A 67,797-nucleotide genomic window follows, 5' to 3' on the forward strand; every position below is an offset into this window, starting at 1 on the left:
CCCCAGTGTGGGGTGATGGGGGGTAGAGGATGATCCCCAGTGTGGGGTGATGGGGGGTAGAGGATGATCCCCAGTGTGGGGTGATGGGGGGGGGTAGAGAATGATGGAGGGGGTATAGGATGATTCCCAGTGTGGGGTGATGGGGGGTAGAGGATGATCCCTAGTGTGGGGTGATGGGGGGGGGGTAGAGGATGATTCCCAGTGTGGGGTGATGGGGGGTAGAGGATGATTCCCAGTGTGGGGTGATGGGGGGGGTAGAGGATGATTCCCAGTGTGGGGTGATGGGGGGTAGAGGATGATCCCCAGTGTGGGGTGATGGGGGGTAGAGAATGATCCCCAGTGTGGGGTGATGGGGGGGGTAGAGGATGATTCCCAGTGTGGGGTGATGGGGGGTAGAGAATGATCCCCAGTGTGGGGTGATGGGGGGTAGAGGATGATCCCCAGTGTGGGGTGATGGGGGGTAGAGAATGATCCCCAGTGTGGGGTGATGGGGGTAGAGGATGATTCCCAGTGTGGGGTGATAGAGGATGATCCCCAGTGTGGGGCGATGGGGGGTAGAGGATGATCCCAGTGTGGGGTGATGGGGGGTAGAGGAAGATTCCCAGTGTGGGGTGATGGGGGGTAGAGGATGATCCCAGTGTGGGGTGATGGGGGGTAGAGGATGATTCCCAGTGTGGGGTGATGGGGGGTAGAGGATGATCCCCAGTGTGGGGTGATGGGGGGGGGGTAGAGAATGATGGAGGGGGTATAGGATGATTCCCAGTGTGGGGTGATGGGGGGTAGAGGATGATGGAGGGGGTATAGGATGATCCCCAGTGTGGGGTGATGGGGGGTAGAGAATGATGGAGGGGGTATAGGATGATCCCCAGTGTGGGGTGATGGGGGGTAGAGGATGATGGAGGGGCTATAGGATGATCCCCAGTGTGGGGTGATGGGGGTAGAGAATGATGGAGGGGGTATAGGATGATCCCCAGTGTGGGGTGATGGGGGGTAGAGGATGATGAAGGGGGTATAGGATGATCCCCAGTGTGGGGTGATGGGGGGGTAGAGAATGATGGAGGGGGGTATAGGATGATCCCCAGTGTGGGGTGATGGGGGGTAGAGAATGATGGAGGGGGTATAGGATGATCCCCAGTGTGGGGTGATGGGGGGTAGAGAATGATGGAGGGGGTATAGGATGATCCCCAGTGTGGGGTGATGGGGGGTAGAGGATGATGGAGGGGGTATAGGATGATCGCCAGTGTGGGGTGATGGGGGGTAGAGAATGATGGAGGGGGTATAGGATGATCCCCAGTGTGGGGTGATGGGGGGTAGAGGATGATTCCCAGTGTCTGTATGTGTCCTCTTCAGGCATCAAACTATGAGAGAGTCTCTGCTAAGAAGAGTGCTCTGTTAAAAGAAAACAGCAAGAGAGCTTCACGTTAGTCACGTGTGTGCAGAGTGATGGAAGCTGTGCTTTGTGCTCATGTAGCCCAGTGTAACAGTGAAAAGACCCCACTCATCTCAGCCAAGCTCTGTCAGTTAGTTGGGAGAGGGGCAGCAAGCTCTGTCAGTTAGTTGGCTGAGGGGCAGCAATCCAAGCTCTGTCAGTTAGTTGGCTGAGGGGCAGCAAGCCAAGATCTGTCAGTTAGTTGGGAGAGGGGCAGCAAGCTCTGTCAGTTAGTTGGGAGAGGGGCAGCAAGCTCTGTCAGTTAGTTGGCTGAGGGGCAGCAAGCCAAGCTCTGTCAGTTAGTTGGGAGAGGGGCAGCAAGCTCTGTCAGTTAGTTGGGAGAGGGGCAGCAAGCCAAGCTCTGTCAGTTAGTTGGGAGAGGGGCAGCAAGCCAAGCTCTGTCAGTTAGTTGGGAGAGGGGCAGCAAGCCAAGCTCTGTCAGTTAATTGGGAGAGGGGCAGCAAGCTCTGTCAGTTAGTTGGGAGAGGGGCAGCAAGCCAAGCTCTGTCAGTTAGTTGGCTGAGGGGCAGCAAGCTCTGTCAGTTAGTTGGGAGAGGGGCAGCAAGCCAAGCTCTGTCAGTTAGTTGGGAGAGGGGCAGCAAGCCAAGCTCTGTCAGTTAGTTGGGAGAGGGGCAGCAAGCTCTGTCAGTTAGTTGGGAGAGGGGCAGCAAGCCAAGCTCTGTCAGTTAGTTGGCTGAGGGGCAGCAAGCTCTGTCAGTTAGTTGGGAGAGGGGCAGCAAGCCAAGCTCTGTCAGTTAGTTGGGAGAGGGGCAGCAAGCCAAGCTCTGTCAGTTAGTTGGGAGAGGGGCAGCAAGCCAAGCTCTGTCAGTTAGTTGGGAGAGGGGCAGCAAGCTCTGTCAGTTAGTTGGGAGAGGGGCAGCAAGCCAAGCTCTGTCAGTTAGTTGGGAGAGGGGCAGCAAGCCAAGCTCTGTCAGTTAGTTGGGAGAGGGGCAGCAAGCCAAGCTCTGTCAGTTAGTTGGCTGAGGGGCAGCAAGCCAAGCTCTGTCAGTTAGTTGGGAGAGGGGCAGCAAGCCAAGCTCTGTCAGTTAGTTGGGAGAGGGGCAGCAAGCCAAGCTCTGTCAGTTAGTTGGGAGAGGGGCAGCAAGCAGTCTGAATAAGAAGGATAATTGAGGTCAGGTTCTGGGGTCACATTGGGGTCACAAAGGTTACAAAGAGATTTCACCTGGCTCTGCCATTTCAACTGAGGTAAAAATAAATCTGTTTGAAGGCCGAACACAACGCCAAGTAGAAGTAGTGGTAGTCAAGATGTTAAGTTGAACAAATGTAATATCTAATCACCTGTGCCTTGAATTGTAACTGATTACAGACAAATGGAGTTAGATCCATAAAAGTCCATATAAACACAGTTGTAAACCATTAGATTAGAAAAACAAACACAGGGAATAAGAAAAAAGACATTGGCAGAATGGAACGATAAAAAAGGTAAGCAAAGTGGTTCAGGTTCAGATCTTGACGATAGTTTTCCAGCTTTTCTTATTACGATATGATTCTGCTTATCTCTCTGGCTAAGAGGCACAGGTGCAATAACTTCTAAAACAGATTCCTTTCTCACCTGAGTCACAGTATATCTGTAAAGGTGAGCCTCCATACCTAAGAAAGATGGGCATAAGCTTATCTCTGGTCTTACCTTAAAGGGATACTTTGGGATTTTGGCAATGAAGCCCTTTATCTACTTCCCCAGTCAGATTAACTCATGGATACCAATTTTATATCTCTGCATTCAGTAGTTTTGCAAACCAATGCTAACTAGCGTTGCTAGCAGTTACCATAGACGTCCAGTCACTGCGCTAACACTAGTTAGCAATTGCGCTAACACCAGTTAGCAACTTCCTTCAAACTGCACGCAGAGACATAAAAATGGTATCCACAAGTTCATCTTACTCTGGGGAAGTAGATATAGGGCTTCATTGACAAAATCCTGAAGTATCCCTTTAAGCAGTCTTAGCTACAGTACTGTATGAGCATAGGGGTATCTTTGCCCTAAATAAGTAGTCTCAACTATAGTACAGTATCTCTTCAGTATATTTCTACTGTGGATGAAGTGAACCCATACTGGGTGTACCCTAAATGTAGCTCACCACTTTCCGGGGCTTATCCCGCTCCTCTCCGCTCTCCTGCTGTAGGGTATGGGTGTGGCTATGGGTGGAGCCTCCATTGGAGGGGCGAGGGGAGGGGGAGGGGCGCTCAGCGGCTCTGAACCGCTCTAACGCAGTCTGGCAGTACGGGGGTAGAGAGTCTTCTCCCCGTGAGTCTAATACCAACTCCACCCCCCTGTTGCTAGGCCAACGGCTATGGTGACGCTCGCCGCCACTGCCGCTGCTCTTCTTAGAGCCCTTAGAACCCTTAGAGGGTGTGTCTGAGGGCGTGTCCTCTTCGCTGCGCCCCCCTCCCCTGCCCCTATCACCCCCACTGTCACTGGCCCCACCCCGTCTGGTCTTGCGCTCCAAAAGAGTGCTCAGGAGTTTGTCATCATAGTCCCGGCCCCGGGGGCTCTGGCGAGGAGGGGGAGGAGGGGCGGGGGGTTTAGGGGGGCGCTGCTCCAGCTCGTTGTCCCACGTGCCCCGTCTCTTCCTGGGCGAGGGTGGCGAACTGCGTTGTCGGTCTCCCTGACGATCTCCATGACAATCCTCTTGGCGATCTCGTTCTCGCCAAGTCTCTGCGCGGTCATCGCGATCCCTGTTGTCACTGTAACCACGTTTCGTCGTCTTGTCCCGGTAAGAAGGCGGATAGTATTCCCGATCCCTATCCCGGTCACCTTCTCGCTCACGCAGCTCCAGTCTCTCGTACTCCTGGTCGGTGTCTCTGATGTCCCTGACGGTGAGCTCCTCCCTGGGGCCTCTCTGTCTGTAGCACTGGGCAAACTCCTCCAGCTCATCCAGAGAGCCTGACTTCCCACCCAGGAGGAAGGCCTTACGCTGCAGGTGCTCCGAACGAGGGTTCCACCTGGACATAACATCACATTAGGAACTTAGAAACACACACACACACACACACACACACACACACACACACACACACACACACACACACACACACACACACACACACACGCACAACCCCTATGAAGACACACACACACACACAACCCCTATGAAGACACACACACACAACCCCTATGAAGACACACATACACACAACCCCCATTCCCCTCCACACACACAGTCTAAAGGCGTTTCTGGCAACCTGCTGTTATTATTATGATGATGGTCCTCCTCAATGCTGCGGTTGCGGCGGTGCTGGTAGCGTGTGGAGCGACGGGTCTGAGAGGAGGACGAGGGATGATGGAGGTCAGGGATGTCTTCAAGGTCACGGTCGTGGTCAGGAATGGCTGGCAGGGCCTTCTTCTGTACCTGTCGGTAAGACTGACGGAACCCCCCTGTATCCACCTCATGGAGAGAACTGAGCTCTGACATACTGCAGGCTGAGGAAGAGGAGAGGGAAGGGGGAGGAGGAGGAGAGAGGAGGGGTGGAGACATGAGTACGTTTTTGTATTTATGATACTATGAATCACAGTGTTAGTATCACAGTAACTAGGCCTAAGATAAGATGCCAGTTGAATGAAGCATCCAGTGGACATGCACAGAACATAGAGAGAGGGAGAGGAAGTCCTAGATGAAAAACCTCTAAAACAAACAGACACATTACAATAGGTCTTCTTCTACAGACTGTCTTTGACACACAAGGCCAACACATCCAATCTGAGAAAGAAAACAATCCGCCAGCAGTTGATGAGGATGGGAGGAATTCAAGGAATGAATCATTAGATGAGGATCAACAAGGTGGTGATGTACGGATAGTGTGAGACTGGCTCCCAAAATGAGGATGAATCAGCTGGGTTGTCTTTATGAAGTAGGAATAATCAGGTGTGTTGTCTTTATGAAGTAGGATGAATCAGGTGTGTTGTCTTTATGAAGTAGGATGAATCAGGTGTGTTGTCTTTATGAAGTAGGATGAATCAGGTGTGTTGTTTATAAGAGGAAACAGCTGGGTGTCTTTATGAAGTAGGATGAATCAGGTGTGTTGTCTTATAGGTCTTATGAAGAAACAGTGTGTTGTCTTTATGAAGTAGGATGAATCAGGTGTGTTGTCTTTATGAAGTAGGATGAATCAGGTGTGTTGTCTTTATGAAGTAGGATGAATCAGGTGTGTTGTCTTTATGAAGTAGGATGAATCAGGTGTATTGTCTTTATGAAGTAGGAATAATCAGGTGTATTGTCTTTATGAAGTAGGATGAATCAGGTGTTGTCTTTATGAAGTACGATAAATCAGGTGTGTTGTCTTTATGAAGTAGTATGAATCAGGTGTGTTGTCTTTATGAAGTAGGATGAATCAGGTGTGTTGTCTTTATGAAGTAGGAAGAATCAGGTGTGTTGTCTTTATGAAGTAGGAAGAATCAGGTGTGTTGTCTTTATGAAGTAGGAAGAATCATGTGTGTTGTCTTTATGAAGTAGGAAGAATCAGGTGTGTTGTCTTTATGAAGTAGGAAGAATCAGGTGTGTTGTCTTTATGAAGTAGGAAGAATCAGGTGTGTTGTCTTTATGAAGTAGGAAGAATCATGTGTGTTGTCTTTATGATTTCAAATCAAATACATTTTTATTGGTCACATATTTAGCAGATGTTATTGCTGGTGTAGTGAAATGCTTGTGCAGTTGCAGGAGAAGAGAGAAGAGGAGCACTGTTGAAGCTAGGATTTCAGAGAGTAGTGTGTAGGCAGAGGTTATTTCAGAATGGATTTCATGCAGATTATAGCTAGAGTATATAAAGCATGTTGACTCTGTCCTACACAGGGGTTGTCTGTCTGTAGGGCTTACAGCCATGAGTCTGGTTGATTTCACAGAGGATGTCAGAGTGTAGTAGATTATAAATCCTGCTGAGTCTACACAGGGTAGGGTAACTATCTGTCTGCCTGTAGGGCTTACAGTCATGACACATGCAGAAGTGGATTTCAGACAGAGTATAGGGTGTATAGAGTCTGTCTGTCTGTCTGTCTGTCTGTCTGTCTGTCTGTCTGTCTGTCTGTCTGTCTGTCTGTCTGTCTGTCTGTCTGTCTGTCTGTCTGTCTGTCTGTCTGTCTGTCTGTCTGTCTGTCTGTCTGTCTGTCTGTCTGTCTGTCGGGCTTACAGTCGTGGCTCTGGGGCTTGGCCGGATGGAAATGAGCCAGCTGTTTCTCTACGTGCTGCAACACCTTCAGAGAGTCCTGATCCAGAGAGGACTGATCCAGAGTGGACTGCAGCCGGTACACAGGCCGCACTGAGACGTATATGAGAAAACAAACACTTGTCAGGCAGGAGAGGAGAGACAGGCCTCACTACTACAAACTGTTGAGCTCTGTATGAGCTTTCCACACACATTCAACAAGGTGAAGAAATGGCTGTTCAACTATATCAGTATGTTTCTTATATTACTGCCTTAAATTAAGAAATGATGTTAAAATCCAAATGCAGTTTGTTAGATAACGTTTAAAACATCAGAACATCAATAGACAACACCAGACCAGACCCAGTACCCACCTCCAGCTGCGCTGTTCTCTGACACAGAGGGGGGAGCGGACATCATCCTGGTGTCCACCAGGGAGGGGGGGGCGATGGGGACCATGGCCGGGACCCCAGGTACGTAGTAGGGTGGATAGACAGCGATCTGGGGGGACGAAGCCGTGCTCCTCAACCCCTTTCCTGCCTCGTACACTACACGGAGAGAGAACAGAGAGATAGAAGAGACAGAAAGTACTGGAGGAGGAACATTCATCACTTCAGGTATTCCAGACTCCACAGGTAATACTGGAGGAGGAACATTCATCACTTCAGGTATTCCAGACTCCACAGGTAATACTGGAGGAGGAACATTCATCACTTCAGGTATTCCAGACTCCACAGGTAATACTGGAGGAGGAACATTCATCACTTCAGGTATTCCAGACTCCACAGGTAATACTGGAGGAGGAACATTCATCACTTCAGGTATTCCAGACTCCACAGGTAATACTGGAGGAGGAACATTCATCACTTCAGGTATTCCAGACTCCACAGGTAATACTGGAGGAGGAACATTCATCACTTCAGGTATTCCAGACTCCACAGGTAATACCGGAGGAGGAACATTCATCACTTCAGGTATCTAATTCTGGAGGTGTCACGAGTGCTGTCTTCGTATTCCCCGTCATAAATTAGCCAAGGCGCAGTGTGCCGGTAGTTCCACATATTTTATTTGTGAACTTGAACAAAAGCAATAAGCAGGTGAAACTGAAACAAACGTGATGTTCTGGGGCTGCTCAAACACAGCTGCACAAAAAACCAGATCCCACGAAAACCACAGGGAAAAACAGGCTGCCTAAGTATGGCTTCCAATCAGAGACAATGATAGACAGCTGCCTCTGATTGGAAACCATACCCGGCCAAAACATAGAAAACAAAACATAGAATGCCCACCCACGTATCACACCCTGACCTAACTAAACAGAGAAAACACAGCTCTCCTAGGTCAGAGCGTGACAGGAGGTGGACCATTCATCAGACACTTCAGGTATTCCTGACTCCACAGGTGCTCTGGGAATAGAGGGGTACAGTAGTAGAAATGATATCCACTAAAACGGTGGTAGTGGATTGGTAGAATGAGTGACATACAGTAGTATGCTACAATATTAGTTTACTACAACAGTTGATCTTACGTGGTATGATCTCTAGTGGAAGCAGCAGGACTTACAGTGTCGTGGGCAGCAGCAGGTCTCAGGACAGCACCAACAGGACACATAACAGCAGCAGGAGTGAGGACAGCACTGGCACCAACACACACCAAACAGCAAGATGAACAGGATAATACCCAGGGCTACCGAGCCCACAAAGGCCCATTCTAGAAGAGAGAGATAAGAGAGAGAAATGAGAGAGAGATGAAAGTTACATTTCTATGTGCAACATTCTAGAGTAGGAAGTGGTATTTGTTTTTGCTTGGAAGAGTATTCCCTCGCACTCTCCACACACACACACACACACACATCCTCTCAACTTTTCAGGAAGTCTGGTCAAGGGACTAGGCTACAGGCAGGAAAGGGAAAGAGTGTTTCCTGTTACAGTATGTCATGCAGAGAGTACATGGCTGATACTGACCTAATCGACTACCATCATTATGACAGAATGATGACTACACACAAAGACATATTTATATTATATATACTACACACAGAGACATATTTATATTATATATACTACACACAGAGACATATATTTATATTATATATACTACACACAGAGACATATATTTATATTCTATATACTACACACAAAGACATATTTATATTATATATACTACACACAGAGACATATTTGTATTATCTCTAATACACACAGAGACAAACAATGCATTCGGAATGTATTCAAACCCCTTCCATTTTCCCACATTTTGTTTTTACATTACAGCCTTATTCTAAAATCGATTAAATAATGTTGTTCCTCATCAATCTACACACAATACCCCATTATGACAAAGCGAAAACAGGTTTTACGAAATTTTAGCAAATGTATTCAAATTAAAAAACAGAAATACCTTATTTACATAAGTATTCAGACCCTTTGCTATGAGACTCAAAATTGAGCTCAGGTGCATCCTGTTTCCATTGATCATCCTTTTAGATGTCTCTACATGTCACACCCTGATCTGTTTTACCTGTCTTGTGCTTGTCTCCACCCCCTCCAGGTGTCGCCCATTTTCCTCATTATCCCCTGTGTATTTATACCTGTGTTCTCTGTTTGTCTGTTGCCAGTTCATCTTGTCACATCAAGCCTGCCAGCGGTTTTCCCATACTCCTGTTTTTCTCTATAGTCCCTGTTTTATAGTTTTCCTGGTTTTTACCGTTCTGCCTGCCCTGACCCTGAGCCTGCCTGCTGTTCTGTACCTTGTGACACGGTCCTGGATTACTGACCTCTGCCTGACCCAGACCCTGATCCTGCCTGCCGTTCTGTACCTTTCAGACTCTGCTCTGGATTACTGACCTCTGCCTGCCCTTGACCTGTCGTTTGCCTGGCCCCGTTGTTGTAATACACTTTTGTTACTTCGAACTGTCTGCATCTGGGTCTTATCCTGAGGTCTGATACTACAACTTGATTGGATTCCACCTGTGGTAAATTCAATTGATTGGACATGATTTGGAAAGGCACACAACTGTCTATATAAGGTCCCACAGTTGACAGTGCATGTCAGAGAAAAAACCAAACCAAGAGGTCAGAGGAATTGTCCGTAGAGCTCCGAGACAAGATTGTGTCGAGGCACAGATCTGGGGAAGGGTACCAAAAATGTCTGCCGTATTGAAGGTCCCCAAGAACACAGTGGCCACCATCATACTTAAATGGAAGAAGTTTGGAACCACCAAGACTCTTCCTAGAGCTGGCCGCCAGGCCAAACTGAGCAAATGGGGGAGAAGCGCCTTGGTCAGGGAGGTGACCAAGAACCTGATGGTCACTCTGACAGAGCCCCAGAGTTCCTCTGTGGAGATGGGAGAACCTTCCAGAAGGACAATCATCTCTGCAGCACTCCACCAATCAGGCCTTTATGGTCGAGTGGCCAGACGGAAGCCACTCCTCACAAAAAGGCACATGACAGCCCGCTTGGAGTTTGCCAAAAGGCACCTAAAGGACTCTCAGACTTCTCTGGTCTGATGAAACCAAGATCGAAATCTTTGGCGTGAATGCCAAGCGTCACGTCCGGAGGAAACCTGGCACCCATCCCTATGGTGAAGCATGGTGGTGGCGGCATCATTCTGTGGGGATGTTTTTCAGCGGCAGGGACTGGGAGACTAGTCAGTATCGAGGGAAATATGAACAGAGCAAAGTACAGAGAGATCCTTGATGAAAACCTACTCCAGAGTGCTCAGGAGTTGAACCCGATTGAACATCTCTGGAGAGACCTGAAAATAGCTTTGCAGCGACGCTCCCCATCAAACCTGACAGAGCTTGAGAGGATCTGCAGAGAAAAATGGGAGAAACTCCCCAAATACAGGTGTGCCAAGCTTTCAGCGTCATACCCAAGAAGACTTGAGGCTGTAATCGCTGCCAAAGGTGCTTAAACAAAGTACTGAGTAAAGGGTCTGAATACTTGTGTCAATGTGATATTTCAGATTTTTTTTATAAATTTCTAAAAAATTCTACAAACCTGTTTTTGCTTTGTGTGTAAATTGATGAGGGATAAAAACTATTTAATCAATTTTAAAATAAGGCTGTAACATAACAAAATGTGGAAAAAGTCAAGGGTTCTGAATACTATTCAAACGCACTGTATATTTATATTTTACATACTACAAACGCAAACACTGACTATGAAACATTACAGTACGAAGTGGGAGCTGCTAAACACAAACACTGACTATGAAACATTACAGTACGAAGTGGGAGCTGCTAAACACAAACGCTGACTATGAAACATTACAGTACGATGTGGGAGCTGCTAAACACAAACACTGACTATGAAACATTACAGTACGATGTGGGAGCTGCGAAACACAAACACTGACTATGAAACATTACAGTACGATGTGGGAGCTGCTAAACACAAACACTGACTATGAAACATTACAGTACGATGTGGGAGCTGCGAAACACAAACGCTGACTATGAAACATTACAGTACGATGTGGGAGCTGCTAAACACAAACACTGACTATGAAACATTACAGTACGATGTGGGAGCTGCTGATGAGAAGAACATGTACTAATGCAACATCAACATTTGAAATGAGAGTGAATGAGACATCACTGAATAAGCCATTTCCATCTCACCATACCCAAATCTGTCAAAAACCTCCAAGACGAGGAAACATCTGAATTTGGGGAATGTGACAGAAGACAATATCAACTCCCTTCTCTCTGACTCCCATAATGTCCAGGTCAACCATCCTGTAAACATCATTACTCCATAATGTCCAGTTCAACCATCCTGTAAACTCTCTCAATATCATTACTCCATAATGTCCAGTTTAACCATCCTGTAAACTCTCTCAATATCATTACTCCATAATGTCCAGGTCAACCATCCTGTAACCATCATTACTCCATAATGTCCAGTTCAACCATCCTGTAACCATCATTACTCCATAATGTCCAGGTCAACCATCCTGTAAACATCATTACTCCATAATGTCCAGTTCAACCATCCTGTAAACTCTCTCAATATCATTACTCCATAATGTCCAGGTCAACCATCCTGTAACCATCATTACTCCATAATGTCCAGTTCAACCATCCTGTAACCATCATTACTCCATAATGTCCAGGTCAACCATCCTGTAAACATCATTACTCCATAATGTCCAGTTCAACCATCCTGTAAACTCTCTCAATATCATTACTCCATAATGTCCAGGTCAACCATCCTGTAAACATCATTACTCCATAATGTCCAGTTCAACCATCCTGTAACCATCATTACTCCATAATGTCCAGGTCAACCATCCTGTAAACATCATTACTCCATAATGTCCAGTTCAACCATCCTGTAAACTCTCTCAATATCATTACTCCATAATGTCCAGTTCAACCATCCTGTAACCATCATTACTCCATAATGTCCAGGTCAACCATCCTGTAAACATCATTACTCCATAATGTCCAGTTCAACCATCCTCTAAACTCTCTCAATATCATTACTCCATAATGTCCAGTTCAACCATCCTGTAACCATCATTACTCCATAATGTCCAGTTCAAACATCCTCTAAACTCTCTCAATATCATTACTCCATAATGTCCAGTTCAACCATCCTGTAACCATCATTACTCCATAATGTCCAGTTCAAACATCCTCTAAACTCTCTCAATATCATTACTCCATAATGTCCAGTTCAACCATCCTGTAACCATCATTACTCCATAATGTCCAGTTTAACCATCCTGTAAACTCTCTCAATATCATTACTCCATAATGTCCAGTTCAACCATCCTGTAAACATCATTACTCCATAATGTCCAGTTCAACCATCCTGTAAACTCTCTCAATATCATTACTCCATAATGTCCAGTTCAACCATCCTGTAAACATCATTACTCCATAATGTCCAGTTCAACCATCCTGTAAACATCATTACTCCATAATGTCCAGGTCAACCATCCTGTAAACTCTCTCACTATCATTACTCCATAATGTCCAGTTCAACCATCCTGTAACCATCATTACTCCATAATGTCCAGTTCAACCATCCTGTAAACTCTCTCAATATCATTACTCCATAATGTCCAGTTCAACCATCCTGTAACCATCATTACTCCATAATGTCCAGGTCAACCATCCTGTAAACTCTCTCAATATCATTACTCCATAATGTCCAGTTCAACCATCCTGTAACCATCATTACTCCATAATGTCCAGGTCAACCATCCTGTAAACATCATTACTCCATAATGTCCAGTTCAACCATCCTGTAAACATCATTACTCCATAATGTCCAGTTCAACCATCCTGTAAACATCATTACTCCATAATGTCCAGGTCACCCATCCTGTAAACATCATTACTCCATAATGTCCAGGTCACCCATCCTGTAAACATCATTACTCCATAATGTCCAGTTTAACCATCCTGTAACCATCATTACTCCATAATGTCCAGGTCACCCATCCTGTAAACATCATTACTCCATAATGTCCAGTTCAACCATCCTGTAAACATCATTACTCCATAATGTCCAGGTCAACCATCCTGTAAACATCATTACTCCATAATGTCCAGGTCACCCATCCTGTAAACATCATTACTCCATAATGTCCAGTTTAACCATCCTGTAACCATCATTACTCCATAATGTCCAGTTCAACCATCCTGTAAACATCATTACTCCATAATGTCCAGTTCAACCATCCTGTAAACATCATTACTCCATAATGTCCAGGTCACCCATCCTGTAAACATCATTACTCCATAATGTCCAGTTTAACCATCCTGTAACCATCATTACTCCATAATGTCCAGTTCAACCATCCTGTAAACTCTCTCAATATCATTACTCCATAATGTCCAGGTCAACCATCCTGTAAACATCATTACTCCATAATGTCCAGTTCAACCATCCTGTAACCATCATTACTCCATAATGTCCAGGTCAACCATCCTGTAAACATCATTACTCCATAATGTCCAGTTCAACCATCCTGTAAACTCTCTCAATATCATTACTCCATAATGTCCAGTTCAACCATCCTGTAACCATCATTACTCCATAATGTCCAGGTCAACCATCCTGTAAACATCATTACTCCATAATGTCCAGTTCAACCATCCTCTAAACTCTCTCAATATCATTACTCCATAATGTCCAGTTCAACCATCCTGTAACCATCATTACTCCATAATGTCCAGTTCAAACATCCTCTAAACTCTCTCAATATCATTACTCCATAATGTCCAGTTCAACCATCCTGTAACCATCATTACTCCATAATGTCCAGTTCAAACATCCTCTAAACTCTCTCAATATCATTACTCCATAATGTCCAGTTCAACCATCCTGTAACCATCATTACTCCATAATGTCCAGTTTAACCATCCTGTAAACTCTCTCAATATCATTACTCCATAATGTCCAGTTCAACCATCCTGTAAACATCATTACTCCATAATGTCCAGTTCAACCATCCTGTAAACTCTCTCAATATCATTACTCCATAATGTCCAGTTCAACCATCCTGTAAACATCATTACTCCATAATGTCCAGTTCAACCATCCTGTAAACATCATTACTCCATAATGTCCAGGTCAACCATCCTGTAAACTCTCTCACTATCATTACTCCATAATGTCCAGTTCAACCATCCTGTAACCATCATTACTCCATAATGTCCAGTTCAACCATCCTGTAAACTCTCTCAATATCATTACTCCATAATGTCCAGTTCAACCATCCTGTAACCATCATTACTCCATAATGTCCAGGTCAACCATCCTGTAAACTCTCTCAATATCATTACTCCATAATGTCCAGTTCAACCATCCTGTAACCATCATTACTCCATAATGTCCAGGTCAACCATCCTGTAAACATCATTACTCCATAATGTCCAGTTCAACCATCCTGTAAACATCATTACTCCATAATGTCCAGTTCAACCATCCTGTAAACATCATTACTCCATAATGTCCAGGTCACCCATCCTGTAAACATCATTACTCCATAATGTCCAGGTCAACCATCCTGTAAACTCTCTCACTATCATTACTCCATAATGTCCAGGTCAACCATCCTGTAAACATCATTACTCCATAATGTCCAGGTCACCCATCCTGTAAACATCATTACTCCATAATGTCCAGTTTAACCATCCTGTAACCATCATTACTCCATAATGTCCAGTTCAACCATCCTGTAAACATCATTACTCCATAATGTCCAGTTCAACCATCCTGTAAACATCATTACTCCATAATGTCCAGGTCACCCATCCTGTAAACATCATTACTCCATAATGTCCAGGTCACCCATCCTGTAAACATCATTACTCCATAATGTCCAGTTTAACCATCCTGTAACCATCATTACTCCATAATGTCCAGTTCAACCATCCTGTAAACATCATTACTCCATAATGTCCAGTTCAACCATCCTGTAACCATCATTACTCCATAATGTCCAGGTCACCCATCCTGTAAACATCATTACTCCATAATGTCCAGGTCAACCATCCTGTAAACTCTCTCACTATCATTATGTTACTCACAATAACAATCCCTAATGATGGACTTCCTTTGCGCTGGGCCAGAAACCACACGTCTCTCTCTCTTTCTTCCTATCTCTCTGGTCTCTCTCGCTCTCTCTCTCTCTGATCTGTCTCTCTCTTTCTGTCTCTGGTCTGTCTCTCTCTCTCCCTCTCTCTCTGGTCTGTCTCTCTCTCTCTCTCTGGTCTCTCTCTCTCTGGTCTCTCTCTCTCTCTCTGGTCTCTCTGGTCTCTCTCTCTCTCTGGTCTCTCTCTCTGATCTGTCTCTCTCTTTCTGTCTCTGGTCTGTCTCTCTCTCTCTCTCTCTGGTCTGTCTCTCTCTCTGTTCTCCCTCTCTCTCTGGTCTGACTCTCTCTCTCCCTCTCTCTCTGGTCTGTCTGTCTCTCTCTTTCTGTCTCTGGTCTGTCTCTCTCTCTCTGGTCTGTCTCTCTGTCTCTGGTCTGTCTCTCTCTCTCTGTCTCTGGTCTGTCTCTCTCTCTCTGTCTCTGGTCTGTCTCTCTCTCTCTGTCTCTGGTCTGTCTCTCTATCTGTCGCTCGCTCTCTCTCTCTGGTCTGTCTCTCTCTCTGTTCAACAGTAAACTGACCATAATCATTTGTTTGATTTGTAATAAGATAACTGATTGGATTACTAAAGAACAACATGAAGCTGATTGGGCAGTGAAGAAGCAATAGTTTTGTGTTAATGAGTGAAAAGAAGAGACAGACAGACAGGTGAGGAGGACACGCCCCTACCTACCTGGCATAATCTTCACATCAAAGTCAGGCAGGAGATCATCTGACAGACCTGTACCTGTCTTACCTGGAGAGAGGAGAAGAGCAGAGGTGAAGGACAGGATAGGACAGGGCAGGGAAAGACAGCACAGAGGGCAGTAAAGGTCAGAAGACAGGGGAGTAGCAGGGTTGGGGTCAATTCCATTTCAATTCAGGATCTAAACCAAAATTCTAATTCCATTTTTTTTTTTAAGTGTTGAGGGAAATTGGAATTGGAATTTCAGTTTACTTCTTGAATCGACTGAATTAAGAAAGGAATTGTCAGGGGTCATGGGAAAGTTCTGGGAGAATGAAGTACAGGTAGCAGCAGCATGCAGAGATTTGGACAATAGAAGAGCCAGGAAGGTGGACATGCCAGCATACAGAAGATGCCACTTTTAGTCTAAATGTGGTTGTCATTGATATGGTTTTGTTGAAAAGCAATGATGCAGAGAAATATGCCTGTGTTTCCTTCACCCCACATGTCCTTGAAATACATCCTGACTCACTCTGATAGGGCTTTTCCATCACAGCCCCACTGAATATGTACCTGTTTAGGGAACTGTGTTTCATTTTCTCACATTTACATTTTAGTCCTTTAGCAGACGCTTTTCTCCAGAGTTCATACATTTTCATACTTAAAAAAACCAACACAACCCTAGCATTACAAGCACCATGCTCTACCAACTGATCCACACAGGATCACATGGTTCCCATAGCTATGGCTGGCCGTGAGGACCTGTGAAGAGCACAGTCAGCAACCTCTGCTTTATGAAGACAGTTGAAGATACTTCTAAGTCATCTGGCTTTAACTTTAATGTGCTTGTCATTGATAAGGTTTTAGTTGAAAAGCAATGCTTTGAGTCACCACACCTGTCCTTGAAATACAACCTGACTCAAACAGACTGACTGAACCTGGTGCTGCTTCCCTTTATCTGTAGTGGATTGAATTGGGGAGCTTTCAGTCAGTCTGTAGACAAATGAGTTGATGATATTACCAGTACCATCACAGTGATGTCACAAATACATAGGCAGTGAATTCACTGCCAGCAGCTCTGTGTTACAATAACACGCTCTCGCTATCTCTTACTGTTTCCCTCTCTGGGGATATGAGTCACTAATGTTAGTTCATATTTCAACTTCATATACAACTCCGCAGAAAAAGGTTAGCCACGCTCACACAAATGTGTTATAATGTGGCACAGGCTGGTACGAGAGAGAGGGGGGTGGGGTGGGGGGAGAGAAGAGAAGAGAGAGAGGGGAGAGGTATAGTGAGAAAGAGAGAGAGAGAAGGATAGAGAGAGAGAGGGAGAGAGGAATAGAGAGAAAGGGGGATGAGAGTGAGGGAGAGAGTGGGAGAGAGTGGGAGAGAGGAATAGAGAGAAATGGGGGATGGAGAGTGAGGGTGAGAGAGGGAAAGAGGAATAGAGAGAAAGGGGGGGATGGAGAGAGAGAGGGAGATAGCAATAGAGAGAAAGGGGGGATGGAGAGAGAGAGGGAGAGAGGAATAGAGAGAAAGGGGGATGAGAGTGAGGGAGAGAGTGGGAGAGAGGAATAGAGAGATGGGGGATGGAGAGTGAGGGTGAGAGAGGGAAAAAGGAATAGAGAGAAATGGGGGATGAGAGTAAGGGAGAGAGTGGGAGAGAGGAATAGAGAGAAATGGGGGATGGAGAGTGAGGGTGAGAGAGGGAAAGAGGAATAGAGAGAAAGGGGGATGGAGAGAGAGAGATAGAGGAGATTAGGGAAGACCATTTACTTCCTCCCATAATGTGGTTGTTTGATCTTGGCTGTGTGCTGGAATGTTGTACAGTAGCCATAGAGATACACATCTAAAATACATGTAGGGAGTATACTGTATCCTGGCTGCTACCATGCTGACCATACAAACATCACAGTCCGTGTCACACTACAAGACTAGAAATGTAGCAGGTGAAGCAATACTTTTTCAAAGAAGGATACGAACCTGGAGTGTTGTAGAAAGGACTTAAATCCACTCATATTGATATGAACCTGGAGTGTTGTAGAAAGGACTTAAATCCACTCATATTGATATGAACCTGGAGTGTTGTAGAAAGGACTTAAATCCACTCATATTGATATGAACCTGGAGTGTCGTAGAAAGGACTTAAATCCACTCATATTGATATGAACCTGGAGTGTCGTAGAAAGGACTTAAATCCACTCATATTGATATGAACCTGGAGTGTTGTAGAAAGGACTTAAATCCACTCATATTGATATGAACCTGGAGTGTTGTAGAAAGGACTTAAATCCACTCATATTGATATGAACCTGGAGTGTCGTAGAAAGGACTTAAATCCACTCATATTGATATGAACCTGGAGTGTCGTAGAAAGGACTTAAATCCACTCATATTGATATGAACCTGGAGTGTTGTAGAAAGGACTTAAATCCACTCATATTGATATGAACCTGGAGTGTTGTAGAAAGGACTTAAATCCACTCATATTGATATGAACCTGGAGTGTTGTAGAAAGGACTTAAATCCACTCATATTGATATGAACCTGGAGTGTTGTAGAAAGGACTTAAATCCACTCATATTGATACGAACCTGGAGTGTCGTAGAAAGGACTTAAATCCACTCATATTGATGTCAAACACAGAAGGTATTCAGAAGGTTATTAGTACTGTAATGTTGTAGTGTGCTCAGCCTCCTATGAGAGCCTGTATTAACCTGATCTATACATCTTGACATGCTCCTACTATAGCTGCCTAGGTTGGACCCTGCCTGAGGGAATACAAAGACCTGTTTTTCTATTACCCCAAAGGAGCACAATGTTTCTCCTGTGGCCTCCAGTGGTTTGAAGCAGGGATCCTGATACCAACCTTGGCAATATGCTGCCCATATCTGTCTATTGTTCAGGCTGGTACAGGACAGACTGTCCAGTGTTGAGAAGTAGAATCTCTGTCCTGGCCTCCAGTGGTTTGAAGCAGAGATCCTGATACAGACCATGACCCATGTCAGTACATTGTTCCTGTTCGGGCAAAACAACTTTATCAGAGCGAGTTGTAAGTATCAGACAGACAGGAAGAGGGTTTAATGGTGTAGGAGCTCCCAGGCCCTCCTGGACGGCCCTACTCTCCTTGCCCACATCAAGAGCAGCTTAGATGGAACTTACTCCTGGAATTCCTCCCCTCACTGCTGGGTACTGGGCTAATGCACCGTTGCCTGACTGGCTGGCAGTCATTATGAAACAGAGAGGAGTTTAGAGGTTTTCTGTTTCACTCACTCTGGACATTTGTTCTTTCTATGACCTCTGACCCATGTGTTGACTAATAAAGTGGAGAAAACTGTTCCTGCCCCTTCACAACCAGAGAACCTGACCTTACAAGCATATAATACAACACACACTAACAAGCCTACAATACAACACACACTAACAAGCCTACAATACAACACACACTAACAAGCCTACATTACAACACATACTAACAAGCCTACAATACAACACACACTGACAAGCCTACAATACAACAGACACTAACAAGCCTACAATACAACACACACTAACAAGCCTACAATACAACACACACTAACAAGCCTACATTACAACACATACTAACAAGCCTACAATACAACACACACTGACAAGCCTACAATACAACACACTAACAAGCCTACAATACAACACACACTAACAAGCCTACAATACAACACACACTAACAAGCCTACAATACAACACATACTAACAAGCCTACAATACAACACACTAACAAGCCTACAATACAACACACACTGACAAGCCTACAATACAACACACACTAACAAGTCTACAATACAACACACTAACAAGCCTACAATACAACACACACTAACAAGCCTACAATACAACACACACTAACAAGCCTACAATACAACACACACTAACAAGCCTACAATACAACACACACTAACAAGCCTACAATACAACACATACTAACAAGCCTACAATACAACACACTAACAAGCCTACAATACAACACACACTGACAAGCCTACAATACAACACACACTAACAAGTCTACAATACAACACACTAACAAGCCTACAATACAACACACACTAACAAGCCTACAATACAACACACACTAACATGCCTACAATACAACACACACTAACAAGCCTACAATACAACACACTAACAAGCCTACAATACAACACACACTAACAAGCCTACAATACAACAGACACTAACAAGCCTACAATACAACACACACTAACAAGCCTACAATACAACACACACTAACAAGCCTACAATACAACACACTAACAAGCCTACAATACAACAGACACTAACAAGCCTACAATACAACACACACTAACAAGCCTACAATACAACACACTAACAAGCCTACAATACAACAGACACTAACAAGCCTACAATACAACACATACTAACAAGCCTACAATACAACACACACTAACAAGCCTACAATACAACACACTAACAAGCCTACAATACAACACACACTAACAAGCCTACAATACAACACATACTAACAAGCCTACAATACAACACACACTAACAAGCCTACAATACAACACACACTAACAAGCCTACAATACAACACACACTAACAAGCCTACAATACAACACACTAACAAGCCTACAATACAACACACACTAACAAGCCTACAATACAACACACACTAACAAGCCTACAATACAACACACACTAACAAGCCTACAATACAACACACACTAACAAGCCTACAATACAACACACACTAACAAGCCTACAATACAACACATACTAACAAGCCTACAATACAACACACACTAACAAGCCTACAATACAACACACACTAACAAGCCTACAATACAACACACACTAACAAGCCTACAATACAACACACACTAACAAGCCTACAATACAACACACACTAACAAGCCTACAATACAACACACACTAACAAGCCTACAATACAACACACACTAACAAGCCTACAATACAACACATACTAACAAGCCTACAATACAACACACACTAACAAGCCTACAATACAACACACTAACGACTCTCACCCCTGATCTATATATTTGACCACATAGTCTTTCTCTCTCCCCGTGTCACACCATTCATTCCCCTGGCAACAGTAAAACCTAGTTGTTGCCGTGGGAATCCCGACAAGTGGCTTCTACTATACTAGGTCAATATCTGGGGTAACCCAATTTCTACTCAATGTAGTTCTGTGAGAGTTACTACACATCACAGAGGACATGGTCCACTGACAGACCACTGTGGTTTAAAGGGATGGTGTAGTTCTGTGAGAGCTACTACACATCACAGAGGACATGGTCCACTGACAGACCACTGTGGTTTAAAGGGATGGTGTAGTTCTGTGAGAGCTACTACACATCACAGAGGACATGGTCCACTGACAGACCACTGTGGTTTAAAGGGATGGTGTAGTTCTGTGAGAGCTACTACACATCACAGAGGACATGGTCCACTGACAGACCACTGTGGTTTAAAGGGATGGTGTAGTTCTGTGAGAGCTACTACACATCACAGAGGACATGGTCCACTGACAGACCACTGTGGTTTAAAGGGATGGTGTAGTTCTGTGAGAGCTACTACACATCACAGAGGACATGGTCCACTGACAGACCACTGTGGTTTAAAGGGATGGTGTAGTTCTGTGAGAGCTACTACACATCACAGAGGACATGGTCCACTGACAGACCACTGTGGTTTAAAGGGATGGTGTAGTTCTGTGAGAGCTACTACACATCACAGAGGACATGGTCCACTGACAGACCACTGTGGTTTAAAGGGATGGTGTAGTTCTGTGAGAGCTACTACACATCACAGAGGACATGGTCCACTGACAGACCACTGTGGTTTAAAGGGATGGTGTAGTTCTGTGAGAGCTACTACACATCACAGAGGACATGGTCCACTGACAGACCACTGTGGTTTAAAGGGATGGTGTGACAGCATGCTAAGTGTTCCTGTAGCCCTCCAGTCATTGTGTTAACACTAGTTAGCAACGGCTCCAGAAACGACCTTCAATGACCTTCAACTTCCTGCAGGCAGAGACATCAAAATGGTAGGTAGAAGAAAAGGCTCAGTGGCCAGAATGTGTCTCTGTCTCTTCAACACTGGGATGTGATGAAGATCATCTATCTATGTGGTATAACTGGGCTGTAGTGTGTTATAGAGACTCTGGACTTAGTGCTGAGTGGGTGGTTCTACTGGACTGGTTTATAGAGACAGCCAAATAAAAGGTCTCTCTCTCTGTCTCTGTCTCTGTCTCTGTCTCTCTCTCTGTCTCTCTCTCTCTCTCTGTCTCTGTCTCTCTCTCTCTCTCTCTCTCTCTCTCTCTCTCTCTCTCTGTCTCTCTCTCTCTCTCTCTCTCTCTCTCTCTCTCTCTCTCTCTCTCTCTCTCTCTCTCTCTCTCTCTCTCTCTCTCTCTCTCTCTCTCTTTCTCTCGCTTTCTCTTTCTCTCCCTCTCTCTCTCTCTCTCTCTCTCTCTCTCTCTCTCTCTCTCTCTCTCTCTCAAAAGCAGCATGGTCACGCAGAGCGTCACCATGGCGACGCTAGTTACCACACTCAGGGATGTGGGGCCGCCATTGTTGAGCAATAACACATAAATATACGTAAACACGCATGAATGCACAAATGTACACACGTTAACACACACACGTTAACACACACACAGGATTCACTCAAACAGACACTTTCTTTTCATGCTAAGGAAACAAGTTGTACCTTCCCAGCTAACAGACAGTATATCACGCAGGAAAATCATTAGCATTACAACACACTACAGTGGGCACAGACAGACCTATCCCACTAGCCAACAGGCAGGATGTCAAGAAGACACCTCCCTAAGTGTACTCAGTCCTGTACATCTCTACACTAGATGATGGGCTACTTTTGTCCTAACAGTACTCAGTCATGTACATCTCTACACTAGATGATGGGCTACTATTGTCCTAACAGTACTCAGTCCTGTACATCTCTACACTAGATGATGGGCTACTATTGCCCTAACAGTACTCAGTCCTGTAGATCTCTACACTAGATGATGGGCTACTATTGTCCTAACAGTACTCAGTCCTGTACATCTCTACACTAGATGATGGGCTACTATTGTCCTAACAGTACTCAGTCCTGTATATATCTCTACACTAGATGAAGGGCTACTATTATCCTAACAGTACTCAGTCCTGTATATATCTCTACACTAGATGATGGGCTACTATTGTCCTAACAGTACTCAGTCCTGTACATCTCTACACTAGATGATGTGCTACTTTTGTCCTAACAGTACTCAGTCCTGTACATCTCTACACTAGATGATGGGCTACTATTGTCCTAACAGTACTCAGTCCTGTACATCTCTACACTAGATGATGGGCCACTATTGTCCACAGGATAGCTGCATTGTTTCCATTGATTGATGTTCCTTAGCTAACGACTAACGGAGCCTGGTTACATAACAGGAGTGACTACTGCCTAGCAACCTGACAGTAGGTCAGAGGCAGGGTGGTAGATGTCAGACTGGGAGAGATCAACCTGACAGTAGGTCAGAGGCAGGGTGGTAGATGTCAGACTGGGAGAGATCAACCTGACAGTAGGTCAGAGGCAGGGTGGTAGATGACTGGGAGAGATCAACCTGACAGTAGGTCAGAGGCAGGGTGGTAGATGACAGACTGGGAGAGATCAACCTGACAGTAGGACAGAGGCAGGGTGGTAGATGACTGGGAGAGATCAACCTGACAGTAGGACAGAGGCAGGGTGGTAGATGACTGGGAGAGATCAACCTGACAGTAGGACAGAGGCAGGGTGGTAGATGACTGGGAGAGATCAACCTGACAGTAGGTCAGAGGCAGGGTGGTAGATGACAGACTGGGAGAGAACAACCTGACAGTAGGACAGAGGCAGGGTGGTAGATGTCAGACTGGGAGAGATCAACCTGACAGTAGGAGAGAGGCAGGGTGGTAGATGTCAGACTGGGAGAGATCAACCTGACAGTAGGTCAGAGGCAGGGTGGTAGATGTCAGACTGGGAGAGATCAACCTGACAGTAGGTCAGAGGCAGGGTGGTAGATGTCAGACTGGGAGAGATCAACCTGACAGTAGGACAGAGGCAGGGTGGTAGATGACTGGGAGAGAACAACCTGACAGTAGGACAGAGGCAGGGTGGTAGATGACAGACTGGGAGAGATCAACCTGACAGTAGGACAGAGGCAGGGTGGTAGATGACTGGGAGAGATCAACCTGACAGTAGGAGAGAGGCAGGGTGGTAGATGTCAGACTGGGAGAGATCAACCTGACAGTAGGTCAGAGGCAGGGTGGTAGATGACAGACTGGGAGAGATCAACCTGACAGTAGGACAGAGGCAGGGTGGTAGATGACTGGGAGAGATCAACCTGACAGTAGGACAGAGGCAGGGTGGTAGATGACAGACTGGGAGAGATCAACCTGACAGTAGGACAGAGGCAGGGTGGTAGATGTCAGACTGGGAGAGATCAACCTGACAGTAGGACAGAAGCAGGGTGGTAGATGTCAGACTGGGAGAGATCAACCTGACAGTAGGACAGAGGCAGGGTGGTAGATGACTGGGAGAGATCAACCTGACAGTAGGACAGAGGCAGGGTGGTAGATGTCAGACTGGGAGAGATCAACCTGACAGTAGGACAGAGGCAGGGTGGTAGATGACTGGGAGAGATCAACCTGACAGTAGGACAGAGGCAGGGTGGTAGATGACTGGGAGAGATCAACCTGACAGTAGGTCAGAGGCAGGGTGGTAGATGACTGGGAGAGATCAACCTGACAGTAGGTCAGAGGCAGGGTGGTAGATGTCAGACTGGGAGAGAACAACCTGACAGTAGGTCAGAGGCAGGGTGGTAGATGACTGGGAGAGATCAACCTGACAGTAGGTCAGAGGCAGGGTGGTAGATGACTGGGAGAGATCAACCTGACAGTAGGTCAGAGGCAGGGTGGTAGATGACTGGGAGAGATCAACCTGACAGTAGGACAGAGGCAGGGTGGTAGATGACTGGGAGAGATCAACCTGACAGTAGGACAGAGGCAGGGTGGTAGATGACTGGGAGAGATCAACCTGACAGTAGGACAGAGGCAGGGTGGTAGATGACTGGGAGAGATCAACCTGACAGTAGGACAGAGGCAGGGTGGTAGATGACTGGGAGAGATCAACCTGACAGTAGGACAGAGGCAGGGTGGTAGATGACTGGGAGAGATCAACCTGACAGTAGGACAGAGGCAGGGTGGTAGATGACTGGGAGAGATCAACCTGACAGTAGGACAGAGGCAGGGTGGTAGATGACTGGGAGAGAACATAAGAAATACTCCAGAGGAATGGACGCTTTGTGGGGTTAGGTGCCAGTGACAAGACAGAGATATACTGTAGATGGTTGGTTGCGTCTATATGAGAGGGTTTATATAACGTCTATATGAGGGGGTTTATATAACGTCTATATGAGGGGGTTTATATAACGTCTATATGAGGGGGTTTATATAACGTCTATTTGAGGGGGTTTATATAACGTCTATATGAGGGGGTTTATATAACGTCTATATGAGGGGGTTTATATAACGTCTATATGAGGGGGTTTATATAACGTCTATATAAGGGGGTTTATATAACGTCTATATGAAGGGGTTTATATAACGTCTATATGAGGGGGTTTATATAACGTCTATATGAGGGGGTTTATATAACGTCTATATGAGGGGGTTTATATAACGTCTATATGAGGGGGTACTCCATGGAAATGGATCAACTTGCATGTCAACTTCAATCATGTCGCCTGAGGGTAAATTAGAGAAATCATATTTAAATGGACTTGTATTTACATATCCTTAATGTCATAAATGGGAAGTATTGCATGAAATGTTTTCCCTTCCTGTCTGGGTTGGCTTCACTTCCTGTGTAATGGTGGTTGTCTTCCTGAGGAGTGGGGCAGGGGGGAGAGGTAGGGAGGAGGGGGTGAGGAGGGATGAGGGTAGGGGTGAGGAGGGGGGATGGAGGAATGGAGGGTAGGGGTGAGGAGGGGGGATGGAGGAATGGAGGGTAGGGGTGAGGAGGGGGGATGGAGGAATGGAGGGTAGGGTGAGGAGGGAGGATGGAGGAATGGAGGGTAGGGGTGAGGAGGGGGGATGGAGGAATGGAGGGTAGGGGGGAGGAGGGGGGATGGAGGAATGGAGGGTAGGGGTGAGGAGGGGGGATGGAGGAATGGAGGGTTGGAGGGAGGAGAGGGGAGGGCTGAGAAGGGGAGTTGAGGACTCACCCAACACCAGAAGCTCCACAGGGGCCTCATTCCTGCCCTCGAGGTCGTCAGAGATGACCACCTTACAGAGGTACACCCCACTGTCTCCCCACTGGAGCTCCCCGATACGCAGGTCAGCCTCTGGAGAGAGGGAGGGGGAGGTAAACAGAAGATATTAAAAGAAAATAAGTATCACATCTAACATATCACTCTTTCAAACATCACTCTGTCAAACATCACTCTGTTAAACATCACTCTGTTAAACATCACTCTGTCAAACATCACTCTGTTAAACATCACTCTGTCAAACATCACTCTGTCAAACATCACTCTGTTAAACATCACTCTGTTAAACATCACTCTGTCAAACATCACTCTGTCAAACATCACTCTGTCAAACATCACTCTGTCAAACATCACTCTGTTAAACATCACTCTGTCAAACATCACTCTGTCAAACATCACTCTGTTAATCACTCTGTTAAACATCACTCTGTTAAACATCACTCTGTTAAACATCACTCTGTCAAACATCACTCTGTTAAACATCACTCTGTCAAACATCACTCTGTCAAACATCACTCTGTTAATCACTCTGTCAAACATCACTCTGTTAAACATCACTCTGTCAAACATCACTCTGTCAAACATCACTCTGTCAAACATCACTCTGTCAAACATCACTCTGTCAAACATCACTCTGTTAATCACTCTGTCAAACATCACTCTGTCAAACATCACTCTGTTAATCACTCTGTCAAACATCACTCTGTCAAACATCACTCTGTTAATCACTCTGTCAAACATCACTCTGTTAAACATCACTCTGTCAAACATCACTCTGTCAAACATCACTCTGTTAAACATCACTCTGTCAAACATCACTCTGTTAATCACTCTGTTAAACATCCCTCTGTCAAACATCACTCTGTTAAACATCACTCTGTCAAACATCACTCTGTCAAACATCACTCTGTTAAACATCACTCTGTTAATCACTCTGTCAAACATCACTCTGTCAAACATCACTCTGTTAATCACTCTGTTAAACATCCCTCTGTCAAACATCACTCTGTTAATCACTCTGTCAAACATCACTCTGTTAAACATCACTCTGTCAAACATCACTCTGTCAAACATCACTCTGTTAAACATCACTCTGTCAAACATCACTCTGTTAAACATCACTCTGTCAAACATCACTCTGTTAAACATCACTCTGTCAAACATCACTCTGTCAAACATCACTCTGTTAAACATCACTCTGTTAATCACTCTGTCAAACATCACTCTGTCAAACATCACTCTGTTAATCACTCTGTTAAACATCCCTCTGTCAAACATCACTCTGTTAAACATCACTCTGTCAAACATCACTCTGTTAATCACTCTGTTAAACATCCCTCTGTCAAACATCACTCTGTTAAACATCACTCTGTTAAACATCACTCTGTTAATCACTCTGTCAAACATCACTCTGTTAAACATCACTCTGTCAAACATCACTCTGTTAAACATCACTCTGTCAAACATCACTCTGTCAAACATCACTCTGTCAAACATCACTCTGTTAATCACTCTGTCAAACATCACTCTGTCAAACATCACTCTGTTAAACATCACTCTGTCAAACATCACTCTGTCAAACATCACTCTGTTAATCACTCTGTCAAACATCACTCTGTTAAACATCACTCTGTCAAACATCACTCTGTTAATCACTCTGTCAAACATCACTCTGTTAAACATCACTCTGTCAAACATCACTCTGTTAAACATCACTCTGTCAAACATTACTCTGTTAAACATCACTCTGTCAAACATCACTCTGTCAAACATCACTCTGTTAAACATCACTCTGTTAATCACTCTGTTAAACATCCCTCTGTCAAACATCACTCTGTTAAACATCACTCTGTTAAACATCACTCTGTCAAACATCACTCTGTCAAACATCACTCTGTCAAACATCACTCTGTTAATCACTCTGTCAAACATCACTCTGTCAAACATCACTCTGTCAAACATCACTCTGTTAATCACTCTGTAAAACATCACTCTGTTAAACATCACTCTGTCAAACATCACTCTGTTAATCACTCTGTCAAACATCACTCTGTTAAACATCACTCTGTCAAACATCACTCTGTTAAACATCACTCTGTCAAACATCACTCTGTTAATCACTCTGTCAAACATCACTCTGTTAAACATCACTCTGTTAATCACTCTGTCAAACATCACTCTGTTAAACATCACTCTGTTAAACATCACTCTGTCAAACATCACTCTGTTAAACATCACTCTGTCAAACATCACTCTGTCAAACATCACTCTGTCAAACATCACTCTGTCAAACATCACTCTGTTAAACATCACTCTGTCAAACATCACTCTGTTAAACATCACTCTGTTAATCACTCTGTCAAACATCACTCTGTCAAACATCACTCTGTTAATCACTCTGTCAAACATCACTCTGTCAAACATCACTCTGTTAATCACTCTGTCAAACATCACTCTGTGTCACGTCCTGACCAGTAAAAGGGTTATTTGTTATTGTAGTTTGGTCAGGACGTGGCAGAGGGTATTTTGTTTATGTGGTCGGGGGTGGTGTTTTATGTAGTAGGGTGTTTGATTTATTATTTCCGGGTTTTTGGGGTTATGTTCTAGGTTTGTATTTTCTATGTGGTCTCTAGTCTTTTGTATTTCTATGTCTAGTTTATTGGGGTTGGACTCTCAATTGGAGGCAGGTGTTTTCTAGTTGCCTCTGATTGAGAGTCCTATATATGGGTATGTGTTTGGTTAAGTGTTTGTGGGAGATTGTTTCTTGTTTTGCCTGTGTGAGCATGACAAGACTGTTTTGTTGTTTGTGAGTTCTTCGGTTTTGTTATTTTGGTGTTCTCTTTATTTAAAAATAAATACAAGATGAGCATCCACATTCCTGCTGCGTTTTGGTCCTCTATCCCCGACGACAGCCGTTACAGAATCTCCCACCGAAATAGGACCAAGCAGCGGAGAAGGGAGCGATGCGAATATGATATGGACTGTCGGGAAAAGGAGACATGGGCAGAGTTGAGGAGAGGCATTTCCAGGGCTGTGGAGGATTTAAGGGAGCCCGAGAGGCAGCCCCAAGATTTTTTTTTGGGGGGGCACACGGGTAGTTTGGCTGGGCGAGGAGTGAGCCCCAGGCCAAATCCCCGTACCTTTTTTGGGCAACCAGTGACTGGACAGGTCGCGTGCTTCGGGTACTGTGGCGAGGCCAAGTATTTTTAGGCCGGTACGCACAATACCAGCGCCCCGCATTTGCCAGGGGGAAGTGGGCATCCAGCCAGTAAGAGCGATGCCAGTTCTGCGCTCGAGACCGCCAGTAAGCCTCTACGGTCCAGTGCGTCAGCCCAGTCCGACTCGTCCTGTTCCTGCTCCCCGCACTAGCCCTGAGGTGCGTGTTCCCAGGCTGATACCTCCAGTACCAGCACCACGCATCAGGCTTCCAGTGCGTCAACCCAGTCCGACTCGGCCTGTTCCTGCTCCCCGCACTAGCCCTGAGGTGCGTGTTCCCAGGCTGATACCTCCAGTACCAGCACCACGCATCAGGCTTCCAGTGCGTCAACCCAGTCCGACTCGGCCTGTTCCCGCTCCCCGCACTAGCCCTGAGGTGCGTGTCCCCAGACTGGCACATCCAGTACCAGTACCACGCATCAGGCTTCCAGTGCGTCAGCCCAGCCTCGAGAGTTCGGCACCAGTGTGCAGTCCAGAGTATCCGGCACCAGTGTGCAGTCCAGAGTATCCGGCACCAGTGTGCAGTCCAGAGTATCCGGCAACAGTGTCTAGTCCGGAACCGAGGGAGTCTGCCTGCGACCCGGAACCGAGGGAGTCTGCCTGCGAACCGGAACCGAGGGAGTCTGCTTACGGCCCGAAACTGAGCAAGTCTGTCTGCATTCTGGAGGACAGTAGGCCGGAGCCAGAACCACCTCCTGTATAGGTGGGTTGGGGAGGGGGGGTGTAGCACAGTGCCGTCGTTGACGGCAGCCACCCTCCCTTCCCTCCCTTTAGTAGAGGGGAATTTGTTGTTGTTGTTGTTTTTTTTGTTTTTTTTTATGAGGTGCTTCAGGGAGGGGGGGGTACTGTCACATCCTGACCAGTATAAGGGTTAATTGTTATTGTAGTTTGGTCAGGATGTGGCAGAGGGTATTTTGTTTGTGGTTTGGGGTGGTGTTTTATGTAGTAGGGTGTTCGATTTATTATTTCCGGGTTTTTGGGGTTATGTTCTAGGTTTGTATTTTCTATGTGGTCTCTAGTCTTTTGTATTTCTATGTCTAGTTTATTGGGGTTGGACTCTCAATTGGAGGCAGGTGTTTTCTAGTTGCCTCTGATTGAGAGTCCTATATATGGGTATGTGTTTGGTTAAGTGTTTGTGGGAGATTGTTTCTTGTTTTGCCTGTGTGAGCATGACAAGACTGTTTTGGTTTTTCTTATTTTGGTGTTCTCTTTATTTAAAAATAAATACAAGATGAGCATCCACATTCCTGCTGCGTTTTGGTCCTCCATTCCCGACGACAACCGTTACACTCTGTTAAACATCACTCTGTAAAACTACCTTACAACATTCCTTAACTTCCCATGTGATGTCTCAAATACATCACCTCAGGTTTCAACTGAGAATATAAATATCAAGATCATCAAGGACAAGGAGGAACAGAAACAGGTTTGTTTTGGCCAGTTAGGGGGAGGAGGAGAGAACATTGTGTCTGTCACAGTCCACGGAGGAGTTGTGTTGAGTCGTAAAGAGTAAAGGAGGCGAGAGGTTGGGTGGACTCTGTGGAGGGAGACTCAGCAGACCAGTCAGTCCATTGTGAGGCGGACATGTAAACAGGCCTATTTAAGGGACAGGAAGAGACAAGCATAATGAACAGCCTTTCCTGTTGGGGATAGGGCTGGAGGTGGGGCTGTGGGTTAGGAGACTGCAAGTTTCAAATCCTATGGACAACCAGAAAATAGTTTTTGGGATATCTATTAACATGCCACTGTATTGAACCCATTTGGTGCAGTTTATAATATTGCACTGTGCTTTATTATGGACAATAGGTTCAGTACATGTCACTGCATTCTGTATCAGAAAGAAGTTTGGGCCTCTTTGAAGTCTTGTAGATCGACGCACTGCACTCTTTTTGTTTATAAGTCCCTTCTGCATAAACCTCTGTACCTTACCTCCTTAACTTAAAGACGTATGTAATACCAAACAGGGTCTCAGGGAGGATCCCTCTGGAGGTCACTTAGCAAATCTGCTTTTAGTTGTTTTGCACCTTACTTCCGGAATAATCTCCAAGGCTCTCTAAAAGTGGATGAATTGGTTCCTCAAGGACACTTCAAAAGGCTGATTAAATACCTTTTTACTGAAGATGTTTGTTTTCTATGATGAATGTGTTTAACTTTTTGTGTATTGATGTGAACATGATGTGTATAGTGTATATTGATGTGTATAGTGTATATTGATGTGTATAGTGTATATTTATGTGTATAGTGTATATTTATGTATGTAGTGTATATTGATGTGTATATTGACGTGTATAGTGTATATTGATGTGTATAGTGTATATTGATGTGTATAGTGTATATTGATGTGTATAGTGTATATTGATGTGTATAGTGTATATTGATGTGTATATTGATGTGTATAGTGTATATTTATGTGTATAGTGTGTATTGATGTGTATAGTGTATATTGATGTGTATAGTGATGTGTGTAGTGTATATTGATGTGTATAATGTATATTGATTTGTATAGTGTATATTGATGTATGTAGTGTATATTGATGTGTATATTGACGTGTATAGTGTATATTTATGTGTATAGTGTGTATTGATGTGTATAGTGCATATTGATATGTGTAGTGTATATTGATGTGTATTTTGATGTGTATAGTGCATATTGATATGTGTAGTGTATATTGATGTGTATAGTGTGTATTGATGTGCATAGTACATATTGATATGTGTAGTGTATATTGATGTGCATAGTACATATTGATATGTGTAGTGTATATTGATGTGTATATTGATGTGTATAGTGTATATTGATGTGCATAGTGTATATTGATGTGTGTAGTGTATATTGATGTGTATATTGATGTGTATAGTGTATATTGATGTGCATAGTGTATATTGATGTGTATATTGATGTGTGTAGTGTATATTGATGTGTATATTGATGTGTGTAGTGTATATTGATGTGTATATTGATGTGTGTCGTGTATATTGATGTGTATATTGATGTGTGTCGTGTATATTGATGTGTATATTGATGTGTATAGTGTATATTGATGTGTATAGTGTATATTGATGTGTATATTGATGTGTGTAGTGTATATTGATGTGTATATTGATGTGTATAGTGTATATTGATGTGTATAGTGTATATTGATGTGTATAGTGTATATTGATGTGTATAGTGTAAATTGATGTGTATAGTGTATACTGATGTGTATATTGATGTGTACAGTGTATATTGATGTGTATATTGATGTGTGTAGTGTATATTGATGTGTGTAGTGTATATTGATGTGCATAGTGTATATTGACGTGCATAGTGTATATTGATGTGCATATTGATGTGTGCCGTGTATATTGATGTGTGTAGTGTATATTGATGTGTATATTGATGTGCATAGTGTATATTGATGTGTGTAGTGTATATTGATGTGCATAGTGTATATTGATGTGTATAGTGTATATTGATGTGTGTAGTGTATATTGATGTGTATATTGACGTGCATAGTGTATATTGATGTGTGTAGTGTATATTGATGTGCATAGTGTATATTGATGTGTGTAGTGTATATTGATGTGTGTGTACTTGCCATGTCTGATACTTTATTTATCAACCCTCCACCTTACTCTCTCTCTCTCTCTCTCCCTCCATCCCCCCATCCCCTCCTCCATCCTTACTCCACAGATTCTTGGAACATGTTTGTGCCCACCAGGGTTCACCAGAGGAGCCAAACCATTAAGGCTGACTTCACAGTGAACAGACAGAGAGAGAGAGCTCCTTTTGAAGAGCCCCATATCAGAGACAGAGGGAGAGAAAGAAGAACAGAGAGAGAGCTCCTTTAAAGAGCCTCACATCAGAGAGAGAGAGAGAGAAAGAGAGGGAAAGATGGAGATATATATATATAGAGAGAGAGAGAGAGAGAGAGAGAGAGAGAGAGAGAGAGAGAGAGAGAGAGAGAACAAGGGGCGAGGGATAGGACAACATTAAAGCACAGTAATGTGGGAAAAAATCCTCTTTTGTCCATCTGGTCACAGGAGAAGAGAGGGTTGATTCTTATCCCTGATTTACAGCTCAATAAATCTGGGGTCCATTTGCAGGTCCATTCCTTTGCCTCTTTCCCCCCTCTCTCTCTCTCTCTGTCTCCCTCTCTCTCTGTCTCCCTGTCTCCCTCTCCGCTCCTCTCTCTCTCTGTCTCCCTGTCTCCCTCTCCGCTCCTCTCTCTCTCTCTGTCTCCCTCTCCGCTCCTCTCTCTCTCTCTGTCTCTCTCTCTCTCTCTCTCTCTCTCTCTCTCTCTCTCTCTCTCTCTCTCTCTCTCTCTCTGTCTCCCTCTCTCTGTCTCCCTCTCTCTCTGTCTCCCTGTCTCCCTCTCCGCCCCCTCTCTCTCTCTGCAGCTCTCTTTCTCTCTCCCTCTCCACCCCTCTCTCTCTCTCTCTCTCTCTCTCTCTCTCTCTGTCTTCCTCTCTGCCCCTCTCTCTCCCTCTTTCCCTCTCTCTCTCTGCAGCTATCTCTCTCTCTGTCTCCCTCTCAGCCCTCTCTCTCTCTCCATCTTTTCCTCTCTCTCTCTCCTCTCCCTCTTACTCTTTCTCTCTCGCTCTCTTTCCCTGTCTGCTCACCGATGCCTCTGAGTCTAAAGAGTCCAAAATGTGTATGCGTACACACAGCAGTGTTCTACAATGTTGGACCACTGACTTTCATACTTTGAATTCTTAGCGTGGCTCAAGCAATTTCTCCAACTATCAACACATTAAAACGCATAGAGGACGAGAACGTTGAGCCTCGTTGGCTGGGGATTGTGGGGAGGAGCGTGTTCGGACTGTGCGTCCCCCACGTAGCTATGTCACAATGGGACGCCAGACTATCACGTCTCTTCCTCTTCATCACCCTGCCTGTCCTCCACAACACCCTCTCAGTGTCTCTTCAGAGGACCTCACAGCACACATGTGGGTGGGTGCATTTCAAACATGTGTGTTATAGAACTGAGAAGAGAGGCAGCCTTGTGACCTGCCTGTGACCTCAACCACCTGTGATCTTTATCTATATGGCCTTTATTTTGATCTGCTGGACCTGACCAGCCTCCCTGGACATCTAGTCCCCCTGATGTAATACCATCATCAACAACACTAGTGACATGTCTTTTATCTAGAGGACCTGACCAGCCTCCCTGGACATCTAGTCCCCCTGATGTAATACCATCATCAACAACACTAGTGACATGTCTTTTATCTAGAGGACCTGACCAGCCTCCCTGGACATCTAGTCCCCCTGATGTAATACCATCATCACCAACACTAGTGACATGTCTTTTATCTAGAGGACCTGACCAGCCTCCCTGGACATCTAGTCCCCCTGATGTAATACCATCATCACCAACACTAGTGACATGTCTTTTATCGAGAGGACCTGACCAGCCTCCCTGGACATCTAGTCCCCCTGATGTAATACCATCATCACCAACACTAGTGACATGTCTTTTATCTAGAGGACCTGACCAGCCTCCCTGGACATCTAGTCCCCCTGATGTAATACCATCATCACCAACACTAGTGACATGTCTTTTATCTAGAGGACCTGACCAGCCTCCCTGGACATCTAGTCCCCCTGATGTAATACCATCATCACCAACACTAGTGACATGTCTTTTATCTAGAGGACCTGACCAGCCTCCCTGGACATCTAGTCCCCCTGATGTAATACCATCATCACCAACACTAGTGACATGTCTTTTATCTAGAGGACCTGACCAGCCTCCCTGGACATCTAGTCCCCCTGATGTAATACCATCATCACCAACACTAGTGACATGTCTTTTATCTAGAGGACCTGACCAGCCTCCCTGGACATCTAGCCCCCCTGATGTAATACCATCATCACCAACACTAGTGACATGTCTTTTATCTAGAGGACCTGACCAGCCTCCCTGGACATCTAGTCCCCCTGATGTAATACCATCATCACCAACACTAGTGACATGTCTTTTATCTAGAGGACCTGACCAGCCTCCCTGGACATCTAGTCCCCCTGATGTAATACCATCATCACCAACACTAGTGACATGTCTTTTATCTAGAGGACCTGACCAGCCTCCCTGGACATCTAGTCCCCCTGATGTAATACCATCATCACCAACACTAGTGACATGTCTTTTATCTAGAGGACCTGACCAGCCTCCCTGGACATCTAGTCCCCCTGATGTAATACCATCATCACCAACACTAGTGACATGTCTTTTATCTAGAGGACCTGACCAGCCTCCCTGGACATCTAGTCCCCCTGATGTAATACCATCATCACCAACACTAGTGACATGTCTTTTATCTAGAGGACCTGACCAGCCTCCCTGGACATCTAGTCCCCCTGATGTAATACCATCATCACCAACACTAGTGACATGTCTTTTATCTAGAGGACCTGACCAGCCTCCCTGGACATCTAGTCCCCCTGATGTAATACCATCATCACCAACACTAGTGACATGTCTTTTATCTAGAGGACCTGACCAGCCTCCCTGGACATCTAGTCCCCCTGATGTAATACCATCATCACCAACACTAGTCACATGTCTTTTATCTAGAGGACCTGACCAGCCTCCCTGGACATCTGGTCCCCCTGATGTAATACCATCATCACCAACACTAGTGACATGTCTTTTATCTAGAGGACCTGACCAGCCTCCCTGGACATCTAGTCCCCCTGATGTAATACCATCATCACCAACACTAGTGACATGTCTTTTATCTAGAGGACCTGACCAGCCTCCCTGGACATCTAGTCCCCCTGATGTAATACCATCATCACCAACACTAGTGACATGTCTTTTATCTAGAGGACCTGACCAGCCTCCCTGGACATCTAGTCCCCCTGATGTAATACCATCATCACCAACACTAGTGACATGTCTTTTATCTAGAGGACCTGACCAGCCTCCCTGGACATCTAGTCCCCCTGATGTAATACCATCATCACCAACACTAGTGACATGTCTTTTATCTAGAGGACCTGACCAGCCTCCCTGGACATCTAGTCCCCCTGATGTAATACCATCATCACCAACACTAGTGACATGTCTTTTATCTAGAGGACCTGACCAGCCTCCCTGGACATCTAGCCCCCCTGATGTAATACCATCATCACCAACACTAGTGACATGTCTTTTATCTAGAGGACCTGACCAGCCTCCCTGGACATCTAGTCCCCCTGATGTAATACCATCATCACCAACACTAGTGACATGTCTTTTATCTAGAGGACCTGACCAGCCTCCCTGGACATCTAGTCCCCCTGATGTAATACCATCATCACCAACACTAGTGACATGTCTTTTATCTAGAGGACCTGACCAGCCTCCCTGGACATCTAGTCCCCCTGATGTAATACCATCATCACCAACACTAGTGACATGTCTTTTATCTAGAGGACCTGACCAGCCTCCCTGGACATCTAGTCCCCCTGATGTAATACCATCATCACCAACACTAGTGACATGTCTTTTATCTAGAGGACCTGACCAGCCTCCCTGGACATCTAGTCCCCCTGATGTAATACCATCATCACCAACACTAGTGACATGTCTTTTATCTAGAGGACCTGACCAGCCTCCCTGGACATCTAGCCCCCCTGATGTAATACCATCATCACCAACACTAGTGACATGTCTTTTATCTAGAGGACCTGACCAGCCTCCCTGGACATCTAGTCCCCCTGATGTAATACCATCATCACCAACACTAGTGACATGTCTTTTATCTAGAGGACCTGACCAGCCTCCCTGGACATCTAGTCCCCCTGATGTAATACCATCATCACCAACACTAGTGACATGTCTTTTATCTAGAGGACCTGACCAGCCTCCCTGGACATCTAGTCCCCCTGATGTAATACCATCATCACCAACACTAGTGACATGTCTTTTATCTAGAGGACCTGACCAGCCTCCCTGGACATCTAGTCCCCCTGATGTAATACCATCATCACCAACACTAGTGACATGTCTTTTATCTAGAGGACCTGACCAGCCTCCCTGGACATCTAGTCCCCCTGATGTAATACCATCATCACCAACACTAGTGACATGTCTTTTATCTAGAGGACCTGACCAGCCTCCCTGGACATCTAGTCCCCCTGATGTAATACCATCATCACCAACACTAGTGACATGTCTTTTATCTAGAGGACCTGACCAGCCTCCCTGGACATCTAGTCCCCCTGATGTAATACCATCATCACCAACACTAGTGACATGTCTTTTATCTAGAGGACCTGACCAGCCTCCCTGGACATCTAGTCCCCCTGATGTAATACCATCATCACCAACACTAGTGACATGTCTTTTATCTAGAGGACCTGACCAGCCTCCCTGGACATCTAGTCCCCCTGATGTAATACCATCATCACCAACACTAGTGACATGTCTTTTATCGAGAGGACCTGACCAGCCTCCCTGGACATCTAGTCCCCTGATGTAATACCATCATCACCAACACTAGTGACATGTCTTTTATCTAGAGGACCTGACCAGCCTCCCTGGACATCTAGTCCCCCTGATGTAATACCATCATCACCAACACTAGTGACATGTCTTTTATCGAGAAGACCTGACCAGCCTCCCTGGACATCTAGTCCCCCTGATATAATACCATCATCACCAACACTAGTGACATGTCTTTTATCTAGAGGACCTGACCAGCCTCCCTGGACATCTGGTCCCCCTGATGTAATACCATCATCACCAACACTAGTGACATGTCTTTTATCTAGAGGACCTGACCAGCCTCCCTGGACATCTAGTCCCCCTGATGTAATACCATCATCACCAACACTAGTGACATGTCTTTTATCTAGATGACCTGACCAGCCTCCCTGGACATCTAGTCCCCCTGATGTAATACCATCATCACCAACACTAGTGACATGTCTTTTATCTAGAGGACCTGACCTGCCTCCCTGGACATCTGGTCCCCCTGATGTAATACCATCATCACCAACACTAGTGACATGTCTTTTATCTAGAGGACCTGACCAGCCTCCCTGGACATCTAGTCCCCCTGATGTAATACCATCATCAACAACAGTAGTATTGAGTGCCATGTCTTACTGTTGATGATAGTAATATCTCTGCCCTTGTAGTGCTCGGCCAGGGTAATGGAGGATCCGGTGACGGAGGCCACCACGCGGACGGTGCGGCTAGAATCGGAGCAGTCTAGATGGGACGAGGAGCCCAGCTCGGACCCCCTTACCCCCAGGCTCTCTGGGAAGCTGAAGGCGTCGCGGGTGCGGTCGCGGCAGTAAGACTTGTACCACCATTGGACCACAGGCGTCTGGGTGGACATGCTGGAGTATTGACACGGCAGGACCACCGACTGGAACAGCATGGCATACTTCCTGTCTTCACGAGCGGAGACCTGGATGGCTGAGCTTAATGGGAGATCTGGGGGGGGAGAGAGAGAGAGAGAGAGAGAGAGAGAGAGAGAGAGACAGAGAGTCACCTCCAGCCTCGCAAAGCTCCTAAAACACTGTTACAATCAATGTGAAATAGAGCAAGAGCAGGCTAGTCTGACTGCGTGTAGTGGAGGTGAGTTGGACTGATGCTCTCATGATGAGGTAGCCCTGCGTACAGCGCCATAATCAGTATCACCCTCAGGAGGTTTCCCACCTGTGACATGCGGTTCTGAGGCTGGAACTGGGTTAGTTAGAAGAAGAGCCTCCATTTCTCCTAGACCTAGACTGTGTTAACTATGTCTGCTTGGATAAGGGACTTGATAGGACCGCTGAAATCTACTTGTCTCCTTGTTTGGGAAAGAGGAGAAGAGGTGGTTTCATCCTTAACAGGTGTCTATACGGTTAGTGTCAGCCCCCGGCTGGGGCAGAGGCTACTAAAAGGTTTTCATGAACCTCAGAAAGAGAAATCAGAGTTTCTCAGGATCTGTTCCAGTTCAATTCCTGTCTGTACAATTCAACACGGCTTGTGTCCCAAACGGCACCCTATTTAGTGCCCTACTTTTGACCAGGGCCCATAGGTCTATGTAGAGAATAGAGTGCCATTTGGGACGAACAAACAGATTTTCTGCAGTGGAGGAGACTGTAATTTTAATAGGCAATCTGACTCAACAAAATGAACAGAATGATATGTTGCTGGTGTGGTAATCTTTCATTTTAAATACCAGTTACCCAGGTTTACCAGTGTGGTGATTGAGTAAATCCCCCCACACTTAACACAAGTGGTCACTATGACCACAGTCTCAAAGCCTAAAAACATAAAAACAGCTGATTCACTCTGTCTGTATCTGACTCACTGAGTTCAGTTGATATGATTCTGAACAGAATGTAGCAGAGGTGGTTCAGTGGTTGATGATGAGGAACCTGATTCACTCTGTCTGTATCTGACTCACTGAGTTCAGTTGATATGATTCTGAACAGAATGTAGCAGAGGTGGTTCAGTGGTTGATGATGAGGAACCTGATTCACTCTGTCTGTATCTGACTCACTGAGTTCAGTTGATATGATTCTGAACAGAATGTAGCAGAGGTGGTTCAGTGGTTGATGATGAGGAACCTGATTCACTCTGTCTGTATCTGACTCACTGAGTTCAGTTGATATGATTCTGAACAGAATGTAGCAGAGGTGGTTCAGTGGTTGATGATGAGGAACCTGATTCACTCTGTCTGTATCTGACTCACTGAGTTCAGTTGATATGATTCTGAACAGAATGTAGTAGAGGTGGTTCAGTGGTTGATGATGAGGAACCTGAAGACGAGCGTTAGCTCTCAGAGTTCATGCCTAGGATCAAGCTCAGGGAACAAACAGTGTTGTGGTGAGTAGACTAGTTGAAACCCAGTTGGTTAATAAGCTCTGAGCCCGACAGATCTCATGAGCAGGAGCTTGACAACAGAGCTGGACAGTCCAGTCAATCAGCAGGTGATGAACTGAAAACACACACGCCTAAAAACATCTGTGTCTGCTAAGTGTGTGTGTGTGTGTGTGTGTGTGTGTGTGTGTGTGTGTGTGTGTGTGTGTGTGTGTGTGTGTGTGTGTGTGTGTGTGTGTGTGTGTGTGTGTGTGTGTGTGTGTGTGTGTGTGTGTGTGTGTGGTGTTTCTCTGAATAGGCAGTGGGAGGTGAGGTCAGTGAACAATGTGGTCTGAAATGGAGTGAGCAGAGAGTGAGAGATGGGGGATGGGTAGCTTCATTTAATCATGTGTGTGTGTGTGTGTGTGTGTGTGTGTGTGTGTGTGTGTGTGCGTGCGTGCGTGCGTGCGTGCGTGCGTGCGTGCGTGCGTGCGTGCGTGTGTGTGTGTGTGAGACAGTAGAGTTGTCACATTCTCCCAAACCACTTCATGAAACAGGGAACTTCTGGAGGAGCCAGCAATAAAACAGTACCAGCTTCCATAACATTACTAGAACATTCCCAGCAGCAGAAAGGGAAACAACAGGAAAGTCAGCAGGGTCTTTCAGAGGATTGAGAGCTACTGGGAACACAGGCTTTATTCGTTTCCAGGGAAACCACCTCAGTAGAGGAGCAGGGACAGGGCTGGTTTATTTGATGAGTTCCTCTACAGAAGAGCCCTACGGAGTCTACAGAAGAGCCCTACGGAGTCTACAGAAGAGCCCTACGGAGTCTACAGAAGAGCCCTACGGAGTCTACAGAAGAGCCCTACGGAGTCTACAGAAGAGCCCTACGGAGTCTACAGAAGAGCCCTACGGAGTCTACAGGAGGGGTCTACAGAAGAGCCCTACAGAGTCTACAGAAGAGCCCTACGGAGTCTACAGAAGAGCCCTACGGAGTCTACAGAAGAGCCCTACGGAGTCTACAGAAGAGCCCTACGGAGTCTACAGAAGGGGTCTACAGAGTCTACAGGAGGGGTCTACGGAGTCTACAGGAGGGGTCTACAGAGTCTACAGGAGGGGTCTACAGGAGGGGTCTACAGAGTCTACAGGAGGGATCTACAGGAGGGTTTAGAGGGGAGAGGAGCTGAGCCTAGCTGTTTCAGACACAGACAGAGCGAGAGAGAGATTAAACGACAGAGAGAGAGATGGTAGAGAGGGAAACAGTGTAAAGAGAAGAGAAGAGGAAGAGAGAGAGAGAGGCACAGGGGAAATCGATTGGTGTGTAGTAGGCTACATTCCTCACACCGCAGGCCACAGCACTTCAGGAGAGCAGGGAACGAAAGGATGAGGAGGGAAAGGGGGGAGAGGAGAGGCAGGGAGCAGAAGTCCACTTCTGACCTGTTCCTTATGCTGTTTGTAGTTTGAAAGTTGCACATAGAGCGTTAGAAAAGAAGGCCCTTTTCCCTGTGGTGTCCCTCAAACACCTGCTGCCAGTCTAAGGACCTGTGTCCCTCAAACACCTACTGCCAGTCTAAGGACCTGTGTCCCTCAAACACCTGCTGCCAGTCTAAGGATCTGTGGTGTCCCTCAAACACCTGCTGCCAGTCTAAGGACCTGTGGTGTCCCTCAAACACCTACTGCTAGTCTAAGGACCTGTGGTGTCCCTCAAACACCTGCTGCTAGTCTAAGGACCTGTGGTGTCCCTCAAACGCCTGCTGCTAGTCTAAGGACCTGTGTCCCTCAAACACCTACTGCTAGTCTAAGGACCTATGGTGTCCCTCACAAACACCTGTTGCTAGTCTAAGGACCTATGGTGTCCCTCAAACACCTGCTGCCAGTCTAAGGACCTGTGGTGTCCCTCAAACACCTACTGCTAGTCTAAGGACCCGTGGTGTCCCTCAAACACCCGCTGCCAGTCTAAGGATCTGTGGTGTCCCTCAAACACCTGCTGCCAGTCTAAGGACCTGTGGTGTCCCTCAAACACCTACTGCTAGTCTAAGGACCTGTGGTGTCCCTCAAACACCTGCTGCTAGTCTAATGACCTGTGGTGTCCCTCAAACGCCTGCTGCTAGTCTAAGGACCTGTGTCCCTCAAACACCTACTGCTAGTCTAAGGACCTATGGTGTCCCTCACAAACACCTGTTGCTAGTCTAAGGACCTCTGGTGTCCCTCAAACACCTGCTGCCAGTCTAAGGACCTGTGGTGTCCCTCAAACACCTACTGCTAGTCTAAGGACCTGTGTCCCTCAAACACCTACTGCTAGTCTAAGGACCTATGGTGTCCCTCACAAACACCTGCTGCTAGTCTAAGGACCTGTGGTGTCCCTCAAACACCTGCTGCTAGTCTAAGGACCTGTGTCCCTCAAACACCTACTGCTAGTCTAAGGACCTATGGTGTCCCTCACAAACACCTGCTGCTAGTCTAAGGACCTGTGGTGTCCCTCACAATCACCTGCTGCTAGTCTAAGGACCGATGGTGTCCCTCACAAACACCTGCTGCTAGTCTAAGGACCTGTGGTGTCCCTCAAACACCTGCTGCTAGTCTTAGGACCTGTGGTGTCCCTCAAACACCTACTGCTAGTCTAAGGACCTGTGGTGTCCCTCACAAACACCTGCTGCTAGTCTAAGGACCTGTGGTGTCCCTCACAAACACCTGCTGCTAGTCTAAGGACCTGTGGTGTCCCTCACAAACACCTGCTGCTAGTCTAAGGACCGATGGTGTCCCTCACAAACACCTGCTGCTAGTCTTAGGACCTGTGGTGTCCCTCAAACACCTGCTGCTAGTCTTAGGACCTGTGGTGTCCCTCAAACACCTACTGCTAGTCTAAGGACCTGTGGTGTCCCTCACAAACACCTGCTGCTAGTCTAAGGACCTGTGGTGTCCCTCACAAACACCTGCTGCTAGTCTAAGGACCTGTGGTGTCCTTCAAACACCTGCTGCTAGTCTAAGGACCTATGGTGTCCCTCACAAACACCTGCTGCTAGTCTAAGGACCTGTGGTGTCCCTCAAACACCTGCTGCTAGTCTTAGGACCTGTGGTGTCCCTCAAACACCTGCTGCTAGTCTAAGGACCTGTGGTGTCCCTCAAACACCTGCTGCGAGTCTAAGGACCTGTGTCCCTCAAACACCTACTGCTAGTCTAAGGACCTATGGTGTCCCTCATAAACACCTGCTGCTAGTCTAAGGACCTGTGGTGTCCCTCACAAACACCTGCTGCTAGTCTAAGGACCTATGGTGTCCCTCACAAACACCTGCTGCTAGTCTAAGGACCTGTGGTGTCCCTCAAACACCTGCTGCTAGTCTTAGGACCTGTGGTGTCCCTCAAACACCTATTGCTAGTCTAAGGACCTGTGGTGTCCCTCACAAACACCTGCTGCTAGTCTAAGGACCGGTGGTGTCCCTCACAAACACCTGCTGCTAGTCTAAGGACCTGTGGTGTCCCTCAAACACCTACTGCTAGTCTAAGGACCTATGGTGTCCCTCACAAACACCTGCTGCTAGTCTAAGGACCTATGGTGTCCCTCACAAACACCTGCTGCTAGTCTAAGGACCTGTGGTGTCCTTCAAACACCTGCTGCTAGTATTAGGACCTGTGGTGTCCCTCAAACACCGACTGCTAGTCTAAGGACCTGTGGTGTCCCTCACAAACACCTGCTGCTAGTCTAAGGACCTGTGGTGTCCCTCACAAACACCTGCTGCTAGTCTAAGGACCTGTGGTGTCCCTCGAACACCTACTGCTAGTCTAAGGACCTATGGTGTCCCTCACAAACACCTGCTGCTAGTCTAAGGACCTGTGGTGTCCCTCAAACACCTGCTGCTAGACTAAGGACCTATGGTGTCCCTCAAACACCTGCTGCTAGTCTAAGGACCTATGGTGTCCCTCAAACACCTGCTGCTAGACTAAGGACCTATGGTGTCCCTCAAACACCTGCTGCTAGACTAAGGACCTATGGTGTCCCTCAAACACCTGCTGCTAGACTAAGGACATATGGTGTCCCTCAAACAGCTCCTGCTACCTAAGAGGACATTTTAAACACAGAGCTGAAGAAATCTACAAATCTACACTTCTCTATATAAATACATAATCAAAAAGGAGTACTGTAGCCTACATTAGACAACTTGAACTCTATAGGTTTATAATTTCAAAACATTATTCCCGATCTGTAATACACCATTTTTCATACTTTACTGTAATTATTGTATTAATTCATTAATGGATATTACAACTCCAATGTACACTATTGTACACTGATTGAAGTCAGCCCTTCCTAATCCGTGACCTATAAACTTCCCATCACATTATTCACACTTGGCTGAGTACCATGGAACAAACAGAAGACTGTCTACAGCCGCCAGACCTGTGCTACCTTCATTGCGCTGCACCAAGTCACACAACAAAGCTCATGCTTCTATCCCTCGTGATGTTGAAATCAAACGGCAGGATAGTCTACATTCCAAATCCGTCACTTTGTATCGTTTACGGGCTACACACGTCTTGTACTATTGGCCTACGTGACTGTAACTTGAAAGTAAATTACGTTGTTTTCTTTGAAGGCTACAATGCATCGTTCTTTCCTGAAATGTTTTCCCTTTGTAAATCCTGAAGAAAAAAATTGCTGTGCAAAAAACACGGAAAAAACATCAACCGATTCTTTTTTCTGTTCGAAATCAAAACGAGGGCAGGTTCGAGACGAGAACAATAAGATCTCAAAAGTAAAAGAGGTGAGGAGAAACCTCAACATAATAAAGTTGTTAACCTGTTCCACTGCTAGGTTGGCTAGTTAGTCAGTCAAAGTTATATACATCTTCATCACCTACCTGTCAGGAATAGTACAGGAATCCACCATCTCAGCAACAAACACATCTTCCATATCAAAGTATTTGAGTTTAGAGAAGTCCTGTGTACATGTTCTCCTCGCCTTTTCCGCCTCATTCCTCAAACCGTTATTCGGAGCGCCTCGCTCTACCAGAGTATAACGGGATTGTAACGCTCCTAGCTCTAACCGAATATAACGGGACTGTACAGGTCCTGGCTCTTCCCGAGTATAACGAGACTATACCGTTTGAGAAATGGGTGGTGCATTCGCGGTTTGGTCCTTTTGAGGACAAGGGGGGCGTTCATTTAAAAGTGACTCAAGCATCTTTACATGTTGTGGTCAATGGACTGAGTCTATTTGGGTCATTCTTGAATTGCGGCGATAAATTCTGATCCTTGACTTTGGCATCATGTAAAATCACTTTAAAATGAGAAAAACATGACAAGTAATACATTTGTCTTTTGTTTTTACAGTTATTTAATAAGAAAACATATATAAGTCATTTATACAACAAACATATTTTTGTATGCATTGTAGAATCTACTGGGGGATAGCAGGTTGGCTTGTCCTACTGGTGATGTGTAGCGGTGTAGTGACATGTTTTGGCGATTTAGAGATATCTATCTATCATTTTGAATGCTAGACATTGAAACAAAATTATGTAATATATTGCCTGCATCAATAAAAACAAACGACATTATTACTAGTATAATGTGTGTCCCTCAATTATATGTCATTGGTGTTAGCGCCTTGAAAATCACTGATTACAAAGATATACAAGGACCTTGAGCTCCAGTGGCAAACTGTTATCAGGGGAGGAGTCTGTTATCGGGGGAGGGGTCTATATTATCGGGGGAGGGGTCTATATTATCATGGGAGGAGTCTGTTATCGGGGGAGGAGTCTGTTATCGGGGGAGGGATCTATATTATCAGGGGAGGAGTCTGTTATCGGGGGAGGGGTCTATATTATCTGGGGAGGAGTCTGTTATCGGGGGAGGGGTCTATATTGTCGGGGGAGGAGTATGTATTATCAGGGGAGGAGTCTGTTATCGGGCGAGGGGTCTATATTATCTGGGGAGGAGTCTGTTATCAGGGGAGGGGTCTATATTATCGGGGGAGGAGTCTGTATTATCAGGGGAGGAGTCTGTTATCTGGGGAGTGGTCTATATTAATGAAAAGATGAGCTAAACACATCCTTTTATTATGTCATAGATTTAAGGATTCCATTGATCTTGTGTTGTGACTGAATCCAGTGTTACTTGGTGTTAGTTAATTTGAATGACGCTAAGTAACATTGTGAGCTTAATGAATAATCATATCACTTCAGTAAATCATTTTTTAAAGGCTTGATGACCATAGATTTCAGCATTTGTGACCTCCATTGCAGAAAAGGCTAATTTACCTAAAATGTCTCATTGTTTACATCATTGGTGTAGCTGCTCCTACTGGTGGAACAATGTCATCATACTGGTAAAAAATATGAAAAGACATTAAACTACCATTAGCTGATTTAGAATAGATACATTTAAATAAAAACACATCTAGAAAAATACAGCTACATTTTTCCAAAATGCCATGCCCAAATAACACCTAAATTCAAGAACGGCACCTAGTATCCTAGTGCGGTGGACAGAACATTTGATTTCTAATAAAACACATTGAATATTATATTTTCATTTAACAATGGGGGAAATACAGGGAATGGAGAATAAAGGCAGCCCACTGGGCACAAACTGGATGAATCAACTGTGTTTAAATGTAATCCAGTCACCTGAGTATTTCTTCATAGGACTGGACAAGCCCTTAGCCTGGTTGTAGGCTCACTAGGCTGAATACCAACACTAGATAGCATGCAAAGGACACAGGAGATCTTTGGAGAGATCTTCACAATTGCTATAATAATCTGTGCTGAATCTCAAACAGTACTGATCACTTGCATTATGTGCTTTTGATGTAATCTCAACTGTAATCCAGGTCTTTCGTTTGTGTTATTAGATGAAGCACAGTGATAACAAATTAAATTGTTTTAATTTTAACTTTGTTGTGCTTTTAAAATGGTTGAAAGCACAGTGATAACACATGTACATGACAACTATACCAAAAACCAGACATTGTTTTTCCATTAGAATTTTGTTGTGCTTTTAGATGGTTGAACGCATACTGATAAACACATTGGGAATTCAACAATGAGTAGTTCGTTCCACCACTTTTATAAACTAATCAACGGCACCACAGTAGACTAATCAACGGCACCACAGTAGACTAATCAACGGCACCACAGTAGACTAATCAACGGCACCACAGTAGACTATTCAACAGCACCACAGTAGACTAATCAACGGCACCACAGTAGACTAATCAACGGCACCACAGTAGACTAATCAACGGCACCACAGTAGACTAATCAACGGCACTACAGTAGACTAATCAACGGCGCTACAGTAGACTAATCAACGGTACCACAGTAGACTAATCAACGGCACCACAGTAGACTAATCAACAGCACCACAGTAGACTAATCAACGGCACTACAGTAGACTAATCAACGGCACCACAGTAGACTAATCAACGGTACCACAGTAGACTAATCAATGGTACCACAGTAGGCTAATCAACGGTACCACAGTAGACTAATCAACGGTACCACAGTAGGCTAATCAACGGTACCACAGTAGACTAATCAACGGCACCACAGTAGGCTAATCAACAGTACCACAGTAGACTAATCAACGGCGCCACAGTAGACTAATCAACGGCACTACAGTAGACTAATCAACGGCGCTACAGTAGACTAATCAACGGCGCCACAGTAGACTAATCAACGGTACCACAGTAGGCTAATCAACGGCGCCACAGTAGACTAATCAACGGCGCCACAGTAGACTAATCAACGGTACCACAGTAGGCTAATTAACGGTGCCACTGTAGACTAATCAACGGCGCCACAGTAGGCTAATCAACGGTACCACAGTAGGTTAATCAACGGTGCCACTGTAGACTAATCTGTGAGACAGAGACAAACTAGGCAATAGTGAACAGTCCCACAACGAAGACACATTAGTCAAGGTGCATCACTGCCCCCTGTCGTTTCTTCAAGTTCTGTACATTCATTTTTCCAGACAGACAGAGAGACAGAGAGAGAGAGACAGAGAGATCATTTTGTCTGCACTGAAACCACACACATTGTGGCCTTGTAATAGATACATCTGGCTTTAATATGAATTCACTTTAATCCCAATGAAAACATTTCTACACAGATTAGAAACATGATACATTTTATTTACAGTTATTAATTGTACCATCACATCTAACCAAAACATTTGATGTTTGAAGTTTTTTTACACTGCTCACAACATTTGATGTTTTAACTAGTTAAATTGTGTCCCTCGTACATTTCAAATGCATAAAAACAAAACAAAGGTTAGACATTTTTGGCAAAGATTAAAGACAAGATGATCTTCCCTTCCTTAGATACAAACTCCTCACTCAGACAGACCTATGTAAAAGGTCTGAACCCAATAAAGCCACTAGTTTAGTGTTGTCTGGCCTCAGGCTATAATGAAGAAGTGAAACAACAGGCACATGCCACAGACTGAAACTAGTTTCTCTCTGTTCTTAAAGTGGGTTCTCTTTCCAAAGGCCTGATTGAGTCACTCACTCCAAAAACAAGTCATGGTTTGAATATGTTAATGAAGACACCTGACCCTACACTGCTCCCAGCTGAAACACTGTATTAACAAGCATCATGACGCTAGACACATGTACCAAACACAACACTTCTAAGTAATGAAAACAACTTTATTAATTTATTAGAGGGTATTAGCATTGATATTAAATGTAACATTTTATATTAGAGGGTATTAGCATTGATATTAAATGTAACTCCAACATTTTATATTAGAGGGTATTAGCATTGATATTAAATGTAACTCCAACATTTTATATTAGAGGGTATTAGCATTGATATTAAATGTAACTCCAACATTTTATATTAGAGGGTATTAGCATTGATATTAAATGTAACTCCAACATTTTATATTAGAGGGTATTAGCATTGATATTAGCCTTCCCTGTAGCTCAGTTGGTAGAGCATGGTGTTTGCAACACCAGGGTTGTGGGTTCGATTCCCACGGGGGGCTAGCACAGAAAAAAAAAAAAAAAAAAAACAAATGTATGAAATGTATGCATTCACTACTGTAAGTCGCTCTGGATAAGAGCGTCTGCTAAATGACTAAAAATGTAAAAAATGTAAAAAAAAAAAAAAAGGTAAATGTAAATATTAAATGTAACTCCAACATTTTATATTAGAGGGTATTAGCATTGATATTAAATGTAACTCCAACATTTTATATTAGAGGGTATTAGCAATCCACAGTTGATAAAAACAAATAAACCGTCACCAAAAAGCATGTGGTTCTCAAACAGCCAAGACCTGAGACGGACATGAAAAGCTCTTCTGTCACACCAACAGTAGACAGACAGTAAGGCAGGAGGAAAAATGCATTTTCCAATAAACTGCACTGAGAATTCATACAGTCTTATTCAGGCAATGGCAGCTTATAACAGAATGCAAATTTAAATTCAGATTCAAGAATAAAAATGTTAAAAAATCCTCATTGAAAATACTAGATGGCACTTTTCAAATCTTGAAATCAGCATTCCAATTCGCTTCCTGACTACTGAACTGAATTGAGGCCACCCTTCCTCCAATCATAGGCTGTACTCCACATAGAAGGCCTTTACATAGATAACAGTGACACAATGATGCTCCACCTCTAGTGGTCTCTAGCACGGTTCCCCAACTGACAGACCCTTTTTTTTGGCCCCCCAACTTTTCTGAACCCCAAAAAATATTTTTTTGTTTGTAGATTTGCTATTGTTGAACATAAAAGACTGTACAAAAACCAGGAAATTAGCTCCAAGTGAATTTCATTTTGGAAATCTGTTCAAATATTCCCACACACAAGAGCGATATATATGTGATGGTATACAAATGTAAGCAAGGTTCTAAATTATTATATATTTGTCAAATATTACATCCGTTTCGGCTTCTTGCAGTCAATTTGCCGTCTACAAATGATATATAATTATGTTCCAAACCCCTGAACTTCTGCTAAAGGAAAAACACCATCTGGCAGCTGAATCTGTTTGATGATCCCTGATCTATAGGCTTTAACTTAGTTGAGTATCTGTCGTCCTGTTATTTATGTAACCAGGTTCAGTCTAGTAGCGAGGCACTTTGTGAAGCCTGACCTAGCGACTATTTTATAATAGTAATATTTTCAACCACTTCAAAAACAAGTTGCGGGAAACATGAAGTGGTTCTAATCTATTCTATTTTTAGAAGGCTTAGCAGGTTTATTGGCGGGTACACTGGGAGGTCTGTCACGGTCATCATAACGATCACTGTACCGTCCGCCGTCGCTGCGTTCATCGTAAACACGATCACGGTCGTACCGGTCACGGCGGTCAGAGTAGCGGTCGTCCTGGTCCCTGCGGTCATCATAGCCATCGCGGCGGTCACCGTAGTCGCTGTGGCGGTCATCATAGCCATCGCGGCGGTCATCATAGCCATCGCGGCGGTCATCGTAGTCGCTGCGACGGTCATCGTAGTCGCTGCGACGGTCATCGTAGTCCTTCTCGCTGCGTTCCTTGTACTGGTCGTGGCGGTCCACGATCTTTGGTGGGTGGTCATCGTCGTCTTCCATGCTGCGTGTCTGGCGAACCTCGCCGTTCACCACAGGTTTGTCGTCGTGGAACTCCTCCCCCTCTGGAACCCTGAGGACATATCAGTGGACAGGAGACTCAGCACGCTGTCTGTTCTCACCATCTCAGCTCTCATGGGTGTGTGTGTGTGTGTGTGTGTGTGTGTGTGTGTGTCAGACCATACGTACCCCATAGCGTACTCCTCTGCCTTGTCCTTCTTCTTTCTGCAGCAGCAGCAGTAGAGGAGGATGCTGAGCAGCACCAGAACACCAACCACAACGCCGCCAATGATACCTGCTGTTGAACCCATGGCCATAGACGCTACAGGAGAGAGAGGAGAGGAGGAGGATGAGAAGAGAAGAGGAGAGGAGAGGAATTTACATTTCTATTGATAAAATGTGTCTGTATGTATCCTGTAACAGGACCATCCTCATGTGATGGTTACGCTGCCTCGGATCTCAACATTTGTGTTAGCTCCCAGAGATAATGCCTAAGCTGTAGCTCAGCAGGCTAACACAGTCTTGTGTTGCACACTCACGTGGCATGACGGACAGCGTCAGGTTGCATTTGGCACTACGGATCTTATTAGTGGAGGTACAGATGTAGTATCCTGAGGATTCTATGGTGAGGTTGAAGAGAGACAGGACACCATCCTCTGGAAGAGACGGAGACAACCTGTTAGGTCAAGAGTCAAGGTCATATCAACTGAAACTGAACAAGCACACACAGACACTACATACTGTCTGTTGTCTTGGGTGCAGGTGCTCGGGGCATGTTTTTGACGTCGTAGCCTTGCCACTTGTAGGTAGGGAGAGGAGAGCCCTCTTCAGACAGACAGGTGAGACTGATGTTCTGGAAGTACTCTGCCCTCCCATCAATCTTACAGATAGGCACAGAGGGAGCCACTGTGTACACAATATTTGCAATGTTAAGTTAAACAGTAATCATCGACACTTTACGGATTTCTAAGGTTTATTATGGAATAAAGCGGAATGAAGCTAAATTCTACGGTTTATTATGTAATATTCTACTTAATTCTATGGGAGTCATTGTTTTTTTACCCAGGACCACCAGACGGGTGCTGTCAGCCAGCTGACCCTTGTCATCCTTGGGGATGGAGACCCGACACTCGAATAGTCGGTTGTCTAGGAGACCGATGGAGGACAGCTTCAGGTTGGCTACTCCTTTAGCTATGTCCTGCTCTAGGGAAACTCTTCCTTCATACCGGTCAGTGATGTCCAGTTCACCAGTAGAGTAGGAGGTGAGGATGGTCACCTGGAAACAACAATTTCAACAACACCTGTAAACACCAACGCTAACCCCCTTGGGTTGTGCCGTGGCGGAGATCTTTGTGGGCTATACTATACTTTGTGGGCTGTGCTTTGGCAAAGTGGGTGGGGTTATATCCTGCCTGTTTGGCCCTGTCCGGGGGTATCATCGGATGGGGCCACAGTGTCTCCTGACCCCTCTTGTCTCAGCCTCCAGTATTTATGCTGCAGTAGTTTGTGTGTCGGGGGGCTAGGGTCAGTCTGTTATATCTGGAGTATTTCTCCTGTCATCTCCGGTGTCCTGTGTGAATTTAAGTATGCTCTCTCTAATACTCTCTCTCTCGGAGGAGGATCTGAACCCTAGGACCAAGCATCAGGACTACCTGGCATGATGACTCCTTGCTGCCCCCAGTCCACCTGGCCATGCTGCTGCTCCAGTTTCAACTGTTCTGCCTGCGGCTATGGAACCCTGACCTGTTCACCGGACGTGCTACCTGTCCCAGACCTGCTGTTTTCAACTCTCTAGAGACAGCAGGAGCGGTAGAGATATTCTCAATGATCGGCTATGAAAAGCCAACTCGACAACTACTGTGATTATTATTATTTGACCATGCTGGTCATTTATGAACATTTCAACATCTTGGCCATGTTCTGTTATAATCTCCACCCGGCACAGCCAGAAGAGGACTGGCCACCCCTCATAGCCTGGTTCCTCTCTAGGTTTCTTCCTAATGAATCGTGAATATTGATGAGTGAGAAAGTTAGAGGATCAAAGATCAAACCCTCAAGACATACTAAACTCCCACCATTACCAATAACAGGGGAGGTTAAATCAAATCAAAAGCAAATGTATTTATATAGCCCTTCTTACATCAGCTGATATCTCAAAGTGCTGTAAAGAAACCCAGCCTAAAACCCCAAACAGCAAGCAATGCAGGTGTAGAAGCACAGTGGCTAGGAAAAACTCCCTAGAAAGGCCAAGGATTATCCGTAACCATGGTAGCATCCACATTAATGTACAAGTGTTCAGAAATATTTTCTATTCTTATTTACAATAGAAGTGACTCCAAAATGACACGATACATTATTTACCATTAATTTTAATTGGGCACAAAATAACCTGAAAAACAAACTGCAAATGCATCCAACAAACTTGATGTAGTCATTATGTCCGTACGGAATATGGAACCCAAAAACACGTTTTACTACTATATTTATAACAATCATTAGGGGTGTCAATTTTGAGCCCTAACTTCTTGAGAGAAAAAAATGGCTTGTTAAATCAAATCACTTTCTCTACACAACTGTAGTATAAAAATGTCCCAATTATTGCTCCTGTTTATCAAGGGGATCAATAGTTTAAACCCACTGAATGTAATAGTCAGGGCTGATCAGAGGGGTTTCTGGTTGGTTTATTACCTCTGGCTCTCCGGGTTTGTCTGCTTCAGCCAACCAGGATATGATGACCAGATTGTTGACTGGGTTCTTGGGTTTGAAGGTGCATGGTATAGTGATGTTGTCTCCCCTGGCGAACTCATAGGACCTCTCAGGGATGGACACCTGTAAAGCTACAGTCATGGACACGACTGGGACAGAGAGAGACAAACAGGGGGACAGGAAGACAGGTTTTACAGACACTGACGTATAGAGCTGTAGGAGGTGAACACTTAAAATGAAGTGCTTTGTAACACTGAAACTAATGGCAAATGAGCTGCCACCAACTTGAAGGAGAGAAAACCTTAAAGTACCACAAGAGCGGAATTATTTTTTTCAACTGAAAGACGATGCCCGAGATGTTGCACAACAATTCAAGAAGTCATTGTTTTAGTCAAAGTATGATATATTTGGGCTTGAAGTGGGAAATCTGAAGTGGGGACTTTCCATGTCAGCGTTGTGTTTCCCCACAACTACACAGACAGCTCGCAGTTCCCATTTGTTTCACCACAACCTTCTTTACAACCCCCAATTCACAAATATGTATAAATAGCCTGCGTCATTCTTCAGAGGTGGAACCTAAACAAGCATTTCCGCTCTAGGGCAGGAATTACGTCGAATAGCATTGCCTTCTGGTGGGCGCATTTAACTTTGCTAGAGTATTAAAACACATGGGTGTAAGGTTTATGAGATAGATTTAATGTGTACTGCGTAGCGTGTACTATAACAGTGAAGTAGTTGAGACATTGCACTGGAATTGCAGCCAGGGTATGTGGATTAATGGAATTCTGGAATCTAGGCTTAACAGTCATCTTAGATACGGGTGTGCTGGAGTACAGAGGAAAGCCTCCAACTGCAGCAATATAAACCCACACAGGTAATGTCATAGCACCGTGAGTCTTATTATGTTGTCCTCCATTATGACAGGGCTTTAGAAACTAAAGGACGGGTTACACCCACTTACAGTAAGGGAGTGAGAAGCCTTGCACAAAACCTTGGCTTGTGCAAGACAGAACTGTTTCCCCAATCACCTCAATGCTCCCATTACAGTCTTTAGGACGACTCAGCCAGATATCAAACTCCCAATCTTCCAATCTCAGGGCGGACATTCTAACCACACAGACGTACACTGTGTGTACATGTATAAATATTATAGCAAGATTTATGTGACTTAAAAAATAAAAAGCATTTGTTTTCACATTGATACGTATGGACACTTATAGGCCCCTGTTGTCCTCCAGTGGGAATGCAAAGTGTTTAGGGTTGGGCACCTCTCCTGCCTGTGTCATCCAGCACTCTCTAACTACCAGCTCTCACAGTCTCACATCAGAATTAGAGCTTCAGCCATGTTTCTCAAACGTCAAATTTCTAAGTGTTTAAGGTTAAGTTTAGGCATTAACTCTGAATTTAAGGTTAGGGTTCAGTTCAGGAATTAACTCCAAATTGTTAAGGTTAGGCATTAACACCAAATGGTTAACGGTTAGCTACTAGGGTTAGGGTTAGGGTTAGCTACTAGGGTTAGGGTTAGCTACTAGGGTTAGGGTTAGCTACTAGGGTTAGGGTTAGCTACTAGGGTTAGGGTTAGCTACTAGGGTTAGGGTTAGCTACTAGGGTTAGCTACTAGGGTTAGGGTTAGCTACTAGCGTTAGGGTTAGCTACTAGGGTTAGGGTTAGCTACTAGGGCCAGGGTTAGCTACTAGGGTTAGGGTTAGCTACTAGGGCCAGGGTTAGGGTTAGCTACTAGGGTTAGGGTTAGCTACTAGGGTTAGCTACTAGGGTTAGGGTTAGCTACTAGGGTTAGCTACTAGGGTTAGGGTTAGCTACTAGGGTTAGGGTTAGCTACTAGGGTTAGGGTTAAGGTTAGCTACTAGGGTTAGGGTTAGCTACTAGGGTTAGGGTTAGCTACTAGGGTACTAAGTTAACATATGGAATTTTTTAAGATGGTCATACCATGGATCATTTAGCTATTGGATTTAGAATTTTAGGGCCCCTAAAATAAAATACATATATTTGATAAAATATTGAATTTGGCCATTACTACTATAGCCCGTAGAAACTCATTGAAGAACATTCATAAATGGCAAAAAATACATTCCTTTATGATTTATTTTTTGACTAAAGTTTTGAAGTGTCTGTCCTCTACCTAGGAGATTAGAAAGCTCAGGAAATATTGTAGCTTTTTTTGTGAATATATTTGTTGGAGCAAAACTACCTCCATTGGTTTGTATGGGTTATCTTGAGACTAGTCCGGGCGGTCTAGAGGCGTCACTACAGACCCGGGTTCGATCCCGGGCTGTATCACAACCTGCTGTGATGGGGAGTCCCATAGGGCAGCACAATTGGTCCAGCGTTGTCCAGGTTAGGGGAGGGTTTGGCCAGGGTAGGCCATCATTGTAAATAATAATTTGTTCTTAACTGACTTGCCTAGTTAAATAAAGGTAAAATAAATAGTCCAAAACAGAGAATACCAACGTGTTCGTGAGAGTCTCCCCTTCCCATAGTGGTCGTTCATTGCAAGAAAACTGATGGCTCTAGTTTAAATGGATGGATTTTAATAGGGATTGTTTTATTATGTTACTTAGATTGACGCACAGGTGCATCAACAGACTCAAGGTTTTTTAAATGATGTTGCTCTCTGTTTCTTCTCTCTGGACGCCAGGCAGTAAATACAAAATGTATTGCATTCTTTTACTTTCTGCTTTTTGATATATGTAACTGCATCCGATTCTACCAATTTGTACAAAACAAGATGAGCTGAACACGTGAGGTGACGCCACACCGATACCATATAGATGTCTATAAAGGTGAGACATTTCCCTCCCAAAAAACACATGGGTGTGGCTCTTGTTGTATAACATAGAGACATTTATGAAATTATATAAGATCAGTAAACTCACCGAGACAAAGTAAAACGCCAGCAAACATCCCTTTCTGCGAGGCCATCATAGTTCAGTAACAGTTACGACCTCGCCGGTTACCGGCGTTGTTTTTTGTAGTCTATGGACCGCGGACAAGACCTTGGCCAGGTAGAAGGCTCACTAGGCTAAGTACCAAAACTTGTGCTTAGTGCGTTCCTGGTTGCGATGAGAACTTCAAAATGAGTGACAATCAGAACGTTGATATTTTGCAGGTAGCATTCTCTGCCCGCCCTCTTATCTTGTCGGTACATGCCCTGTTATTTTGTTTTTCTCACCAGACTAACCTTTTGCAACTTTGACTCTACACTTTGTCAAGAGAAACTTGTATGCACTTGCAGTGACTAAGTCTTACCAACAGCCATAAGACACAAATGCATTTTTGAATGCAAATAGATTCTCTTCTGTAATTTGAATGTGCAGAATTGAGAGAGGACAGTAGAGACAGGGGCCTGTTGCACAAAAGTAGAATTAAGACATCCGGGATAAATGACTCAGCTGAGCTCAATGAAGCCAAAACATGTGCGTCCAGGCTTAATTGGTTGCACAAAGACCAAGCCAGGATGAGCAGACACGGATTCATTAAGCCAGGTGAAACCAATCCTGGATAGGTGCGCGCTCACGGCTCACTCAAATAGACCCCGCCACAGATCACAGATTAACTGATTTACCATGGCAACTAGAGCCGCGTACTTTTCCCCGTCGGAAGCACAAATCCTCATGGAGGCATACGAGGAGGTAAAATATATAATTAAGAAGAAAGGCAACACCGCCACAGTGATAAAGCAAAGAGAAAAAGCGTGGCAAAGTATTGCAGACCGCCTGAATGCGTAAGTAGTGCACAATTACACAGTCACCGCTCCGCTGAAACATCACAATTACAATTCAAATATTTAATTCACATCTCCAAAAATGCAGTTGTACTGTAATTATGAAACGGTAAAATTTTTAATTGAAATGCACTGCAGATATGAGTGAAATTGTGTAAAGTAACTCCATCACACTGTATAAAGCTATGATAGATTTTTTGATATTTTTACTGAAAACAAGACAAAAATACCAAGTAATTTTTTGCAGTGTGACTCCATTAAATGGGGGTGTGTGTGTGTGTGTGTGTGTGTGTGTGTGTGTGTGTGTGTGTGTGTGTGTGTGTGTGTAGATTAAACATGAACGGGCCAAAACGGACATGGCAGCAGGTCAAAATCAAATACAAGAACATTCTGCAGAATGGTATGGTCCCTGACTAATATTTAACAAAGCACAAGCATATATTGTACCCAGAAGGTGCCTGCTCACACATTGTCTGTACTGTTTTAGCAGTGAAAAAGAATACCCACAGACAAGGCACGGGTGGTGGGTCACCAAAGGCTGACCTTACCCCAGCAGATGACATGGCCTTGGAGCTAAATAAAGGCAGGCCCGTCTTAGAGGGGATCCCTGGGGGGAAAGAGACGAGCATAGGTTCCTCCCAAGATGCCACCCGCTTCATTCAAGGTATGTCCTTCCATCTCTACATGGGATACAACCACATTCATATTGAATCAATTTGGACTGTCTGACTTTGGTTTACCTATTGCCTTGCAGTGTCTGGCAGCACTGTGTTCCTGTTAGAGCCACCAGCACAAGCACCAGACGATGCTGATCCAGTGAGTACTCCATCAAAGGCATACTGTAGGCCTGGCATGTCTTGTCTACTAGCTTCAATATGAATCCGATTAAATGTGATAGGGTGAAGGCCCCAGTGCAGCAGCAACAGCACATGATGGAGACGATGATGAGGAGGAGACCATCTCTCTGGATTCCAGAAGGCATGAGGTATCATGTTAAGACTGTGAAAGTACTATTTACTCTACAATGGTGAGGAGTCCTCATCAAAATCAAAAAATCTAATTTCTTTTACAGGACCCAGATGCTATACAGTGGGAAAACCAGCCTGGCAACATAGTGCGTATTAATAAAAGGACACCACATCCTGCCAAATTCCAGCTGCGCTAATTGTATTGTGTTCACAGAGCTCACAAGCTATCAGAAAGTTGTATGGCAACCACCTCCGGCGCCAAATAGAACTGGCAGACATAGACATTCAGTACAAGAAGAAAAAGATGGAAAATCTTGCACTGGAGTCCGAAATAAAAAAGAGGACAATTAGGAAACTGGACCTTGAAATAAAAAAACTTGAGAGGGAGGTGAGATATGCCTTCACTGTATGCTAACTGTAACACAAATGTATTAATCATTATTTTTCTTTCCTCCCCCAGCTCCAAGAAGATGACACAGCTCAAAATAAAAATTAGGTATATTCTCGTAAAGTCAAGTGAGCCATGACATATGAGCTCTTATTGTGAGCACACAGGACGGTGGCATCTTTCTAAGGTTTTTTTATTTTCCCAGCAATCAGTACAACCAAGTCATCGTTATAAGGCATCGCCCTCTTTTGCCCACCCCCCAGCACCAGGTGTGGCCACTAGCCTATATGAAGGCCCAAAATTGTGTGTTCCTTTCTGCTCTGACAATGGCATGCCCATTCGTGCGAGATGTGGTGGATGAAGAAGCACTTGTGCTGAGGAGAGCCTTCAGGCGAGAAAGGGTCTTCAGGGGACCGGTTGGACCCACTGGCCTTCCCTGATGACCATCTATATGAAAGATACAGGTTTTCTGCAGATGGCATCAGGTATCTATGCAGACTACTGGGTCCCAGGATTAAGCACCGCACTGCACGGAGCCATGCACTGAGTGTGGAGCAAATGGTTTGTGTGGCCTTGCGCTTTTTTTCTAGTGGAGCCTTCCTGTACTCAGTGGGGGATGCAGAACAGCTGAACAAGGCCACAATTTGCCGCACAATAAGGAGTGTGTGTCTGGCTATCAAAGCATTAGCAGATGTCTTCATCTCCTTCCCTGGCCACAGAAGACTCTGTGACATCAAAGAGGAGTTCTATAGGATTGCAGGTAAGAGGATCTACAAATTACAGGACAACTGTTAACACATAGTAGGATACTCATTACTTTGTGTGACAGGTTTCCCCAATGTCATTGGTGCAGTGGACTGCACACACATAAGGATAAAAGCCCCCTCAGGTGCCCATGAGGCCGATTTTGTGAATAGGAAATCCTTTCACAGCATTAATGTTCAGGTGAACATAACTTTTGATATTGTCCATTGACGAACACTCTGCATTGCCAGTGATGTGCATTGATTGGTGTAATATTCCTCATCTTATGATTTCAGATGGTCTGCAATGCTGACTGTGTGATCAGCAATGTTGTGGCAAAATGGCCTGGCTCAGTCCATGACTCCAGAATCTTTCGGGCCTCTGAAATCTATCAGTGCCTATCACAAGGTAAGCCACACAACCCCTATTTATAACCATCATGGCTGTGTCAAGAATATCACTGTGTTTATGAGGTAGTAATGATGAGATTTTGTGTTGACAGGTGAATTCTCTGGTGTGCTGCTGGGAGACAGGGGGTATGGCTGCCAGCCTTTTCTCCTGACACCTTTCACAGACCCCCAGGAAGCACAGCAGGCCTACAACCATGCCCATGCCAGGACCAGGGCCAGAGTTGAAATGACCTTTGGCCTCCTGAAGGCACGCTTTCACTGCCTTCACAAATTAAGGGTCAGCCCTGTTAGGGCATGTGATATTACTGTGGCTTGTGCTGTCCTCCACAATGTGGCCTGCCTGAGGAAGGAGAGGGCCCCCAGAGTGCCACCAGCCATGGACTGGGACAATCCGGCAATCTTCCCTGATGACGACAGTGGTCGGCTGCTGAGGGACCAATATGTGTTGAATTATTTTAGTTAGTATGTGTGCTTTCAATTTTGGTTAAATATGTCCTGCGGTGGCAGAGGAATTGGGTTTTTTTGGGTTCGTTTTTTTACGAATTTGGCCTCTTATGATGTTTGTGCGGTATACTGTGTGTAATACAAGGCTGCAGGGAGGCTACTGCATCCATTCATTTGTCTGTTCAGTTGATGTGTATGGATTTGTCCTGCATTTATTTTAGTGTGCAGACATGCAGGGTGTGTTATATACAGACCTTTGAATGTGTATGTATCATTTTGTATAATATGCTTGGATTCTGTGCTTTCCATCTTGTAGTCACTGTGACTTCAGTTTCGAAAGGAGCTGATGGTTTACCTGCTTTGTTTTGTCCTTATTCAATAAAGGAACATAATGTTACACATTGTGTTTTTATATTCATATGGAATGTGTATTTGTTTATATGACAGAGTACTAGGGCCACACTGAAGAAAAAGGATAAAGTCATAAATTTATGAGGCTGGTTCTTTCTGCAGAAAAGCTACATATTGTTTTTACAGTTTTGATACTTATGACAATGTGATACTTAATATTCTGGCACATCAGCATGTCTTTGTTTATGAAACCATACTGAAGTACAATTTCACGAAATGCCCCACATCTGTCATTTTAACAACTGTCCTCCTTTAAAACAACCGGTTACAATATTATTACTTGTGTTTTTTTCCCCTCTGTGGCCCTAATATTCTATCATTTTATATATAGCCTTATAGTCTATGGGAAACTAAATTATCTAATGATAGCAACATAATCTAAAAATTATTTTTTATCCAAAATCATTGAAATTAATGATCACAAACGTTTAAATAATGACAGTGGGTCTAGTTATGTGATAACAATGTATAGTGAGCAGTGAAATAACTATTGGTTTCCATTTGTGGTGACTGCTGACTGACATTAGGGATGAGATTAAATAGATCCTGGAATTTAGCCTGGTCTGGAGCAGGCTAGCTCCACAGAATAAATCTCCATGGTAATTTATACCATAACATATCCTCCTGCCCCCTATCCATCTTTAGTGCAACCGGATTATGGATCAATTGAGCCAGGATCACCAAGATATCCTGGCTTAATCCCTTATCCTAGTTTTGTGCAACAGGCCCCAGATGGTATTTTCACCAGTGGTGCCAGGATCCCTGAGAGAGAAACACCTTCATTATGATTCTATATTGATTTATTTCTTCAAGCTTAAAGGTGAGGGAGGAGCGTGTGTGTGGAAAAGACTGGTCAGGTTTCAGTCAGGAACAGGAAGGGTGTATGTGTCAGAATTGGGGAAGCGTTATATCTAGTCAGACTGGTTTGAAAAGGGGTGTGTCATCTCCACAGCACAGAGTTCCTCACATACAGGTAGCTTCCTCCCCCCTCCCCCCTGCCAAACTGACACAGACACACCTACACACTCTTATTTTCTTGTTTTCTCTCTTTGTTTCTCTCTCTGATATTTTTCTTGTACCATTATGGCAAGGTATTCTCTTTATAGTGACCAGAGCAATAGACCCTGGTCAAAGTAATGCACTATGAAAGGAATAGAGGGCCATTTTCCATGCATGGGTTTTCTAGTAGGTTTCTAGTAGTGTGTTCTGGACTGATCACATGGAGGGTTTTCTAGTAGGTTTCTAGTAGTGTGTTCTGGACTGATCACATGGAGGGTTTCTAGTAGTGTGTTCTGGACTGATCACATGGAGGGTTTCTAGTAGTGTGTTCTGGACTGATCACATGGAGGGTTTCTAGTAGTGTGTTCTGGACTGATCACATGGAGGGTTTCTAGTAGTGTGTTCTGGACTGATCACATGGAGGGTTTCTAGTAGTGTGTTCTGGACTGATCACATGGAGGGTTTCTAGTAGTGTGTTCTGGACTGATCACATGGAGGGTTTCTAGCAGTGTGTTCTGGACTGATCACATGGAGGGTTTCTAGTAGTGTGTTCTGGACTGATCACATGGAGGGTTTCTAGTAGGTTTCTAGTACTGTGTTCTGGCCCATTCACATGGAGGGTTTTCTAGTAGGTTTCTAGTAGTGTGTTCTGGACTGATCACATGGAGGGTTTCTAGTAGTGTGTTCTGGACTGATCACATGGAGGGTTTCTAGTAGTGTGTTCTGGACTGATCACATGGAGGGTTTCTAGTAGTGTGTTCTGGACTGATCACATGGAGGGTTTCTAGTAGTGTGTTCTGGACTGATCACATGGAGGGTTTCTAGCAGTGTGTTCTGGACTGATCACATGGAGGGTTTCTAGTAGTGTGTTCTGGACTGATCACATGGAGGGTTTCTAGTAGGTTTCTAGTACTGTGTTCTGGCCCATTCACATGGAGGGTTTTCTAGTAGGTTTCTAGTAGTGTGTTCTGGACTGATCACATGGAGGGTTTTCTAGTAGGTTTCTAGTAGTGTGTTCTGGACTGATCACATGGAGGGTTTCTAGTAGGTTTCTAGTAGTGTGTTCTGGGCTGATCACATGGAGGGTTTTCTAGTAGGTTTCTAGTAGTGTGTTCTGGACTGATCACATGGAGGGTTTCTAGTAGTGTGTTCTGGACTGATCACATGGAGGGTTTCTAGTAGGTTTCTAGTAGTGTGTTCTGGGCTGATCACATGGAGGGTTTCTAGTAGGTTTCTAGTAGTGTGTTCTGGACTGATCACATGGAGGGTTTCTAGTAGGTTTCTAGTAGTGTGTTCTGGGCTGATCACATGGAGGGTTTCTAGTAGTGTGTTCTGGACTGATCACATGGAGGGTTTCTAGTAGGTTTCTAGTAGTGTGTTCTGGACTGATCACATGGAGGGTTTCTAGTAGTGTGTTCTGGACTGATCACATGGAGGGTTTCTAGTAGGTTTCTAGTAGTGTGTTCTGGACTGATCACATGGAGGGTTTCTAGTAGGTTTCTAGTACTGTGTTCTGGCCCATTCACATGGAGGGTTTTCTAGTAGGTTTCTAGTAGTGTGTTCTGGACTGATCACATGGAGGGTTTCTAGTAGTGTGTTCTGGACTGATCACATGCAGGGTTTCTAGTAGTGTGTTCTGGACTGATCACATGGAGGGTTTCTAGCAGTGTGTTCTGGACTGATCACATGGAGGGTTTCTAGTAGTGTGTTCTGGACTGATCACATGGAGGGTTTCTAGTAGGTTTCTAGTACTGTGTTCTGGCCCATTCACATGGAGGGTTTTCTAGTAGGTTTCTAGTAGTGTGTTCTGGACTGATCACATGGAGGGTTTTCTAGTAGGTTTCTAGTAGTGTGTTCTGGACTGATCACATGGAGGGTTTCTAGTAGGTTTCTAGTAGTGTGTTCTGGGCTGATCACATGGAGGGTTTTCTAGTAGGTTTCTAGTAGTGTGTTCTGGACTGATCACATGGAGGGTTTCTAGTAGTGTGTTCTGGACTGATCACATGGAGGGTTTCTAGTAGGTTTCTAGTAGTGTGTTCTGGGCTGATCACATGGAGGGTTTCTAGTAGGTTTCTAGTAGTGTGTTCTGGACTGATCACATGGAGGGTTTCTAGTAGGTTTCTAGTAGTGTGTTCTGGGCTGATCACATGGAGGGTTTCTAGTAGTGTGTTCTGGACTGATCACATGGAGGGTTTCTAGTAGGTTTCTAGTAGTGTGTTCTGGACTGATCACATGGAGGGTTTCTAGTAGTGTGTTCTGGACTGATCACATGGAGGGTTTCTAGTAGGTTTCTAGTAGTGTGTTCTGGACTGATCACATGGAGGGTTTCTAGTAGGTTTCTAGTAGTGTGTTCTGGACTGATCACATGGAGGGTTTCTAGTAGGTTTCTAGTAGTGTGTTCTGGACTGATCACATGGAGGGTTTCTAGTAGTGAGGTGGAGGTGTTCTGGCCTGAATCAGAAGGAGCTCATCCTCTATCACCTGGATACAAGCTCGTGTGTGTGTGTGTGTGTGTGTGTGTGTGTGTGTGTGTGTGTGTGTGTGTGTGTGTGAGAGAGAGAGAGACAGTGAGAGAGAGAGAGATGTGGATGTGGCTGAGCCTTATGCTATATAGCAGCACCCTCAGTTCATCCATACGTAGGTTATAAACTAGAGCTGAATCTCTCTCCCTCTGTTTACTGTTGTCTCTGCAGTATATCAATGTTTTCATCTGGAGATGGACATTCTAGATGTGTCCTGATATCGACCATGCTCTAATGACAACATGAGACTGAAATGATTAAATCCACCGCAGAGCAATTTCAGAGTTGATTGTGATTATACCTTCGTTCCAAATAACACCCTATTCCCTACATAGTGCACTACTTTTGACTAGAGCCATAGGGAATAGGGTGCCATTGGGGACATGTCCTATGTGATTGTGATAGCAGACTGTTGTTTCCCTCTCCAATGGTGGGGAGTCATCAGAGATCAGGGAACAGCTGTGTGTGTGTGTGTGTGTGTGTGTGTGTGTGTGTGTGTGTGTGTGTGTGTGTGTGTGTGTGTGTGTGTGTGTGTGTGTGTGTGTGTGTGTGTGTGTGTGTGTGTGTGTGTGTGTGTGTGTGTGTGTCTGTGTGTGTCCTCCTAAAGCCATTGTCAGTCTGAGAGCTGAGAGGGGGATAAGGATTGATATAAAGATTAATACACCTCCTCACACCTCCTCCTGCCTCCTCACACCTCCTCCTGCCTCCTCACACCTCCTCCTGCCTCCTCACACCTCCTGCTGCCTCCTCACACCTCCTCCACACACATCCTCCTGCCTCCTCACACCTCCTGCTGCCTCCTCACACCTCCTGCTGCCTCCTCACACCTCCTCCTGCCTCCTCACACCTCCTCCGCACACATCCTCCTGCCTCCTCACACCTCCTGCTGCCTCCTCACACCTCCTCCTGCCTCCTCACACCTCCTCCACACACTGCCTCCTGCCTCCTCACACATCCTCCTGCCTCCTCACACCTCCTCCTGCCTCCTCACACCTCCTCCTGCCTCCTCACACCTCCTGCTGCCTCCTCACACCTCCTCCTGCCTCCTCACACCTCCTGCTGCCTCCTCACACATCCTCCTGCCTCCTCACACCTCATGCTGCCTCCTCACACATCCTCCTGCCATCTCACACCTCCTCTCATATCCTCCTGCCTCCCTACATTTCCTCCTGCCTCCTCACATGTCCCCCGGCCTCCTCACACGTCCTCCTGCCTCATCACACCTCATCACACCTTCTCACACTTTTGACCATTGGGCAGCCTCCGTCTTTTGGCTCCTAACTCTAGGAAACCAGAGTAATTACTCATGTTTGTCCTTCAGTCATGTTTCTGGGAATTGTAGCCATTGATGTCTTGGCTTGATAATGAAGCCTTCTGCATTCAGCCAGCCAGTCAGTCAGTCAGTCAGTCACCCAGCCGGCCAGCCAGCCAGTCAGTCAGTCTCCCAGCTATCCAGTTAGTCAGTCACTCAGCCAGTCAGTCAGTCACCCAGCCAGCCAGTCAGTCACACAGCCAGCCAGCCAGCCAGCCAGTCAGTCAGTCAGTCACTCAGCCAGCCAGTCAGTCACCCAGCCACTCAATCACTCAGCCCGCCAGTCAGTCAGTCACATAGCCAGCCAGCCAGTCAGTCACATAGCCAGCCAGCCAGTCTGTCACCCAGCCGGCCAGCCAGCCAGCCACTCAGTCACCCAGCCACTCAATCACTCAGCCCGCCAGTCAGTCAGTCAGTCAGTCAGTCAGTTAGTCAGTCAGTCACCTAGCCAGCCAGTCAGTCAGTCACCCAGCCGGCCAGCCAGTCAGTCAATCACTCAGACAGCCAGTCAATCACCCAGCCACTCAATCATTCAGCCCGCCAGTCAGTCAGTCACATAGCCAGCCAGCCAGTCAGTCAATCACTCAGACAGCCAGTCAATCACCCAGCCACTCAATCACTCAGCCCGCCAGTCAGTTGGTCAGTCAGTCAGTCAGCCAGCCAGCCAGCCAGTCCGTCACCCAGCCGGCCAGCCAGCCACTCAGTCACCCAGCCACTCAATCACTCAGCCCGCCAGTCAGTCAGTCAGTCAGTCAGTCAGTCAGTCAGTCAGTCACCTAGCCAGCCAGTCAGTCACCCAGCCAGCCAGCCAGCCAGTCACTCAATCACTCAGCCCGCCAGTCAGTTTGTCAGTCAGTCACATAGCCAGCCAGCCACTCAGTTACTCAGCCAGTCAGTCACCCAAACACTCAATCACTCAGCCCGCCAGTCAGTTGGTCAGTTAGTCCCATAACCAGCCAGTCAGTCAGTCTCCCAGCCAGCCAGTCAGTCAGTCACTCAGCCAGTCAGTTAGCCCCATAGCCAGCCAGTCAGTCAGTCTCCCAGCCAGCCAGTTAGTCAGTCACTCAGCCAGTCAGTCAGTCAACTAGCCAGCCAGTCAGTCAGTCTCCCAGCCAGCCAGCCAGTTAGTCAGTCACCTAGCCAGTCAGTCAGTCAGTCAGTCAGTCAGTCACACAGCCAGTCAGTCAGTTAGTCAGTCAGATAGCTAGCTAGTCAGCCAGGAAGCCAGCAAGCCACCATTAAAACACTGTGGGGTAAAAAAATACAAATAATGATGCATAATAACACAGTTTTCTTGTCTTCATTGATTAGCTTCCTTCAGTAGTGAGCGTTTGTGTAGGAACGTTCTTCCTGAATTGACAACACAGTTGACATTTAATCAACATGTTGCAGCTATTTGGAAAGGCTGGCTAGAAGATGGGTGGGGATAATTGGGGTAAAGTTGAATTGTGACTTACACTTTCAAACTCCTACCATTAGTTCTGGTGCTAGAGGAAGGAACCTTCCAGAATGCAGGATGGCTGACATTTGGAGGACATTTAGATTCCTCAATGAAGAACACAGTCAATGAATGAAAGAATAATAGCTTTCCAAGTGTTCATCTGTCTCTCTGTCTATTTGCATATGACTAAATAATGAATAGTCCATTTATAAAAAAAATATTTATATAATGAATAGTCCATTTATTAAAGTTTATTTCTCTAATTTGAAATGCCAGTTTTCAAGATGCCATTTGTTACAGACTATAAGCAACATTTTTGGACAGTCTCAGTCTGGTAAAAATGTCATCTTTAAAAGTGCTCTCTTCCCTTTCTTACAGACAATAAGTAACATTTTTGTACAGCTCTCCCTATCTCAGTTGGAAATGGAGGTTTTGAGAATGGATGACATTTTGTGCTCCCCAGTCCTCAGCATAAACTGTATCTAACCATCAATCTTGACCCCAAAACTAAACCCAACCAAAGTCTATGATGATCAATCTCTATATTTATCCCAGGACGATGAATGCAAGGACAAATACTCACAGAGCTTTACAGCAGTTACTCTTTAATGGTGGGCAGAGGAAAGGATCTTTCTCACTCTCTTCCTTAAAGGCACAGTCTGGGATATGTTCAGCTGTTCAATGGTCATTTCATTTAATGATATGCACTAACGGTCAAAAGTTTTAGAACACTTACTCATTCAAGGGTTTTTCTTTATTTTTACTATTTTCTTCATTATAGAATAATAGTGAAGACATCAAAACTATGAAACAACACATATGGAATCATGTAGTAACCAAAAACGTGTTAAACAAATCAAAATATATTTTATATTTGAGATTCTTCAAATAGCCACCCTTTGCCTTGATGACAGCTTTGCACATTCTTGGCATTCTCTCAACCAGGTTCATGAGGTAGTCACCTGAAT

General features: G+C 45.0%; 2 protein-coding genes across 5 annotated transcripts; both read right to left on the reverse strand.

The window, feature by feature from the left end:
• Positions 1-1,074: 1,074 nt before the first annotated feature.
• On the reverse strand, positions 1,075-45,302 carry LOC106591964 (immunoglobulin-like domain-containing receptor 2). 4 transcript variants are annotated; one of them, XM_045698288.1, is made up of 11 exons: positions 45,039-45,301; positions 38,494-38,826; positions 26,153-26,272; positions 15,872-15,934; positions 8,150-8,296; positions 6,961-7,134; positions 6,572-6,700; positions 4,634-4,871; positions 3,529-4,393; positions 3,003-3,040; positions 1,077-1,389 (listed from the first exon to the last, which is right to left on the reverse strand). In XM_045698288.1, the coding sequence occupies exons 1-10, from the start codon at positions 45,151-45,153 to the stop codon at positions 3,008-3,010; spliced, it is 2,217 nt and encodes a 738-aa protein (XP_045554244.1). In that variant the 5' UTR covers positions 45,154-45,301; the 3' UTR covers positions 1,077-1,389; positions 3,003-3,007. The 4 variants fall into 4 exon arrangements, with proteins under 4 accessions (XP_045554247.1, XP_045554244.1, XP_045554243.1 ...); XM_045698287.1 differs by lacking the exon at positions 3,003-3,040 and having other exon boundaries at positions 1,079-1,389; XM_045698291.1 differs by lacking the exons at positions 3,003-3,040; positions 6,572-6,700 and having other exon boundaries at positions 1,075-1,389; positions 45,039-45,302.
• Positions 45,303-48,295: 2,993 nt separating this feature from the next.
• On the reverse strand, positions 48,296-56,563 carry LOC106574896 (cell surface A33 antigen). Its single transcript, XM_045698292.1, has 7 exons — positions 56,343-56,563; positions 53,431-53,597; positions 51,805-52,018; positions 51,484-51,648; positions 51,282-51,398; positions 50,932-51,064; positions 48,296-50,815 (listed from the first exon to the last, which is right to left on the reverse strand). The coding sequence occupies exons 1-7, from the start codon at positions 56,389-56,391 to the stop codon at positions 50,362-50,364; spliced, it is 1,299 nt and encodes a 432-aa protein (XP_045554248.1). The 5' UTR covers positions 56,392-56,563; the 3' UTR covers positions 48,296-50,361.
• Between the last annotated feature and the right edge of the window lie 11,234 nt (positions 56,564-67,797).

Source organism: Salmo salar, chromosome ssa16 (genome assembly GCF_905237065.1).
Source record: "Salmo salar chromosome ssa16, Ssal_v3.1, whole genome shotgun sequence".
Taxonomy (NCBI): domain Eukaryota; kingdom Metazoa; phylum Chordata; class Actinopteri; order Salmoniformes; family Salmonidae; genus Salmo; species Salmo salar.

What these genes read in the sequence shown, in the direction of transcription:
- LOC106591964 (XM_045698287.1), bottom strand. Translation starts at nt 45,153, where the DNA reads ATGAGGCGGAAAAGGCGAGGAGAACATGTACACAGGACTTCTCTAAAC. An exon ending in CTGCTGCTGCCCACGACACT is followed by an intron (nt 7,135 to 8,149) that starts GTAAGTCCTGCT and finishes CTCTCCGTGTAG; the next exon opens with TGTACGAGGCAGGAAAGGGG. An exon ending in AGAGAACAGCGCAGCTGGAG is followed by an intron (nt 6,701 to 6,960) that starts GTGGGTACTGGG and finishes TATACGTCTCAG; the next exon opens with TGCGGCCTGTGTACCGGCTG.
- LOC106574896 (XM_045698292.1), bottom strand. Translation starts at nt 56,391, where the DNA reads ATGATGGCCTCGCAGAAAGGGATGTTTGCTGGCGTTTTACTTTGTCTC. An exon ending in CACCCGTCTGGTGGTCCTGG is followed by an intron (nt 51,649 to 51,804) that starts GTAAAAAAACAA and finishes TTGTGTACACAG; the next exon opens with TGGCTCCCTCTGTGCCTATC. An exon ending in GCAGAGGAGTACGCTATGGG is followed by an intron (nt 50,816 to 50,931) that starts GTACGTATGGTC and finishes ATATGTCCTCAG; the next exon opens with GGTTCCAGAGGGGGAGGAGT.